This window comes from Aquarana catesbeiana, linkage group LG13, assembly GCF_042186555.1.
Source record: "Aquarana catesbeiana isolate 2022-GZ linkage group LG13, ASM4218655v1, whole genome shotgun sequence".
In the NCBI taxonomy this organism is placed as follows: domain Eukaryota; kingdom Metazoa; phylum Chordata; class Amphibia; order Anura; family Ranidae; genus Aquarana; species Aquarana catesbeiana.
In genome coordinates, this window is record NC_133336.1 from 31,244,364 (window position 1) to 31,316,452 (window position 72,089).

Genomic DNA, 72,089 nt, shown 5'->3' on the forward strand with positions numbered 1-72,089 from the left:
CTATAGAACTGTACAGAAAGCTGATCCCGCACTTCTCTTATTCGGCCACTAGAGGGGGTGGGCGTACTCGTGACGGCCGCTGATTCTCATCAGTCTAGGAAGGAGGCGGAGCTTGTAAGAAGGAACGACATTCTGTAACTGGCCAACCTGAGGGGGAGGATTGTGGGCGAGCCACGCCCTTTCCCAAGCGCCGCTGTTTCGTCAGATTCGGCGACCCGTCAAAATGTGTAACGGAAGGGACGTTTCGTCGCTTCCGCCATCTTGCTACACCCCACACTCGTCCACAGTAAGGATACAGTGAGAATGGGGCAAGCGGACATATTGGTCCCAAGTAGGGGGCGTTGACTGTTGCTGAGGCTTCCGGAGAGAGCGCCCCGGTTGCTATGGAGACAAGTAAGTGATTGCAGGGACCAACCGGGACATGGAGGACGTGCTGGAGCTGGGAGAGAGCCGGAGAGCCGGGGCGAGTATAATACACAGAGACCCCCTCCTATATATACATCCTATAGTACTATATACACAGAGACCCCCTCCTGTATATACACCCTATAGTACTATATACACAGAGACCCCCTCCTGTATATACACCCCATAGTACTATATACACAGAGACCCCCTCCTGTATATACACCCTATAGTACTATATACACAGAGACCCCCTCCTGTATATACCTCCCATAGTACTATATACACAGAGACCCCCTCCTGTATATACACCCTATAGTACTATATACACAGAGACCCCCTCCTGTATATACCTCCCATAGTACTATATACACAGAGACCCCCTCCTGTATATACCTCCCATAGTACTATATACACAGAGACCCCCTCCTATATATACACCCTATAGTACTATATACACAGAGACCCCTCCCTATATATACACCCTATAGTACTATTCACAGAGACCCCCTCCTGTATATACACCCTATAGTACTATATACAGAGAGACCCCCTCCTATATATACACCCTATAGTACTATATACACAGAGACCCCCTCCTAAATATACACCCTATAGTACTATATACAGAGAGACCCCCTCCTATATATACACCCTATAGTACTATATACACAGAGACCCCCTCCTAAATATACACCCTATAGTACTATATACAGAGAGACCCCCTCCTATATATACACCCTATAGTACTATATACACAGAGACCCCCTCCTGTATATACACCCTATAGTACTATACACAGAGACCCCCTCCTGTATATACACCCTATTGTACTATATACCCAGAGACCCCCTCCTATATATACCTCCCATAGTACTATATACACAGAGACCCCCTCCTATATATACATCCTATAGTACTATATACAAAGAGACCCCCCTTCTATATATACCTCACATAGTACTATATACACAGAGACCCCCCTCCTATATATACCTCACATAGTACTATATACACAGAGACCCCCTTCTATATATACATCCCATAGTACTATATACACAGAGACCCCCTCCTGTATATACTGTATACACCTCCCATAGTAATGTATACACAGAGACCCCCCTATATATACCTCACATAGTACTATATACACAGAGACCCCCTCCTATATATACCTCCCATAGTACTATATACACAGAGACCCCCTCCTATATATACCTCCCATAGTACTATATACACAGAGACCCCCTCCTATATATACCTCCCATAGTACTATATACACAGAGACCCCCTCCTGTATATACACCCTATAGTACTATATACACAGAGACCCCCTCCTGTATATACCTCCCATAGTACTATATACACAGAGACCCCCCCCCTATATATACACCTCCCATAGTACTATATACACAGAGACCCCCCCCTATATATACCTCACATAGTACTATATACACAGAGACCCCCCCATATATACCTCACATAGTACTATATACACAGAGACCCCTCCTATATATACATCCTATAGTACTATATACACAGAGACCCCCTCCTGTATATACCTCCCATAGTACTATATACACAGAGACCCCCTCCTGTATATACTGTATACACCTCCCATAGTAATGTATACACAGAGACCCCCTCCTATATATACCTCTCATAGTACTATATACACAGAGACCCCCTCCTATATATACCTCACATAGTACTATATACACAGAGACCCCCTCCTATATACCTCCCATAGTACTATATACACAGAGACCCCCCCTATATATACCTCCCATAGTACTATATACACAGAGACCCCCCATATATACCTCACATAGTACTATATACACAGAGACCCCCCCCCATATATACCTCACATAGTACTATATACACAGAGACCCCTCCTATATATACATCCTAAAGTACTATATACACAGAGACCCCCTCCTGTATATACCTCCCATAGTACTATATACACAGAGACCCCCTCCTGTATATACCTCCCATAGTACTATATACACAGAGACCCCCTCCTGTATATACCTCCCATAGTACTATATACACAGAGACCCCCTCCTGTATATACCTCCCATAGTACTATATACACAGAGACCCCCTCCTGTATATACCTCCCATAGTACTATATACACAGAGACCCCCTCCTGTATATACTGTATACACCTCCCATAGTAATGTATACACAGAGACCCCCTCCTGTATATACCTCCCATAGTACTGTATACACAGAGACCCCCTCCTGCATATACCTCCAATAGTAATGTACATAGAGAGACACCATATATATATACCTTCCATAGTACCCCCCCCCCCCATATATACCAGCATTGTACTATATACACACAGATACTCTCTCTTATATAAACTGTACATACCTCCCATAGTACTGTATACACAAAAAACCCCTCCTGTATATACATCCCATAGTACTGTATACACAGAGACCCCCTCCTATATATACCTCCCATAGTACTATATACACAGAGACCCCCTCCTATATATACTGTATATACATCCCATAGTACTGTATACACAGAGACCCCCTCCTGTATATACTGTATATACATCCCATAGTACTGTTTTCACACAGACCCCCTCCTGTATATATCTCCCATAGTACTATATACACAGAGACCCCCTCCTATATATACTGTATATACCTCCCATAGTACTGTATACACAGAGACCCCCTCCGGTATATACCTCCCATAGTACTATATAAATAGAGACCCCCTCCTGTATATACCTCCCATAGTACTATATACATAGAGACCCCCTACTATATATACATCCCATAGTACTATATACACAGAGACCCCCTCCTGTATATACCTCCCATAGTAATGTATACACAGAGACCCCCTCCTGTATATACCTCCCATAGTAATGTATACACAGAGACCCCCTCCTGTATATACCTCCCATAGTACTGTATACACAGAGACCCCCTCCTGTATATACCTCCAATAGTAATGTACATAGAGAGACACCATATATATACCTTCCATAGTACCCCCCCCCATATATACCAGCATTGTACTATATACACACAGATACTCTCTCTTATATAAACTGTACATACCTCCCATAGTACTGTATACACAGAAACCCCCTCCTGTATATACTGTATATACATCCCATAGTACTGTATACACACAGACCCCCTCCTATAAATACCTCCCATAGTACTATATACACAGAGACCCCCTCCTATATATACCTCCCATAGTACCATATACACAGAGACCCCCTCCTATATATACTGTATATACCTCCCATAGTACTGTATACACAGAGACCCCCTCCGGTATATACCTCCCATAGTACTATATACACAGAGATCCAGTGGTGTATTTAGGTTTTGTGCTGCACTAGGCCTGACTAAGCTCGCGCACCCCCTAATTTAACTAGGACCGACCCCTTGTCAAGGCCACACCCCTTCCTTTTTAAGATCCGCCCTGTCATCTTCATGGGAGGACAGAGGGACGCCGCGGGAAGAGGACAGTGAGCGAAACAGCATCTTTTCATTTGGGTAAGGGGATATGTGCTGGGTGCTTTGGGAGGCTCTTGCACTGAAGTCTTGGCTGTGTACTGAGTGTGTGTGGCTGACAGTGGGGAGAGAGGTGTCGGCTGCTACGGAAAGCCCATCGCCGCTTGTGGGACTCCGGGCGGCAGATGTCCTGGGTGCCCACGCTGGCGCGTCCCTGTCTGGCCAGTTACCGAAACTCAGTGCCGGGAACTTGTTGTGGGCTCCGGGACAGTGGCGTCACTAGGGTTGGCCTAGAGGATATCCAGTTAGGCACTTCCTAATGGCTCAGTTCCTGGGAACAGTAATGTATAATGGCCAACAGGCTCTCTTACCAGACCCGGTGAAACTGCAACAGTGATCCCTCCGGCTGGACGTTCGCTCACTCTGGGTTGCCCAGGCCAACTCTAGTCAGTAGTGTAGCATGTCTCTACCCTGGCAGTGGCTTCATCTTTCTCCCCCTCTGGTGGTGCCGGTACAGCTCCCTCTCTGGTGATGCGGGAACAAAGTGGCTCTCTGGTGGTGCATTTACATTGTGGCTCCCCTCCTATATATACCTCCCATAGTCTTATATACACAGAGACCCCCTCCTGTATATACATCCCATAGTACTGTATACACAGAGACCCCCTCCTGTATATACCTCCCATAGTAATGTACATAGAGAGACACCATATATATATACCTTTCATAGTACCCCCCCCAATATATACCAGCATTGTGCTATATACACAGATACTCTCCCTTATATAAACTGTACATACCTCCTATAGTACTGTATACACATTGACTCCTCCCGTACATACCTTATATACCTCCCACGGTACTGTATACAGAACCGCTTTCTATATATACTTCCCATAGTAATATATATACAGAGTCACTTCAATATATATCTGACTTAGTACTATATACACAGGAACCCCTCCTATACAGTGGACACAAATAATGATTTGATCCCCTGCAGATTGTATTGTAAGTTTTGCAACTTGTAAAGAAATGAAGGGTCTATAATTTTTATCATAGATGTATTTTAGATGATAGAGACAGAATATCAACCAAAAATCCAGAAAAAAAAACACATGATATAAATGTTTTAAATTGGTTTGCAGTTTAGTGAGTAAAATAAATATTTTATCCCCTACAACCAACAATAATTCTGGCTCCCACAGACTGGCTACAGTAGGTGCTCATGTAGTACACAGATTAGTCCTGTCAATGTAAGAAGGTGCTCCTAATGACAACTCGTTATGTGTATAAAAGACACCTGTCCACAGAATCTCTTTCTTCGATTCAAACCTCACAATCTTTTTCTTTTTTTTTTTTTTTTTTTTTTTTTTTTTTTTTTTAAGCCTGTGGCTAGTGAACACACTCCAAAAACTCCACCCGGTGCCAAAAAAAGTGAACACATATAAAAAGTGTAACGCAAAACGTGCAACGGGTGTATACATTGTCCTCCAAGAAGAAGGACCTTAACCCTGATCCCTTGGGGCTTTAGGCTTCAGACGGGGACTGAGGTACTTACACTTGGTCCATCTGGCCAAAACCAGACGGACCCCATTCTTTGGAGGGTCTGCCGAAACAGACCCACCCAAGTACTAGGTGGGGCTCCCCCGAAGGAAGACCCCATGAGAGAGGGCAAACTAAGCCAGAAGGCCATGTCCACCCCCTCCCAAGACTTTCAGGGCAGGCCCGAGGACCTACACCCCTACCAATCACACGTGCAAAATCGTGTACAAACAAAAAAAGACAAAAAAGTGACAAACAAGGGGCTTAAATAAAAGAAGTGGAGAGAGGAAATTAAAGTGTCATTGTGTGAAACAATGGCCGGCCCTTCAGCCAGGAGTAAAAAATTCCTCTGGTTCTAGCCAAAAGCCTCAATCCTAGAGGCAGGTGCAGAAAAAAGTGTGCGAAGTGCAGTGACATTGGTGCCATAATTCAAGTGATCCGCATCACTGTGAAACTACGGCACCCCTGGACTGCAATTCCAGGGGCACATACACCATGGGCCTCTTTTAACCCCGGCCCACAGCCAGACCAGTGCAGCTCCGTCCCCACCAGGAAGGCATGGAGCTTTGAGAACTTAGGGCGAGCCCCAGGAGGAAAAGGCTCCACCACTGCTCCCATTGCTCCTACCTAATTACATTCGGGAAATACTAACCGCTCCCCGGAACCGCTCCCCGGTGGGAAAGGGGGGCCAGTGTTCTTTCCCGAAAACCACACCAATCTAGGACAGGGACTTGAACCTTCGGCCAGACCCAGTGCTTCTCCATCCCTATCAGGAGGTAACCCTTCCGGCTTTCTCTAAAGGAGATTTAGTAACGTTCGTAGAGCAGTCCAGTTTCGGCTCTCCCTGATGCTAACCGTCCAGGTTACCATTACACCAAGTGGATTTGCATAGCCACTGCCACCCCCAACCCACCGCCATGGATCAGGGACAGTAACACAGCACCACCGCTTGGTAACTGATAAAAACAGATACTACACTTGATCTTAGCCAAAAGGCTGAGAAGCCTTTCACTTTTGAGGGGCCAATGACCGGGGCCATGTATTGTAAAATCTTGGATGAAAGCCTTCTTCCCTCAGACAGAACATTGAACATGGGTCATGGATGGATCTTCCAACATGACAATGACCCAAAACGTACTGCCAAGGCAACAAAGGAGTGGCTCAAGAAGTAGTACATTAAAGTCATGGAGTGGTCCAGCCAGTCTCCGTTTTCCTATAGAAAATTTATGGAGGGGGCTTAATCTTCGAGTTGCCAAAGGACAGCCAAGAAACCTTAAGCATTTAGAGAAGATCTGTAAAGAAGAGTGGACTAAAATCCCTCCTGAGATGTGTGCAAACCTGGTCACCAACTACAAGAAACATCTTACATCTGTGCTTGCCAACAAGGGTTTCTCCACCAAGTACTAAGTCATGTTTTGCTTGGGGATCAAATACTTATTTTACCCACTGAACTGCAACTCAATTTATAAACATTTTTTTCATGTGTTATTTCTGGATTTTTGGTTGATATTCTGTTTCTATCATTTAAATTACACCTATGATAAAAATGATAGACCCTTCATTTCTTTGTATGCAGGCAAACTTACAAAATCTGCAGGGGATCAAATAATTATTTTCCCTACTCTATACATGGTATATACCTCCCTACCTGTATACACTGTACATATCTCGCATAATACTGTACACAGATACCCCCCCCACCCATTGTTCTGTATACAGAGAGACCTTCTATATACACGTAATTATATATATATATATATATATATATATATATATATATATATATATATATATATATATATATATATACACACACACACAGAGATCCCCTCCTACATATCTCTCCCATAGCATCATGTACACAGAGACCTCCTGTATATATCTCCAATAATAATATATACACCGAGACCCCCCCCATATATGTGTATATACCTTCCTCCATAGTACAGTATGCACAGAGACCTCATATATTGTATACTGTACATATCTCTACACAGAGACCATATACACACACACACAGTTGTGCTCATAAGTTACATACCATGGTAGAATTTATGATTTCTTGGCCATTTTTCATGATAACACAAAAACTTTTTTCTTTCACTCATGGTTAGTGTTTGGCTGAAGCCATTTATTATCAATCAACTGTGTTTACTTATTTTAAATGATAATGAAAACAGAAACTACCCAAATGACCCTGATCAAAAGTTTACATACCCTGGTGATTTTAGCCTTTGGGTTGTTTCTGTTGTCATTATGATTTAACCACTTCAGCCCCGGAAGGATTTACCCCCTTCCTGACCAGAGCACTTTTTACAATTTGGCACTGCGTTGCTTTAACTGCTAATTGCGCGGTCATGCAATGCTGTAACCAAACGAAATTTGCGTCCTTTTCTTCCCACAAATAGAGCTTTCTTTTGATGGTATTTGATCACCTCTGCCGTTTTTATTTTTTGCGCTATACACGGAAAAAGACCGAAAATTTTGAAAAAAAATGATATTTTCTACTTTTTGTTCTAAAAAAAATCCAATAAACTCAATTTTAGTCATACATTTAGGCCAAAATGTATTTGGCCACATGTCTTTGGTAAAAAAAATGTCAATAAGTGTATATTTATTGGTTTGCGCAAAAGTTATAGCGCCTACAAACTAGGGTACATTTTCTGGAATTTACACAGTCTTTAATTTATGACTGCCTATGTCATTTCTTGAGGTGCTAAAATGACAGGGCAGTACAAAACCCCCACAAATGACCCCATTTTGGAAAGTAGACACCCCAAGGAAATTGCTGAGAGGCATGTTGAGCCCATTGAATATTCATTTTTTTTGTCCCAAGTGATTGAATAGTGAAAAAAAAAAAAAAAAAAAAATTACAAAAAGTTGTCACTAAATGATATATTGCTCACACAGGCCATGGGCCTATGTGGAATTGCACCCCAAAATACATTTAGCTGCTTCTCCTGAGTATGGGGATACCACATGTGTGGGACTTTTTGGGAGCCTAGCCGCGTACGGGACCCCGAAAACCAATCACCGCCTTCAGGATTTCTAAGGGCGTACATTTTTGATTTTACTCCTCACTACCTATCACAGTTTTGAAGGCCATAAAATGCCCAGGTGGCACAAACCCCCCCCAAATGACCCCATTTTGGAAAGTAGACACCCCAAGCTATTTGCTGAGAGGCATGTTGAGTCCATGGAATATTTTATATTTTGACACAAGTTGCGGGAAAGTGACAATTTATTTATTTTTTTTTTTTTTGCACAAAGTTGTCACTAAATGATATATTGCTCACACAGGTCATGGGCATATGTGGAATTGCACCCCAAAATACATTCTGCTGCTTCTCTTGAGTACGGGGATACCACATGTGTGGGACTTTTTAGGAGCCTAGCCGCGTACGGGACCCCGAAAACCAATCACCGCCTTCAGGATTTCTAAGGGTGTACATTTTTGATTTCACTCTTCACTGCCTATCACAGTTTCGGAGGCCATGGAATGCCCAGGTGGCACAAAACCCCCCCAAATGACCCCATTTTGGAAAGTAGACACCCCAAGCTATTTGCTGAGAGGCATGGTGAGTATTTTGCAGCTCTCATTTGTTTTTGAAAATGAAGAAAGACAAAAAAAAAAATTTTTTTTTTCTTTTTTTAATTTTCAAAACTTTGTGACAAAAAGTGAGGTCTGCAAAATACTCACTATACCTCTCAGCAAATAGCTTGGGGTGTCTACTTTCCAAAATGGGGTCATTTGGGGGGGGGGGTTTGTGCCACCTGGGCATTCCATGGCCTCCGAGACTGTGATAGGCAGTGAAGAGTGAAATCAAAAATTTACGCCCTTAGAAAGCCTGAAGGCGGTGCTTGGTTTTCGGGGTCCCATACGTGGCTAGGCTCCCAAAAAGTCTCACACATGTGGTATCCCCGTACTCAGGAGAAGCAACAGAATGTATTTTGGGGTGTAATTTCACATATTCCCATGGCATGTTTGAGCAATATATCATTTAGTGACAACTTTGTGCAAAAAAAAAAAAAAAATAATAATAATTTGTCTCTTTCCCGCAACTTGTGTCACAATATAAAATATTCCATGGACTCGACATGCCTCTCAGCAAATAGCTTGGGGTGTCTACTTTCCAAAATGGGGTCATTTGGGGGGGTTTGAACTGTCCTGGCATTTTATGCACAACATTTAGAAGCTTATGTCACACATCACCCACTCTTCTAACCACTTGAAGACAAAGCCCTTTCTGACACTTTTTGATTACATGAAAAAATTATTTTTTTTTGCAAGAAAATTACTTTGAACCCCCACACATTATATATTTTTTTAAAGCAAATGCCCTACAGATTAAAATGGTGGGTGTTTAATTTTTTTTTTTCACACAGTATTTGCGCAGCGATTTTTCAAACGCATTTTTTGGGGAAAAAACACACTTTTTTACATTTTAATGCACTAAAACACACTATATTGCCCAAATGTTTGATGAAATAAAAAAGATGATCTTAGGCCGAGTACATGGATACCAAACATGACATGCTTTACAACTGCGCACAAACGTGCAGTGACAACAAAATAAATACATTTTTAAAAGCCTTTAAAAGCCTTTACAGGTTACCACTTTAGATTTACAGAGGAGGTCTACTGCTAAAATTACTGCCCTCGATCTGACCGTCGCGGTGATACCTCACATGCATGGTGCAATTGCTGTTTACATTTGACGCCAGACCGACGCTTGCGTTCGCCTTAGCGCGAGAGCAGGGGGGACAGGGGTGCTTTTTTTTTTTTTTTTTTTTTTTTTTTTTTTCTTTATTATTTTTTTGCTTTTTTATCTTATTTTAAAACTGTTCCTTTCATTTTTTTTTTTTTTAATCATTTTTATTGTTATCTCAGGGAATGTAAATATCCCCTATGATAGCAATAGGTAGTGACAGGTACTCTTTTTTGAAAAAATTGGGGTCTATTAGACCCTAGATTTCTCCTCTGCCCTCAAAGCATCTGACCACACCAAGATCGGTGTGATAAAATGCTTCCCCAATTTCCCAATGGCGCTATTTACATCCGGCGAAATCTAAGTCATAAAATGCTCGTAGCTTCCGGTTTCTTAGGCCATAGAGATGTTTGGAGCCACTCTGGTCTCTGATCAGGTCTATGGTCAGCTGGCTGAATCACCGGCTGCATTCTCAGGTTCCCTGTTGAGACAGGAGAGCCAGAGAAAAACACGGAAGACGGTGGGGGGGGGGGGGGGGCATTCTCTCCCACTGCTTGTAAAAGCAGTCTAGAGGCTAATTAGCCGCTAGGATTGCTTCTACATGAAAGCCGACCGCTGGCTGAAAAGAATGATACCAAGATGATACCTAAACCTGCAAGCATCATTCTGGTATAACCACTCAAAGTCGTGAATGCTGTACTCAGACAAAAATATGGTTAACAATAAAGCACAGTAAACGGTAAAGTATAAAAAATTGCAGACCTGAAAAGCAAACATGATAAAACATAATAACAATAAAACATTGCAGAATAGAATACAGTAAAAAAGAGCAGAACAATAGAGAGAATAGAGAGAGAGAGAATAGAGAGAGAACAATAAAACGACAACTATTATTTTTTATTTTATATTTTTGTTTGTGTTTTTTTTTTTTTTTTTTTTCACTTTTTTGTAACTGTAACTTTTATAACTGTAACCGGTTCCAGGTTCGGGTCTCTCAAAATGCGATGGCATCTTGGGAGACCCTGTGAAAGTGTGTCCTAGTCTGTGCAATGCTGTACCCTACGCTAATACTCAGCTAGTGAATGGTAGCGTTCAAAACATTCACCAATGCAAAGACCAGGATTGTCAGGACAGGAGGGACAATAATAGCGGGTGTCACGCCTATATCCGCGCTTGCTGCAGACACAACATCTTTTTGGGGGGGGTTCGTTGGGTAGGGGTACTCGGGAGGACATAAAAATGCCTCTCATGCAGCCGACTGCATTTGGTTGGGGATGTGAATGGGGGAAGTACGGGCGCTGCAGAAGCGGTGGGTTCCCAATTAGGATTGGCGAATGCAGCAGGAAGGGCACTATGGGCATGACGGGCCTGTGTTTGTCTTCTTGGTGGCAGCGGGACACTATTTGTGCTTGCCACCTCACCAGCTTGAACTGCACTTATGGGACTCGCCACGTCACCAAGTGTTACTGCAGTGCTGGTTTGACTATGACCGGGGTGTAAAAGGCCGCTGGTGCTTGCCAGTTCACCAAAACGCTACCAAAAAAACTGTTAACGATCGCAGGGATCAGGCCTGACTCTGCGAACGCTGCAGTTATGCATTTAGTGTTTTGTAAGTGACAGTGATCGATCGATACTGCACTTGGGTGGGCTGGGCTGGGCCGGGCGGAGGGGCAAAACGCAGGTGCTAGCAGGTATCTGGGCTGATCCCGCTAACACTGCGTTTTTGGGAACCCTAAACTGCTGGGGACGCCAGTATAGATCTGATCGGATCAGATATTGATCAGTTCAGATACTATACCACTAAGGGAGGTGTACAGTGCGTGCGTGGGTGTTAGCGCTACTGGCACTAACCTGACGCTGCCTGGGGCTGGTGCTTGCCAGTTCACCAAAACGCTACAAAAAAAACTGTTAGCGATCGCAGGGATCAGGCCTGACTCTGCGAACGCTGCAGTTATGCGTTTAGTGTTTTGTAAGTGACAGTGATCGATCGATACTGCACTTGGGTGGGCTGGGCTGGGCCGGGCGGAGGGGTAAAACGCAGTTGCTAGCAGGTATCTGGGTTGATCCCGCTAACACTGCGTTTTTGGGAACCCTAAACTGCTGGGGACGCTAGTATAGATCTGATCGGATCAGATATTGATCCGATCAGATACTATACCACTAAGGGAGGCGTATGCTGCGTGCGTGGGTGTTAGCGGTACTGGCGCTAATCTGACGCTGCCTGGGGCGACGCATATCACCGCCGGGCGATCAGGGGGCTAAATCTTTATTCGGTAATAAACGGCGGGTTCCCTGACACTATAAAAAATAAACAAACTAACCAGCGTCACCCGTAACGGTTATACAGTGATCAGTGGTGAAAGGGTTAACTAGGGGGCAATCAAGGGGTTAAAACATTTATTAGGTAGTATATGGGGGTCCCTGTCGCTATAAAACTCTGACGGCGAACCTAAATATTTACGTCCCTAACTAGCATCACCAGCGACACTAATACAGCGATCAGAAAAATGATCGCTTAGCGACACTGGTGACAGGGGGTGATCAAGGGGTTAAAACTTTATTAGGGGGGGTTAGGGGGGTACCCTAGACCTACAGGGGGGTAATACTCACTGTCCTAACACTGTAACTGTCACAAACTGACACCAATACAGTAATCAGAAAAAAAAAAAAAAACTGCTGGTGTCAGTTTGTGACAGGGGGGGGGGGGTGATCGGGGGGCGATCGGGGGGGGGATCGGGGTGTTTAGTGTGCCTGGCATGTTCTACTGTGTGTGTAGTGTTGGTGCACTTACATTGCAGTCTTCTCTCCTCGGCCCGGAACGGAAAATACCGAGCCGAGGAGAGATGACATCATTTCCTCTGCCTCTGTGTACAATACAGAGGCAGGGAAATGATCCCATTGGCTGAGAGCGATCGCGAGGGGGGGGGCCACGAATGGATGGCCTCCCCCTCACCTCCGATCGCCGGGGGAGATTTGCCGACCGCCGCAGGCACCAGGGGGGGGTCCGATCGGACCCCCCACCCGCGGGCAGGCAAGGACGTACATATACGTCCTTTTGCCTGCCCGTGCCGCTCTGTCGACGTATATAGTCGTGCGGCGGTCGGCAAGTGGTTAAAAAGAGTAAACACAGTTGATTGATAATAAATGACTTCAGCCAAACACTAAGGCCGCTTTCACACTGGGAAAGGTGGGCATTGACGGGTAAACGCTGCTAGTTTTAGCGACGATTTACCGGCATTTTAGCGGTGCTATTCGGCCGCTAGCAGGGCGCTTTTAACTCCCGCTAGTGGCCAAATAAAGGGATAAATGCGCCCATGTATCGCCGCTGCTGAAGCGCTTTGCAGGTGCTTCGGCAGCGGTGCCCAGTCATTTAAATGGGCAGGAGCGGTGTATACACCGCTCCTTTACCTCCCCAAAGATGCTGCTTGCGGGACTTCTTTTAACCCCTTCCCGCCGACCGAACGCATATATGCGTACTCGGCTTTCCGGGGTTATACCGGGATGATGCCCGCAGCTGCAGGCATCATCCCGGTACCGTTGTTTCCAGCGGGCGATCGGCTACCCGAGTATAACAACCGATGCGGCTAAAAGCCGCTCGGTTGTTATACCGGAGGAGCGGGAGGGAACATCCCCCCCCTCCCGCCGCTGTTACCGGGCCTCCCGTGCGATCGGGAGGCCCGGTGTCCGTTCCGCTGCCTTTGGCGGCTGGGGGCGGACTGGAACGAAGCTGCGAGCGGCTTTGTTCCATGCCTTCTTGCTGTAAACGTGGAAGCGACGTCATGACGTCACTTCCCGTTTACTCGGCTGCCAATGGCGCCGAATTTAAAAAAGTACACAGTATTCAGAATCGCCGTTTTCGGCGATCTGAATACTTTGAAGTGTAAAGGAGGGATGGGGGGTCTTTTAGACCCCCCATCCCTCCATAAAGAGTACCTGTCACCACATATTACTGTCACAAGGGATGTTTACATTGCTTGTGACAGCAATAAAAGTAAAAAAAAAAAAAAAAAAAAAAATTTAAACACAATTTATAAAGTACAAAAATAAATAAAAAAAAAAACCAAAAAAATTTTTTAAAGTGCCGCTGTCCCCGCGAGCTCGCGCAGCGAAGAAAACGCATACGGAAGTCGCGCCCGCATATGTAAACGGTGTTCAAACCACACATGTGAGGTATCGCCGCGATCGCCAGAGCGAGAGCAATAATTCTAGCCCTAGACCTCCTCTGTAGCTCAAACCTGGTAACCGTAAAAAATTTTTAAAGCGTCGCCTATGGAAATTCAAAGGTACCGTAGTTCGTCGCCATTCCACGAGTGACATGTTTGGTATCTATTTACTCGGCGTAACATCATCTTTCACATTATACAAAAAAATTGGGGTAACTTTACTGTTTGGATTTTTAAAAATTCATGAAAGTGTCACTTTTCCAAAAATTTGCGTTTAAAACACTGCTGCACAAATACCGTGTGATAAAAAATATTGCAACAATCGTCATTTTATTCTCTAGATTCTCTGCTAAAAAAATATATATAATGTTTGGGGATTCTAAGTAATTTTCTAGCAAAAAATATGGATTTTAACTTGTAAACACCAAATTTCAAAAATAGGCTTAGTCATGAAAGGGTTAATGTCCTGCCAGCGCATCGCCCCAGTGTGAAAGCACTCTGTATATAACTTACATAGTACAGTAAACACAGAGACCTCATATATACACAGTATTGTGTATATACACAGAGACCCCCTCCTATGTATACTGTATATACCTCCCATAGTACTATATACACAGATACACCCCAGAAACCCCCCCATTATCCTTATGGTGAGATGTATGTGAAGTGTAGTGTGACTCCAGTGTTAAAACTTATATAAAATCTTCCCTCTGCAGGGCGCCAGGATGGGACGTCGTGCTCGAGCTGCTCAGGACACTCAACAAGATGAAGGAGACACTTCCCGCGTGGCCACAAGAGAGGTGCGCTGAATGTGAAAAGAGAGCAAACAGAATTTCCATGCTAACTCCGGATATGCTGCTCATGTTAGATACATTCAGAAAATTTCAAGGACACTAAAGCTGGCCATAGACTGTTCAAATCCCGACCGATTTAACAGGAATCGGCTGAAATTTGAACCATATATGGGCAGGCTGAATGTAGTGAGTTGATCGATCTTTCAACTTGAGTACAACCAGCTTCCCAGATTTTACACGCTGTTATAGTCGCTAGCAATAATCAGTGTGTTCTTTCGGCAGGGATGGCTTCCCCCACACCCCGCCAGGAGAACACAATGGCTCCGCATAAGGGATTCTCCCATCAACCCTGTCTGTGATGGGGGATTCGAGGGGTTTTCTTTTCCGGAACTCGTGGTTGCAGGAAAGGAGTTTGCTCTATCTATGGCCAGCCTTACAGCTATGGGAAAATTAAGTACACTCCATGGACATACCTTTTCAACATGTCTGAACAGGCAAACCATAGATCTTGTTTCATATAGTGCCTATAGATAAAGGTGATGTGCTTGAATAAATGACACTTAGAACTGACATGGTGTATTCGTTTTCTTTCATTTAAAACAGTGGTCTTCAAAACTGCGGCCCGGGGGCCAGATGCGGCTCTGTGCTTGCTTTTATCTGGCCCTTACGGCACTATTTCATTAACTAATACCAACAGTGGGGCATAATTTCCTTCACTGGCACCAATGAAGGGGCACAATTCCTCCCAATGACACCAACAATGGGGCACAATTCCTCTCAATAACACAAATTATGAGGCACAATTTCTCCCAATGACACCACTAAAAGGGGACAAAATTCCTCCTAATGACACCAACAATGGAGCCAATGACACCAGTGATGGAACACAATTCCTCCCAATGACATCAATGATGGAGCACATATTCTCCCAATAACACCAACAATGGGGCCCAACCACAGCAATGATTGGACGCAATTCATCCCACTCACACCAGTGATGGGGCATTGTATTTTCCCACTGTCATTGGGACCTATTCTACTCCCAATGGCCACAGCCCGGCCCCCCCTAAAGTCTGAGGGCAGTAAACTGGCCCTTTGTTTAGAAATATTGGAGACCCCTGGTTTAAATGAAAAAAATGCAGATTTTTCATATGGAAAAGTAGGTATGCACTTACATTTACAACCACTTCAAATCCATGAAAATTAGAATCTGGTGGTCCAGATTAGGTGTCAATGATTTAATTTCCTTAGGGTGTATGCAGGTGGAACTTGTCCTATTTAAACCTCAGGGGCAGATTTACTAAAACTGGTGCACACAGAATCTGGTGCAGCTGTGCGCTGTAACCAATCAACTTCTAGGTTTTATTGTCAAAGCTTAACTGAACAAGCTGAAGTTAGAAGCTGATTGGTTACCTTGCAGAGCTTCACCAGATTCTGTGTGCTCTAGTTTTAGTAAATCTCCTCTATAGGGTCTGGTGTTGGTTCTTTGCTATTGATGAATGTGTTCTTAATATTCCAAGGTCAATAGAGCTCTCTAAAGCCCTCAGAAAGGAAGTTGTCTATGAGTCTGGCAAGGGATTTGAAATGAATAATTCCATCATAAGGAAAAAAATCCACAAGGGGTGTATATTTTAAACAACTGCTATTTTGCCCACCCCTGTCTGGCCCAGCACATTCTACCCAAAAGCTGACTGATGCTGATAAAGTCTCCAAGAACCCCAAAAGTAAATGGAGTGTTTGGGTAACTGTTGCACAACAGTTGAGGTCAAGCAGCATGCATCTATAATCAGAAAGAGATTTTGCACCAATTCAACCTGCATTAGAGGTGCCTTATAGTGGTGTTCCACCCAATAAAAAAAAAAATACATGAATGTGCCTAAAAAAAATTAAAAAAAACATTTTGGAATTTTTTTAAACTCACCTCTAAATGCCTGTTGCTAGGTGGTCCCTCGTAGTCTGCCTCTTTCAGTGCCTGGGCTGGTGACATCACTTCCCCTCGGCACAGGAAGGGCTCAGCTCTGCTCCCTCCTTCCTGTCAATCATCTGGGACCCATTACAGGTCCCAGATGACTGAAAGGCCAATCCCGGCGTGCGGCGCCACTCGCGCATGCGCAGTGGGTGCCCAGCTGTGAAACCACAGCCCGGCGACCAGAGTTGCAATGCCGGCGCCACCGAACGGAGGGGGAGACGAGCGGGGCTTTAATCCCCCGCATCGCTGGACCCTGGAATAGGTAAGTGTCTAATTAAAAGTCAGCAGCTGCAGTATTTGTAGCTGCTGACTTTTAATTTTTTATTTTTTTTTTAATGGGAACTCCTCTTTAAGAAAAGGCCTTTGTTGTCCAAAAAGAACATTCGAGCAAGAATAGAGTTTTCCATTGAACATATAGGCAAAGACCAGACCTTCTGGAACAATGGGGTTGATTTGCTAAAACTGGAGAGTGCAAAATTTGGTGCAGCTGTGTATGGTAGCCAATTGGCTTTTTAAAGCGAATTTCCACTTTTAGGAACCCTTCCCCCCCTCCGGTGTCACATTTGGCACCTTTCAGGGGGATGGGGTGTGCAGATACCTGTATAAGACAGGTATTTGCACCCACTTCCGGGCATAGAACCCCACGGGGGTCTATGCCACTTCCCGTCCCCTCCGCGCTGTCTGCTGGGAGACAAACGGGTCCCAGAGACAGCAGGGACCATTCGGATTGCGCAGCGCGACTCGCACATGCGCAGTAGGGAACCAGGAAGTAAGGCCACAAGGCTTCACTTCCTGATTCCCTTACCGAAGATGGCGGTGGCAGTAGCACCCAAGAGCCAAGGGACGGTTCGGCCTCAGGTGCCGACATCGCGGGCGCCCTGGACAGTTAAGTATCCTTCTTTTAAAAGTCAGCAGCTACAGTATTTGTAGCTGCTGACTTTAAAAAAAATAATAAAATTTGGCGGACCTCCACTTTAAGCTGGCCATACATTATGCAATTTTCTTGTTCAATTTCCTTTAGATTTACCTTCAACTATGTAGTGCAAGGGACTGCCTGATTGCATACAAATTTAAAGTGTTTAGGTTTGACCTCATATTGTGTGGTTTTGGTAAATCCTAAAGGAAAATTGTATAATGTATGACCAGCCTAACTTCAGCTTGTTCAATTAAGCTTTGACAAAAAAAAAAAAAAATCTGGAAGCTGATTGGTTTCTATGCACAGCTGTACCAGATTTTCTCTCCAGCATTAGTAATTCAACCCCAATGTGCTGAAGATTGATCAACTTAAATATGGAGCTGTTTGGTCACAGTAACAGTAGACATGTTTGTCACAAACTCAGGGAAATGTTTTAGGAGAACCTCCTCATAACTACTGTGAAGCATGGTGGTGGTAATGTTATGGTTTAGGATTGTTTTGCTGCTTCAGGGCCCAAGCAGCTTGAATCACCAAGTCAGCTATGCATTCTGCATTATATTAACCACTTCCCGTCCGCCATATAGCAAAATGACGGCCGGAAAGTGGTTGCGTTATCTTGACTGGGCATCATATGACATCCAGAAGAATAAGCTGCTAGCGCATAGCGCGGCGATCGGTGGTGTGTCAGTCTGACACTTCTCATCTCCAATCTAGGTAAAGAGTCTATGATGTAGGCTCTTTACCACGTGATCAGCTGTGTCCAATCCGTTTACCGACTTTTCCTCCACTCGCACTGACAGACGTGAATAGAGGAGAGCTGATCGCTGCTCTCATTGATCGGGGGGGTCTGCAGTGATAATCAGTGCATTGATTTATCAGTGCAGACCCATCGAGGATGCCCATTAGAGGCCACCAGGTGAGCCCACCAGGGGTGCCAATCAGTGCCCATTAGGATGGCAATCTGTGCCCATCAGTGATTTCAGTGCCTCCTGATCAGTACTGCCTATCTGTGCCGCCTATCAGTGCCCACCAGCGCCACCCATCAGTGCTGCTTATCAGTGCTGTCTATCAGTGCCCATCAGTGCTGCATACAAGTGCCTCATGATCGGTGCCCATTAGGGATGAGCCAAACACCCTTGGTTCGGTTCACACCAGAACATGCAAAAACGTTTGAGCGAACATGCAAACCCTATTAAAGTTTATGGGACATGAACATGAAAAATCAAAAGTGCTAATTTTAAAGGATTATATGCAAGTTATTGCCATAAAAAGTATATAGGGACCTGGGTCCTGCCCCAGGGGACATGTATCAATGCAAAAAAAAAAAAGTTTTTAAAACAACCTTTTTTTCAGGAGCAGTGATTTTAATAATGCTTAAAGTGAAACAATAAAAATGAAATATTCCTTTAAATATCATGCCTGGGGGGGGGGGGGGGGGGGGGTCCCCTTAGTCTGCCTGTAAAGTGGCACATATGTGCAATGTGTAGAACGGTGCCGCAGCAAAATTACATTTCTAAAGGGAAAAATGTCATTTAAACTTGCTTGCGGTTGTAATGTAACCCGGATGACCCCACCCCCATCTGACGTCACATGACGGCAGAAGGGACGGGTCACTCGGTTACGTCACCGGGTGGCCCCGCCCTTGCCTATATAACAGCTGTCACAGCCAAGATTCAGCAGTCCCCAGGAGGCCTCCCATCGAGGCGGACCTTTTTCTTTTCTATTTTTCGGGTCCTTCGGGTGGAGTGATTGTAGATGGATGGACGTCGTGGGACACTTTTTTTTTTTTTTTTTTTCTTTTTTAATAAAGGAATTGTCAAAAACTGTCTATTGTGGTTTAACTTTTTGACACTTTTTTTTTTTTGGTGAATGGGTAGGGGTACAATTCACATGGGGGGGGCGGGATCTGGGGGTCCCCACATTAAAGGGGGCTTCCAGATTCCGATAAGCCCAACACCCACAGACCCCGACAACCAATGGCCAGGGATGTCGGGAAGAGACCCTTGTCCCCATCAACCTAAAGGGCCTAGTATGGATTTTGGGGGGACCCCATGACGATTTTTTCTTAATTCTGTCATAGGGTTCCCCTTAACCACTTCAATGCACTGCATGATATACTCTGCACTGTATATATGTGTGTGTGTGTGTGTATATATATTTATACATTGCCTGCACTGTATATATTCTACACTGATTATATATATATATATATATATTATACATACCGCCTGCACACAAATTACTAATCTGCCTAATCTAGCTCAAGTTCTCTCAATCGCTCCATGTTATCACACTACATACGACCGCCGTGTAAGCAGCCTTATATAGTGTATAGGCGTGGACACCCTGCCTTTGGCCAATCATCGCTCTCCCAGCAGATCACGCCGTGATTGGCCAAAGCATGCAGGTCAGGTGCATGCTTTGGCCAATCAGCAGCCGTCAATGCACTGCGACCTTGCAGTGCATTATGGGGCACTCCGTGGTGCTCGAATTTGCCGCGAACGCCCCATATGTTCAGTTTGGTTTGCGGACAAACGCACACCCGATGTTTGAGTCAAACTTATGTTCGATTAGAACATCGGGACCATCCCTAGTGCCACCTCATCAGTGCCAATCGGTACTGCCTCATCAGTACTCATCAGTGAAGGAGAAAACTTATTTGCAAAGTTTTGTAACAGAAACTAAGAAAAAACTTTTTTTTTCAAAATTTTCGGCCTTCTTTTTTTATTTGGAGCGCAAAAAAAATAAAAACCCAAGTGGTGATCAAATACCACCAAAAGAAAGCACTATGTGTGGGAAAAAATTCTAAAAAATGTATTTTGAGTACAGTGTTACATGACTGCGCAATTGTCATTCAACATGCGACGGCCCTGAAAGCTGAAAATTGGACTGGGCAGGAAGGGGGTGAAAGGGCCCAGTATTGAAGTGGTTAAAGTGGGCTTAATGAGAATGTGAGGCCATGGATCTAAACTCTGACTTTTGACCAGAAATTAGTCTTTCAGCCATGATCTGAAACACACTAGCAAATCCACCACAGATTAGCTCAAAAAGAAGACATGGCGGGTTATGGAGTGCCTTGGTCAGAGCTCTGATTTGAATCCCATTGAAGTGCTGTGGGGGATTTGAAATAGGCAGTTCATTTGAGGAAACCCACAAACCTCTTGCATCTGCAGATTTTGCATGGAGGACCAGTCAGAGACTGGTGGAGAGTTATATAAAAATCTCTACAAGTAACTTCTGCTATAGGAGGCAATACCAGGCGCAGAGAGCTGTAAACTATGAAAAATTTGTGTATCTTTGCACCTGGGAGTGACCACTTTTTGCACAGCCATCTGTACAAATCAACGACAGGCTGCAGCTATATACTGATAATTGCAGCGCCAACTGTTTGCTTTTGTGCAGGGATGCATGTGTGCCCCTGGAAGCAGATAGATTGCATCCAGGGCCGCTTGTCCATCTCTGTTTGATAAAGATCTAATGTTTGCCTGTTCAAATATGTTAAAAAGTTAACAATTTCTATGGAGTTTGCTTAATTTTTTACATGACTGTAAGTGAAAGCAATGTGTTCCTTGGAGTCATATATCCTATACTGTATATAATTGGTAGCAATGTCTTTGGGCCCTTTCACACAGGCGGTTTGCATTATGATCAGCAGGGGATCTGCTCACAAATCCACTGCTGATCAGAGCAGATTGGAGCAAATGACAGGTCTGTATCCGCTCGGTTTATGCAGAGCGGACACGGACAGACCCGCTCTACTCTATGGGGGGTCTGGAAGTAAACGGACTCCGCTGTCCGTTTATACCCGGCTGACTCAGATCTAGCCCGCCCAAACGGAAGAGGATGCAGTCCTCCACAATTTTTTTTTCTAGCGGGCCTGATTGCACCCGGAGGTAGGCGGGTGTAACCGGACACAAGTCCGCCGGTCCGTAGAGATGCACGGACCTTCCGATCAGGTTCGCCTAAAAAAGTGACAGGCAGATATGATCAGATCGCCCGTGTAAAAGAGCCCTTACTTGGATTTCTGTATCTTACACTGTATATTAGTAGTAACAATGTGTTCCTTGCTACAAATTATGTTCTGATTCTCTTCATTTACTTGTTTCAGGGCCCCCCGAAACCACTGCGGCAGGGAGGGTGGGCAGACGACTCCTCAGGGACCTCCAAGTGAGTGTTTCCTTCTAACATTGGGGATAATGGTGAGCTGTTGATGAAGTACTGGAAAAGTTACAACCTAGCAAACCCTCAGCAATCTTATGGGAAAACTTGGGGATCCTTGGGGCTCCAGCATGGCATCCGAACCCCGCATAGGTCACAATAATTTCCATATTATCAGTACTAGGAACACTTTCCATAATGACATCCAGAAAAACTGCTCACGTTACATTTACTGGATAAAAAGATGTTTCTTTCTTGCAGGCTGGGAAAGCGTGGTGCGGAGGACGTGGAAGAGTAAGTGACGCCATGTAAAGGTGTAGTGATGTCATTTGTGAAAACATGGTAACATTTTAGAGGGCAGATAATTGGCTGCTCTCTTCCCTGTAAGAGGCCGCCATGTTTTGCCTCTTGCAACCATTCACATGAGGAAAACCTATTACTGAATATAATATTTTCCTCCAGCAGTCCATCTCATCTCTGCCATTGTGTAATGTGATTTGTATTGTTAAGTGTGTCCAGGACAAGGACCACCTCCCATCCTTCTCTTCTCATTATAGTACGCTATGTACATTATGTTATACATTATTAGATATCTGTGTACAATATATTATACATTTGGTGTACATTATTTAAAGTGATTGTAAAGTCTCGTTTAAAAAAAAAAAAAACAAACATGTTATACTTGCCTCCCCTGTGCAGTTGGTTTTGCACAGAGCAGCCAGGATACTCCTCTTCTCAGGGCCCCTTTCTGTACTCCTGGCCCCTCCCTTTTGTCGAATGCCCCCATGGCAAGTAGCTTACTATGGGGGCACTCGAGCCAAGTCACAGCTCCGTGTGTCTATTCAGACATGGAGCCCCGAACCGGCCCCACCCCCTCTCTCCCCTGATTGGCTAACTAATTTTGACAGCAGCGGGAGCCAATGGCGCCGCTGCTGTGTCTCAGCCAAACAGGAGGAGTGTCCCGGATGGCTAGAACACTCGTGGATATCGCTGGAGAGAGATGGGGCTCAAGTAATTAGGGGGTGCTGGGGAGGTTGCTATACACAGAAGGTTTTTTATCTTAATGCATAGAATGCATTAAGATAAAAAACCTCCTTCCTTTACAACTCCTTTAATGCATTATTTTATATCTGTTTATAATATAGTACACAGTCTACATTATAGAACAGTGTATACATAATAAATACAAAAAATGTATAATTGTGTGTTATATAATATGCACCAAATGCTATATGTGCAAGTAAACAAAACATACTATACTTGCTATGCAAGCATAATATAATGTATAATATTATATACACCGCATACTTTATTTGCTACCCAAATGTGCGATTTCCATAATAAACCTGTTACTCCTGGAAATTGTACATTATACATTATTATACATCTCTTCTCGCTATAGTACCCTGAGTACATTATATTATACATCTTTGTACATTATAGTATGTAGTGTATATTAAGGTATACATATTATACAGTTAGGTCCATATATATTTGAACACAACCACAATTTTATTTTTTTTCAGGTATTTACCAAAACATATTTAAAGTGTTTGTTAGCCCAAAAAAACCCCCAATAATCAGATCTTTTTCCCTTAAAGCATTTTATACAGCACAGTGCTTGTACTGTGTCACTTGGCCCCCTGTAACACCTAAAAAACCTGGCTGATCCTGCCTGGCTATGCCCTCCCCACTGTATGCTGACCACGATATATCAGGGCTGCTGAGCCCTGACACCGTGGTCAGAGTAAGTGTCTCCATCATCTACAGCCCTGCTCTCCTGTGTCTCCTCTGTCCTCCTCCCCTCCCTGCCTGTCTGCTTGTACCAGTGTCCAGTGTTTGATACATTCTGAGAAGAACGCACTGGTGAGCTCAGCAACATAAAAAGGCCTGGACGTCCACGGAAGGCAACAGTGGTTGATGATCGCAGGATCCTCTCTATGGTAAAGAAAAACCCATTCACAACCTCCAGACAAGTGAAGGACACTCTCCAGGAGGTGGGCGTATCATTGCCAAAGTCTACAATCAAGAAAAGACTTCACAAGAGCAAACACAGAGTTTCTCCGCAAGGTGCAAACCATTCTTTGGACGGATGAAACTAAGATTAATCTGTACCAGAATGATGGGAAGGAAAAAGTGTGGAAAAGGCTTGTAACAGCTCATGATCCAAAGCACACAACGTCATCTGTGGTCTCATGGTGGAGCTTGCAGTGTGATGGCATAGGCATGCATGGCTTCCAGTGACACTGGGTCATTGGTGTTTATTGATGATGTGACAATAGCAGCCGGATGGATTCTGCAGTGTTTAGAGATATACTGTCAGCCCAGATTCAGCCAAATTCAGCAAAGTTGATTGGACGGCGCTTCACAGTACATATGGACAATGATCCAAAACACACTGCAAAAGCAACCCAGGAGCTTTTGAAGGAAAAGAAGTGGAAAATTCTGCAATGGCCGAGTCAGTCACTTGATTTTAACCCAGTTGAGCATTTCACTTGCTGAAGGCAAAACTAAAGGCAGAACGAGCCACAAAGAACAACTGAAGACAGCTGCATTTAGAGCCTGGCAAAGCATCAGAAAGGAGGAAACCCAGTCTTTGGTAATGTCCATGGGTTCCAGACTTCAGGCAGTCATTACTAGTAAAGGATTCTCAACAAAATATTAAAAATGAACATTTTATTTATGATTATATTCATTAGTCCAATTACATTTGAGCCCCTGAAAATGGGGGAGGGGGGACTGTGTATAAAATGGTTACAATTCCTAAAATTTATACTTGATATTTATGTTCAACCCCTTGAATTAAAGGTGAAAATCTGCACTTCAAATTCATTTGGATTGTTAAATTTTAATTTTATTCTGGTGACATACAGAGCCAAAAGTATGAAAATTGTGCCTGTGTCCAAATATATATGGACCTAACTGTACATTCTGTGTACTTTATAATATACTTTTACAACTTTGTACAATATAGTATGCAGTATATATTTTATTATACATTCTGTGTACAATGTAGTACGCTGTGTACATTTTCTCTTCTTCCTGCAGCAGTCGTTTGAGACAGCAAAGTCTGGATGAGTCGGATGAGGGTGAAGGTGAGTGAGATGCATGGAGTCCAGAGGTGGTTGTATGGAGTCACATGAGCCCAGAACCAGGATAACAGAGAGAAGACAGGGATACGGGTCCATGACAGGGATAACAGAGAAGACAGGACAAGAATAACAGAGGACAGAGACACACATACAGGACAGGGATAACTGAGAGAGGACAGGGATATCGGTACAGGACAGGGATAACAGAGAGAGCACATTTTGTGATATTCTGCCATTTTTGGAATTTTCTCCATAGATATTCCGGTGATTCCAGATCTGGAGGAGGTTCAGGAGGAGGATTTAGCTCAGCAAGTTGCTGCACCCCCTAGGTAAGAACTGTTCTGTATCTTACTATGTCTCTGTATGCTGTGTCTTCTCCATCCCTTGCTGTGTTATCTCTACCTTTTCACACTCTCTCACTGTGTACTTTCCTTGCTTCTTCTCTTTATCACTTCTATAACATTATATAACATTTTCTTTCCTTTAGTGTTCAAGTAAATCGAGTGATGACCTATAGAGACCTGGACAATGACCTTATGAGACATGCCGCTTTCCAGACCCTGGTGAGCTCCCTGCGTCCCCTATACTTCCACTAGACATCCCCAGTGTCCCACATGCTTCCACTTAACACTCTGCTCTACATGCTGCTACTAGACACCCCTTCTGCCCCACATACTGCCACTAGACACCCCGTCTGCCCCACATACTGCCACTAGACACCCTGTCTGGCCCACATACTGCCACTAGACACCCCGTCTGGCCCACTTACTGCCACTAGACACCCCGTCTGGCCCACTTACTGCCACTAGACACCCCGTCTGGCCCACATACTGCCACTAGACACCCCGTCTGGCCCACATACTGCCACTAGACACCCCGTCTGGCCCACATACTGCCACTAGACACCCCGTCTGGCCCACATACTGCCACTAGACACCCCGTCTGGCCCACATACTGCCACTAGACACCCCGTCTGGCCCACATACTGGAATTAAACACTCCATGTGCCCAACATACTTCCACTAGACACCCCGTCTGCCCCACAAACGCCACTAGACACCCCCTTTTCCTCACTTACTGTCACTAAACACTCTATCTGCTCTACATACTGCCTCAGCACTGTCTGATTTACATGCTGCTACTAGACACCCTGTCTGCCCCACATACTGCCACTAGACACCCCGTCTGCCCCACATACTGCCACTAGACACCCCGTTTCCTCCACAGTCTGCCACTAGACACCCCGTATCCTCCACAGTCTGCCACTAGACACCCCGTCTGCCCCGCATACTGCCACTAGACACCCCGTCTCCTCCACAGTCTGCCACTAGACACCCCGTCTCCTCCACAGTCTGCCACTAGACACCCCGTCTCCTCCACAGTCTGCCACTAGACACCCCGTCTCCTCCACAGTCTGCCACTAGACACCCCGTCTCCTCCACAGTCTGCCACTAGACACCCCGTCTCCTCCACAGTCTGCCACTAGACACCCCGTCTCCTCCACAGTCTGCCACTAGACACCCCGTCTCCTACACAGTCTGCCACTAGACACCCCGTCTGCCCCACATACTGCCACTGGACACCTTGTCTGCCCCACATACTGCCACTGGACACCTTGTCTGCCCCACATACTGCCACTGGACACCCCCTGTCCCCAACATACTGCCACTGGACACCCCCTGTCCCCAACATACTGCCACTGGACACCCCCTGTCCCCAACATACTGCCACTGGACACCCCCTGTCCCCAACATACTGCCACTGGACACCCCCTGTCCCCAATATACTGCCACTGGACACCCCCTGGATGTCTTACCTGCCCCTGCTCCATTCAGTGTAACTATCCTTTTTCCTTGGACCTCCACCTCACTCCCATTGATCTGCTGTCCTGTCACAGAAGAGGATTTTCTCCCAGAAAGGGTGAACATATGACCAGATCTGAGTATTCCCCATTCATCCTTACACTGAATTTTTGCCAAAGGTTATCCGTTATCCTTCCATACAGTGAATTGCCCCAGAAAATGCAATACACCCTCAGCCCAGAGTACCTGTGGTGTCTGCTGTAGTATGGAGGTTGGTGTAGTTCTGGTGTGGTGTCACCTGGGATGGGTGGTTCTTGTGTTTTCATGGGTCTGACACGGTAGGACAGTTGGCTCTTCTATTGGTGTAAACAGAAAATCTTCAATTATCTATATTAATGGACAGTTTGACTATAGATGTTTCTTTTTACTTAACACTATCATATTCTCTTATCAGGATGGGGACATCGATCTAAAACTCCTCACCAAAGTCTTGTCACCAGAAGGGGAAGTGAGAGAGGTGAGATCACAGAATGCAATGATGGGAACCAGATTAGACAGTGGCCTGTTCTAGCTACAGGTCCTGGGTGACTGTGATTGGTGACATGTATTGGCGGGGGTTTCACATGTCTGGGGTGGGAAATAACATGTCGGGGGGAGGTAACACGTCTGGAAGGGATATGACATGTCTGGGGGGGCAGCTAGGGGTGATGATATTTTGTGGGAGCGATGTGGTAATGTGGTTTTCCTCCACAGGATGACGTGCACTGGGACTGGGATTTGCTTTACACTGAAGTTTGCTCGGAGCTTCTGACGGAGTGGGATGTGGGGAAGACGGAGGATGATGGCTTAGTCTGCTGACTGTAAAGAAAAGTTATTTTTCTTTGTAAATATGCAATAAACTTTCTATTATATATTCGTAGAAGGAATTGGCTATGTCTTGTAGTATTTGTCAGCAGCTCTTCTCTGCCCTGACCTGAGCACTCTCCTGCTGGGTAAGGGCAGAAGGTGCCATGTCATAGCAGTGCCAGGGTTAGGCGGCATCTGCCAGGGACACACAGCACAGTTAGGTGGGTGTCAGTTGGTCACAGGCCAGAAATTCAGGACAGATGGTGTGCAGGTCATGCTGGCTGCCCTGACAGGCCACATACTGATGCCAGGCCGGACCCTCAGTACATGTACAGGGAGTCGTGTATGAGCATGAGCTGCATTAGTAAATCTGAGTGAACTGTTTGCACTTTGCTGAGCTACCAGTGTACTGCTGCTATTGTCTGAGCCTGCAGCGCTTCTAAAAGAGTCGGGGGGGGGGGTCACCTATCATTTTACAAGGAAGGGGGGGTCCTCATATTATATTCAGACTCTGGCTGTGTCCCTGTCAGGTATTACGCTCCCCCCCCTAACCCCTATATTCACCCCATGCTGCCCCCCCCCCCGATATGAGCCAGTGAAGGGAGATTTTCCAATGAGATTACATCCTCCTGATCTTATCTGTAATGTAGTGGCTCTGCTGCTCTTATTAGCTGATGATAATTAGCATGTGATGACAACGTCAAGTGCAGCTAATGATGCTGAGGAATGTAAGCGGCGTGTTCCTCCGAGACCTTACTGTGCACTCTGCAAACATGGGACCCGCACTGTGTACTCTGCAAACATGGGACCCGCACTGTGTACTCTGCAAACATGGGACCCGCACTGTGCAAACATCGGATCTGCACTGTGCATCCTACACATATCAGACTGCATACTGTGTAAACATCAAACCCTGCACTGTGCACTCTGCAAACATGGGACCCGCACTGTGTACTCTGCAAACATGGGACCCACACTGTGTACCCTGCAAACATGGGACCCGCACTGTGTACGCTGCAAACATGGGACCCGCACTGTGTACCCTGCAAACATGGGACCCGCACTGTGTACCCTGCAAACATGGGACCCGCACTGTGTACCCTGCAAACATGGGACCCGCACTGTGTACCCTGCAAACATGGGACCCGCACTGTGTACCCTGCAAACATGGGACCCGCACTGTGTACCCTGCAAACATGGGACCCGCACTGTGTACCCTGCAAACATGGGACCCGCACTGTGTACCCTGCAAACATGGGACCCGCACTGTGTACCCTGCAAACATGGGACCCGCACTGTGTACCCTGCAAACATGGGACCCGCACTGTGCAAACATCGGATCTGCACTGTGCATCCTACACACATTAGACTGCATACTGTGTAAACATCAAAACCTGCACTGTGCACTCTGCAAACATTGCACCCTGCACTATGCAATCATGGGACCCCATATTCTTTTCCGTGCAGATGTGGGACCCAACACTGTTCTCTGTGCAGGCATGGGACTCAGCACTGTATTCTCTGCAAATATAAAATCTTGCAATGTGCTTTTTGTAGACATAGGACCCCGCACTGTATTCTCTGCAGGTGTGGGACCCCACACTGGGCTGTCTGCACTGTGCTGTTTGCAGATGTCTCGAAATGTGCTCTTTGCATGTGTTGAACGCTGCACTGTGCTCTGTGCATACTTGAGACCCCACACTGTGCACTGTGCATACGTGAGACCCCGCACTGTACTCTGTGCATACGTGAGACCCCACACTGTGCTCTGTGCATGCGTGAGACCCCGCACTGTACTCTGTGCATACGTGAGACCCCACACTGTGCACTGTGCACACTTGAGACCCCGCACTGTGCACACGTGAGACCCCGCACTGTGCATACGTGAGACCCAGAATGATGTTTTTCTTAGATATGGGATCTCACAGTGTACACATAGGCAGGGCCCACACCATCAACATATTCAGGCATGTTCCTCTTCTTACAAAAAGGATCCTGCACAGCTAAATGTTCAAAGTGGGGCCCTCCATGAAGAATCTGTGTGTGCTGTGTGAGTGATTGTATCATGAATGGCCTTACATGACTGGCGAACTTGAGATATATAGTATATCACATTGGAGTCTAATAACAGGGATTAATTACTTTTTTCCTCTATGCTACATTTCCTTTACTGTTGGCAGAGAATCTTGCTCATCATTGACACTTATGTAGCAGCAGTTGTTGTAAGTTGTCCAGGACGAATGTGGGGTTCCTCAGATTTAATACTTCTGTCTTGGGGCAACAGTATCCTGACACCCCCAGTGAGTATGTGTATAGCAATGTGGTATGCCCCATAAATGACCCTCATATCAGTGTGTGTATAGCAATGATGTGCTCCCCATAAATGAACCCCCTATGAGTGTGTATGTATAGCATTGTGGTGTTCCCCATAAATGAACCCCTATTGAGTGTGTGTATAGCATTGTGATGTTCCCCATAAATGGAACCCCTATGAGTGTGTGTTTTATAGCATTGTGGTGTTCACAAATGACCCACCATTAAGTGTGTGTATGGCAGTGTGGTGTTCCTCATAAATGACCCACCATTGAGTGTGCCTATGGCAATGTGGTGTTCCCCATAAATGACCCCCCCCCCCCATTGAGTGTGTGTAAAGCAGTGTGGTGTTCCCCATAAATGACCCCCTGTGAGTGTGTGTATGTATAGCATTGTGGTGTGCCCCATAAATGGACCCCCTATGAGTGTGTGTATAGCAGTGTGGTGTTCCCCATAAATGACACACCATTGAGTGTGTGTATGGCAGTGTGGTGCTCCCCATAAGTGATCCTCCTATGAGTATATGTATAGCATTGTGGTGTTGTTCACAAATGAGCATTGTGGTATGCCCCATAAATGAACCCCTATTGAGTGTGGGTGTTCCCCATAAATCCCCCCTCCCCCATATTGAGTGTGTGTATAGCATTGTGATGTCCCCCATAAATGGAACCCCTATGAGTGTGTGTATAGCAGTGTGGTGTTCCTCATAAATGGCACAACATTGAGTGTGTGTATGGCAGTGTGGTGCTCCCCATAAGTGATCCTCCTATGAGTATGTGTATAGCATTGTGGTGTTGTTCACAAATGACCCACCGTTGAGTGTGTGTATGCCAGTGTGGTGTTCCCCATAAATGACCCCCCCCCATTGAGTGTGTGTAAAGCAATGTGGTGTTCCCCATAAATGACCCTCCTATGAGTGTGTGTGTTCGGAGGTGTGGTGTTCCCCGTAAATAAACCCCCACTGAGTGTACCTATGGCAATGTGGTATTCCCCATAAATGACCCACCATTGAGTGTGTGTACAGCAGTGTGGTGTTCCCCATATCTGTGGTGTTCACCACAGACTGGCATCATTAGAAGATGGTAACCTTGCAGAGGGTGGTGGCAATGGATTCCTGGACCCCACCATCGCTCTCCAAATATTCTTGCCAATGGTTTGGCTGCATTGTCACCGAAATATGTGCAGTATGAGGCAACAGGAAGCCTAGATCACAGGAATGGCCAAGAAGGGAGCATACAGACGTCCCATCCCTTCCCCACCTCCAGCCAAAGCATAAAGCTGAAGTTTAATCTGCTTCTATTTTTCCTTCTCAAGATCAACACCTCCCCCTCATCAACACGGCTAATGACATTTTAAAATAAATCCTTTCTGGTTTCATCACATACTTTTATTTTAGACCCAGAGACATCATCACTTGGGTCTCTGTGCCTATCTATGCAATGCAGCCAGATTGTGGGTGGTGGGAGGGGCTTCATGATTGAAAGAACTTAAAAGGGGAAGGCCAGGGAGAGAGCAGCTTGGGAGATGATGTTGGATGTCCTCCAGCCAGGAAATGAGGTGGGGATCTATCTGGCTTGCTGCAGCTTCTAATGCGCATTGTGAGAAGCTCACAGTGTGCAGTGAAATCAGATTAAGCAATTTCCCTACAGAAAAGGAGCCGGTACAACTGTGCAAACAAAAACTTTTTTTTTTTTTGTTTTGGGCATTGTGAAAAAAATAAGTGTGACCAATACAGAATGCCATCTGCCATGGCAGGGTGTGCAGGACGTGTTTGGGTACATTAGTGGGTGTGGATGGGGCTGCCTGGTAAGCGGGTGAATTATTTTATGTACCGATTCTCTCCTCTGCCTGCTGGGGGGGTCGGTTCAAGGTATCTACTGCTCTGTCACGTTTCCTTGGTGCCCCCTTATCCTGAACAATGCCCCCGGGAATGGCATCTCACTGTGGCATGCACACAATCCCCGGGCTGTGCTGACAGGACACGGCTCTCTGCTCTGTCACCGGCGGATGTGGCTCAGGAACCTGCAGCTTCGGTTACAGCCTGTCACTAGCACCTGTCTGCACCATCCTGCAGGTGTGTACGGGGGAGGGGCGCTCCGCACAGGAGACAAATCCTCTGTACATTGCACAAGTGCAAATCTAAAATAGTCATCTAGCTAGTTATCACTCCAGCATCCTTGTCTGGTTTGGCACATCCCATCTCCCACCGGGGCCGAAATAGACCCATGGAAATGTAGTTCTGCCACCAGGACAACGGACACTTAAAGCAGAACTTTACCCATAACATCTTGATTAAAAAAAAAAACTTTATTTAGCAAGGAACATACATTCCACATTAATAATTATGCTGCCAAAATGAGGGAGTGCCATAAATTGCCTCCAGCATTGCTCCTGTTTCTTCTTGCTGGAGACCGCCATTTTGCTGAAGCCCAGAGCCCCTGAGCAGCAGTAAATCATAAAGTGGAACTAAACCTGACGATTTAACGGTTTTAAAAAAAAACAGCTAGATTCCTGGGATGCTGGGATTGCTAACTGAGACATTTGGTTGTGCCCTCAACCAAACTGTCAAACCATCAAATGGCTGGTGTCATAACTGATCACATGTGCAGCACCATGGCAGTTTAAGATCAAACAGAAGCAGCTTCCTTGGCTGTAAAGGATAGGAGGGTTTAATTTTGCTTTTAAGCTGGGTTCACGTTAATGTGATGCCAGACATCGCATGTGATTCGCACCGCATTGATGCGAAGTCTGTGCAGTTTGTATGGCTGAAATCACATCGCATTTTGCGCTAAAATAGTGCAGGACCCTTTTTTGGTCCGCACTGGAATCGGATTGCATTGGTGTACAGGCCCATGCGATCCAATTCCACAGTTCACACTGCGTTCTGCAAGCTGATTTGGGGGTGTCATTAACTTTATATTGGTGGGGCTGCACAGAGGTTTTTTTTTTTCCCTAAAAGTAAAAGGTTTTTTTTTTTCCCTTTAATGCATTCTTTGCATTAAGGAAAAAAGCTTTTACCTTTTTAGAAACTCTTTGCGGTGCGGCACCGATTTTGAAAAAGAGGTTCCCGCTCTATTTTTTAGTGATTTCAGGTGCAACTTGCATGGACATCTGTACATTAAGTCGCACAGATGTCAGCCAAGTCACACTGACCTGTAGCTTTGAAATCGTGTGAATTCAAATGAAGTCGCAAGATTTCAAAGTCAGATTCAGGCCACTTTCACACTTATACGACTTGTCCCACGATTTTGTACTGCAAAATCGTATGACAAGTCATTCTCCATGATTTGCAATGACTACCATTCATATTGACACGACTTTAAGTCGTGTCGACTTGAAAGTAGTCCCTGCACTACTTTGGTCCAACTTCTATGCAAGTTGTACTCCATAGACCTCAATGTTAAACCCTGAAGTAGCATGCAAATCGTGCCTGAATAATATAGACACAATTTCAGTACGACTTTGTAAGCACAAGCCTGGCTCGCTGATCGGGAAAGGAAAACTTTTTTTTCCTTTCCCGATGAGCGACAGGCAGTGCTGACAGCTGTCTGGTATGAATCGTACCGTACCAGGCCGCATGCCCTCAACATGGGGGTGGATGCTTTGGGGCATGGGGGGGCGCCCTGCGGCCCCCCCACCCCAAAGCACCTTGTCCCCATGTTGATGAGGACAAGGGCCTCTTCCCGACAACCCTGGCTGTTGGTTGTCGGGGTCTGCGGGCGGGGGGCTTATCGGAATCCGGGAGCCCCCTTTAATAAGGGAGCCCCCAGATCCCGGCCCCCACCCTATGTGAATGAGTATGGGGTACATGGTACCCCTACCCATCTACCTAGGGAAAAAAGTGTCAATAAAAAACACAGTACACAGGTTTTTAAAATAATTTATTAGACAGCTCCGGGGTCTTCTTCCGACTTCGGGGGTCCTCTTCCGACTTCGGGGGTCTCTCCGGCGTCTCCTCCTGGTGTCCTGATCTTCTGCCGGCTCCTCCGCTATCTTCTGCAGCTCAATTGGTAGCTGTGGTCCGGACTTCTGCCTTCTTCTTTTCTTCCAGAGATGTTGACACGACACTCTCCCCAGCTGGAATGGTCTCTGAACGCTCCGCAATGGACTTATATAGGCGGTGACCCCGCCCCCTTATGAGGTCACTGTCCCAGGGCATGCTGGGACTGTGCCGTCATAAGGGGGCGTGGTCATCACCCGGTGACCACGCCTCCTAAAACGTCACAGTCCCAGCAAGCCCAGGGACTGTGACGGCATAAGGGGGCGGGGTCACCGCCTATATAAGTCCGTTGCGGAGCGTTCAGAGACCATTGCAGCTGGAGAGAGCGTCGTGTCAACATCTCTGGAAGAGAACAGGGAAGAAGACGATCCAAAAGTCCGGACCACCGCTGGCAAAAGAGCGGCAGAAGATAGCGGTGGAGCCGGCAGAAGATGCGGACGCCGGAGAAACCCCCAAAGTCGGAAGAGGACCCCCGAAGTCGGAAGAAGACCCCGGAGCTGCCTAATAAATTACTTTAAAACCTGTGTACTGTGTGTTTTATTGACACTTTTTTCTCTAGGTGAATGGGTAGGGGTATCATGTACCCCATACTCATTCACATAGGGTGGGGGGCTCCCAGATTCCGATAAGCCCCCCGCCCGCAGACCCCGACAACCAACGGCCAGGGTTGTCGGGAAGAGGCCCTTGTCCTCATCAACATGGGGACAAGGTGCTTTGGGGTGGGGGGGCCGCAGGGCGCCCCCCCATGCCCCAAAGCATCCACCCCCATGTTGAGGGCATGCAGCCTGGTACGGTCCAGGAGGGGGGGGGGGCGCTCGCTCGTCCCCACCCCCATTCCTGACCGGCCGGGCTGCGTGCTCGGATAAGGGTCTGGTATGGATTTTGGGGGGACCCCCACGCCGATTTTTCGGCGTAGGGGGTTCCCCTTACAATCCATACCAGACCTAGGGGGCCTGGTATGCCCCTGGGGGGGAAAACCCACGCCAGTTTTTTTTATTTAAAACTTGGCGTGGAGTTCCCCCTTATGATTCATACCAACTACTGTATGTTTTCATTTGTTAATGCCAAAAATGTGGCAAAGTCGTACAAAGTAGTACTGCTCCCAAATCGCGGTAAAATCGCGCGACTTTGAAGACGTATAAGTGTGAAAGGGGCCTTAGGGTGAACGGGGAGTTAAGCTCACATACATACTATTAGATTTTCTGCAGATTTTTGTCCTCAGATTTACCAAAACCATATAATATGAGGTTAACCTTAAAGTGGAAGTAAACCCTCCCAAAAAAAAAAAAAACACCCTGCAGGACAAAGGCATAATGAGCTAGTATGCATAGCATACTAGCTCATTATGAATGACTTACCTGAGATCGAAGCCCCCCAAAGTGACCCTCGTTCACCTCCTCCGCCATCGCCATGATACCCAGAGTGACTTGAGTGATCAGCGATTTTTATTGTGACTGCAACATTATGGTGGACACATCGGACACTTTTGACACATATTTGGGACCATTGGCATTAATACAGCGATCAGTGCTATAAAAATGCACTGATTCCTGTGTAAATGACACTGGCAGTGAAGGGGTTAACCACTAGGGGGCGGGGAGGGGTTAAGTCAGTACTAGGGAGTGTTTTCTAACTGTAGGGAGGATGGGCTAGCTGTGACACGTCACTGATCTCTGCTCCCGGTGACAGGGAGCAGAGATCCAGTGACACTTGTAGGCAGAACGGGGAGATGCTGTTTACATCAGCATCTCCACGTTCGTCCTCTCCGTGAGGCAATCGCGGGTATCCCCGCGGCGATCGAGTCTGCGGGACCCGCGACCCGACTTACGGATAGGCCGGCGCGCACGCAATGGCACGGCGGGAAATTCAATGGGACTTACAGGTACGCCCATTTGCCCAGCTGTGCCATTCTGCCGATGTACATCGGCTTGCGCCGGTCGGGAGGTGGTTAATCTAGGCTTACCTGTAGGTTAAAGTGGTCTGTAAGGGTTTACAACCATTTTAAGAGTTTCAATTTGTATGCAATCGGGCTGGCCCTTGCATTACATGTTTTTGGTAAATCTGAAGACAAAAATCTGCAGAAAATCTAATAGTGTGTATGGGGGCTTAAGGCTCAACAAAAATCAATTTAAAAATCAACCAAACCAGGTGGAAAGTTTTTGGCGAAACAAGATGCAGTAGTCAGCAACACCATTGCATTCAGACAGCCACAGATGCCATGGCTGTCTGAATACAATCACTGGTAGTGACAATTTTTTTTTTTTATAATAGAAGTGCTCCAGAAATTCTACAAAGTGGTATCTTAGAGTTGGTTTATCTAAACAAATGAAAAACTAGAAAATGCATTTCCTGGGGAAAATGCGTGGGAATGCTGAATTGCTAAAACTGCCCCCATCAGAATTGCTTATCAAAATTGTCCCCATCAAAACTGCCCCATCAGAATTGCCCCATCATATTCCTCTATTATAAATCAGTACATGGTGTGTCTGTCCCCTTCCCCGGGCTCTGTAATCAGAGCTGAGATGCTGCAGCCACCTCCCCCCCTGTGTATAACAGAAGCTTTGGTAACCATGGCAACAAAAGCAACACAGTACACTCTGATTAATGGCTAAAATTTCCTGAAATGACCTCTAAACAAACAGCTTTTTCACAAAAACTGTAAAAGATATCAAACTGAAAAGATATAGCCAGATAGCTGAATATTTTGTGAACAAGTTTAATTGGCGTCTGTAGGTGAAAGTATGAAGGAGCTGAAACTTTTGGGAGCGGAAGAAGATTTTAAGGATCTGAAGCATGCTCCCATTGACTTCAATGTTAAAAAAAGTGTTAAAAAGCTTAATATTTTAAAAAGTATAAATAGTAGAAAAAAAGTTGAAAAAGTCCCATCATCAGCTGAAAGAGACGAACATTTTAATAGTTGGTAGAATGGTTTTAATAGCTAAAAGTATGCAGAAGTTACGCAGAGCCAAAAAACGTACAGAATAAAATAAAATTAAAATAAATAAAATCGAATAACAATAGTGGGACTGCTAAAGCAGTCCCACTAAAAAAAAATAGTATATTGCAGATTACCAATACTTGTGGTGGCTGCATTCGTTTTCTTTTTTTTTTTTCAGGCTTTTTCCCTTTCTTTTCACTTGGTGGTCCAGCCAGTAACTCTCTGTATTGTATTCATGGAGATGCAGCATTGTCAGCCTAGGATAGAACTACAGAACACCTCCCCATCTCCTGATTTTCATAAAATAGAGCAGCATGGTTCTGTAATCCACAAACAGAGATGGGAACAATGTAACTGATAATAGTCAGTACTGACTGAGTTCACTTAAAGTTATCAGTCTACAAGATTCCTGTCGGGATCAACAGGTGTTTTTTGCACTTATAAAACTGATATAACAAAACACTTTCAATGAGATATTTAAAAGAGCAGGGAGCAAATAAGAGAAGTCCATTGTTGGGGTTTACATACACTTTACATGAATTGTAGTTTGAACTTAAAACGCAGAGACTTGTGGGAAGAGCCCTGAATGAGCAGTTGTTCGGGTTTTAGAGGCTGAATTGTTGGTATTTTGAGCTGAGACCAGAAGACACATTGGAAAGATTCCTTCACTGCTGTTATTCATACTCTTTATTACCAAAAGTATTGGGACACCCGCCTTTACACACACATGAACTTTAATGACATCCCAGTCTTAAGCCTCATACACACGATCGGATTGTTGGCCAACAAAACCGCAGACTTTTGTCCCAAGGGCGTTGGCTCAAACTTGTCTTGCCTACACACGGCAAGGAATTCTTGGCCAACAAATACAAACGTAGTGATGTACTACATTGTTTTTCGGCTCTTTAGCGCCACCCTTTGGGCTCCTTCTGCTAATTTCGTGTTAGTAGTAGTTTGGTGAGTGTTGATTCGCACTTTTCATTTCGCGCTTTTCAGTTAATTTATGAATGGCCGTTCGTCAACCAGACATGTTGCGGAATCGGAGGAGATAACGTGTTATTTATTATTGGAATCAACATCGGAAGAAATTCTGGAAAGCCGCACTCCAAAAAAGTTTTTGCCTTTTATTAAAAAAATATCATCAAAAATACATGCCGTAGCAGAGCGGACAAAAGAGCTTGCGCGTTTCACACGACAAACAGTGCTTAATCATAGCTATGATTAAGCACTGTTTTGTCGTGTGAAACCATAGAAATCAGCTTCCATTTTTTTTTTTTTTGCCAAAGCTTAATTGAACAAGCTGAAGCTAGATGCCGATTGGCTACCATGCAGAACTGCACCAGATTTTGCACACTCCCGTTTTACTAAATCAACTCCTCAATGTCTTCATAAAGATGACTGGTCCCCTGCCTAATGCTAGCACACGGGGGACTTGTTAGTCACTTGTGATGGCAATAAAGTTAAAGGAAAAAAAAGTTTTAAGAAATTATATAAAAGTATTAGAAAATTTAAAGCACCCCCGTAAACAGGGGTCACAGGATAGGGCAAACGTGTATGTAAACTTAAATAGTGCCACATGTGAGGTATCACCACAAATAATTTTGGGGCCATTTTAAAGCGTCGCCACATGGAGAATTTTGGGTAACATTGTTTTTATTTGCTGTTTCCTGTGCTCAACATGTTTAGTATCCATTTACTCAGTGCAGCCCCATCTTTTATGTGCTACCAAAATGTTGGGTATAATATTGTGTTTGTTTGCACTAAAGTTTATTTTAAATAAAAAGCTGCACAAATATCATGTAACATAAGCAACTGCAATTACTGCTATTTTATTCTCCAGGGACTCTGCTTTCAGAAAAGGAATTGTTTGGGAGTTTAGAGTAATTTCTATTAAAAAACGCAGATTTAATGAGTGTGAAAATTAAAAAATAGGTAGACAGGTCTAGACATGGAGGCATTAGGGTTTGGTTGGTTGCACATGCAGACACGAGCCAATCACCTTCGGGCATCTAAGAATTCTATTACTTACCTACACAGGAAGTCACTGTGTGTGATGGTTGATGATTATTCTATGGGGAAAGTCCTCAGGCGTAGCCATTGTGGGGAACCCAATAGTGATTGAATGGGATTTCCTACATGTTCTTCCATTATACTCCCTTTGGAGAGCCTTTGGCCATTGCTGCATCTTTATTTGTAGAATGATTGCTTGCTGGAAGTTGGTGTCTTGCATCCCAATCAGGATTGATTTGATTTCAAATCATGATTTAAATCCCTAGTGAAAAGGCTTGATTTTAAATCAACTCGATTTAAATCATAATGTTTAACTACTTCCATACAGGGCATTTTCACCCCCTTCCTGCCCAGGCCAATTTTCAGCTTTCAGCGCTGTCGCATTTTGAATAACAATTGCGCGGTCATACTACACTGTACCCAAATGAAATTTTTATCATTTTTTCCCCACTAATAGAGCTTTCTTTTGGTGGTATTTGATCACCCCTGCGTTTTTTATTTCTTGTGCTATAAACAAAACAAAAGTGACAAGTTTGAAAAAACACAATATTTTTTACTTTTTGCTATAATAAGTATCCAAGTTTTTTTTTTTTTTTTTAAACAAATTTTTTCCTCATTTTAGGCCGATACGTATTCTTCTACATATTTTTGGTAAAAAATATTGCAATAAGCGTATATTTATTGGTTTGCGCAAAAGTTATAGCGTCTACAAAATAAGGGGATAGATTTATAGCATTTTTATTATTTTTTTTTTTTTTTACTAGTAATGGCGGCGATCTGCGATTTTTATCATGACTGCGATATTGCGACGGACACATCGGACAATTTTGACACATATTTGGGACCATTCACATTTATACAGCGATCCGTGCTATAAAAATGCATTGATTACTGTATAAATGTGACTGGCAATGAAGGGGTTAACCAGGAGGGGGCGCTGTAGGGGTTAATGTGTTGCTAGGGAGTGATTCTAACTGTGGGGGGAGGGGATTCACAAGGGGAGGAGACCGATCGGTGTTCCTCTGTACAAGGAACACACCATCGGTCTCCTCCCATCTGACAGGACGTGGATCTGTGTGTTTACACACACAGATCCACGGTCCTGCTCGGTTACCGGGCAATCGCGGGTGCCCGGCGGACATCACGGCCGCCGGGCACGCGCACCGGGACCCGAGCAATGCGGCGGGCGTGCGCGCCCCCTGGGTTGCCTGGTAGGCTGCGCCGTCATATGACGGCGGCCCAGAACAACAGCTGCACCGTCCCGCCGTCATATGACGGCGGGCGGGCAGCAAGTAGTTAAAGAGCAACTGTCATTTCTGTCCCGCAGCGGCTCCTCCTCTGACCCGCTGTTGACCCACAGACAGTCCCATTCACTTTAATGGGACGGCTGGTGATGTGGCGGTGACACAACAAGGTGAGGGACGTGGCGGCAGCAGGTGAGTGGATGCCCGCTAACAGGCGCTGCCATCATGGATCTGAAATGACAGGTGCTCTTTAAATGTAAGGACTTATTCTTGCTGGTAGTTAGAATCTTTAATATTTGCAAACAAAATGAAGGTTTCCTATTTAGAATAATAAGCTGCCAGGTTAGTAAAAAAGCGATATCAGAACCGATTTAATCATACAGTTTGTAGTGTACATAGATTTGCAAAACAATGGGATAAAGGAATATTCCTCAACCTTGGAATTTTTTTTATGGTTACTGTGAAATTGTGTGAATGCATCAATGCAGTGGATTCATCGAATGAGTTTACCAAAAATGTAAATATTGCAGAACATACAGCCTCATGCTACATAACTAAGCTCCATTTAGATAAAAAAATCTTAGATAGATTTTTACTCCAAAAGCATTTTATTCAAATATATTTGATAAAAATCAAAAAAATCGATTTTAACCACTTGCTGCCCGCCCACCGTCATATGACGGTGGAACGGTGCAGCTGTTATCCTGGGCCACTGTCATATGACGTGACAGCCTTCCAGGCCCCCCAGGGGGCGCTCCCGCGCCCGCCACGTCACTCGGGTCCCGGTTCGCGCGCCCAGCGGCCGCGATGTCCGCCGAGCACCCGTGATTGCCCGGTAACCGAGCAGGACCGTGGATCTGTGTGTGTAAACACACAGATCCACGTCCTGTCAGGTGGGAGGAGACCGATGGTGTGTTCCTTGTACAGAGGAACACCGATCGGTCTCCTCCGCTTGTGAGTCCCCTCCCCCTACAGTTACAATCACTCCCTAGGAACATAATTAACCCTACAGCGCCCCCTCCTGGTTAACCCCTTCATTGCCAGTCACATTTTTTACAGTAATCAATGCATTTTTATAGCACGGATCGCTGTATAAATGTGAATGGTCCCAAAAATGTGTCAAAAGTGTCCGATGTGTCTGCCACAATATCGCAGTCACAATAAAAATCGCAGATCACCGCCATTACCAGTAAAAAAAAATAAAAATGCTATAAATCTATCCCCTTATTTTGTAGACGCTATAACTTTTGCGCAAACCAATAAATATACGCTTATTGTGATATTTTTTACCAAAAATATGTAGAAGAATACATATCAGCCTAAACTGAGGAAAAAATTTGTTTAAAAAAAAAAATTTGGGATATTTATTATAGCAAAAAGTAAAAAATATTGTGTTTTTTTTTTCAAACTTGTCACTCTTGTTTTGTTTATAGCGCAAGAAATAAAAACCGCAGAGGTGATCAAATACCACCAAAAGAAAGCTCTATTTGTGGGGAAAAATTTCATTTGGGTACAGTGTTGCATGACCGCGCAATTGTTATTCAAAGTGCGACAGTGCTGAAAGCTAAAAATTGGCCTGGGCAGGAAGGGGGTGAAAATGCCCTGTATGGAAGTGGTTAAATAAAAAAAATCTGATTTTTTTTTTTTTTTTTTTTTTTTTTTAAATCATTGATTTATATCCACCCTGATCCCAATGCAGCGTTTACCACTGGCACAAAAAGGCTTTGCGGAGGGCATACCTGGTGTAGGATGATTCATTGGTGATCCCCGATGAATGGTGATTCTGTTTGGGTCAGTCTGACCAATGATATGTCTGGAGAGAATCAGGACAATAGACAGAGCTGGTGGAGATGGCAGAATTCCATTGAACACCCAACAACTTATCTTATCGGGGCAGGGCTGCTGATAAGGCAGTACAGCTGTCCCTGCTGTACCGGGCCCAGGTACCATTCGTTCAAAAAGGGGTCCAGCTGTACTGCCTCATAGCTGACTCTTGTGTATCCCACTGAAGCACTGCAAGCTTCCTTTCCGCTCTACCCCTCCAGCTGCCCCGCAGGGGGGTCAGTTCTTGGATCTCTGCCCCCTTCCACCTGCTGTCTGGGCCCCCCTGTGTGCCCCCCCCCTACCCAAGTAGCACTGCCGGCTTCCTCCTCTCCCACCGGCTGCTGCGGCGGGCACACAGGGGGATTGAGGGGCATTGTTTCATGATGGAGAGCAGGGGGAGCGATAAATACGTCATATTTACCAGCCCTTTCCTTTCCTGAATGAACACCATGAGCGATCGATACCGATAACTCCTGTGTCCATGCATCACTAATGCACAGGAGCGGTTTTGCCGTCAGAATAAACTCTGAAAGTTTTCCCGACGGAATTCCGCTCAAGCTGTCTTGCATACACACGGTCAAACCAATTTTCGACCGTCCAGAATGCGGTGACGTACAACACTTACGACGGGACTAGAAAACGGAAGTTCAATAGCCAGTAGCCAATAGCTTCCGTCTCGTACTTTCTTCAGAGCATGCGTCATTTTTGGTGCGTTGGAACAGCATACAGACGAGCGTTTTTTCCGATTAGTAATTTGTTCCGTTGTAAAAATATAGAACATGTTCTCTATCTAAGTCCATCTGAATTTTCGACAGAAAAAGACGATGGGGCATACACACGGTCGGAATGAACAATGAAAAGCTCCCATTGGACTCTTTCTGTCTGAAATTCCGCTCGCGTGTACACGGCATTAAGCTGTGTTTACTATGCTTCAGGTTAGTGAATGAACAATAAGCCTCAGAGAGTTTCCTGTTCATTCACGTCCAGTGCAGCTGAGGCTGCAGCAAGGGGGGCTGATAAATCTATGTCCCCTAGTCCCTTTCTCAGTCTCAAATGTAAGACATTATGGGTTTTTTTAGACCCCTGATATTTCACCACAGCTCCCAACAAAAATGTAAATTAAATAAAAAATGTAAATTCTAAAAACAAAAATGTAACAAAATAATAAAAAAAAAAAAAACTAAGGCCCCCATTCAAGTGTGCTTTGCTCTCTGATTCTTTGTGGTCCAAATGCTGACTTCTCTATAGAGAGCAAAGTACAATTGACCGACAGATTTGACTGCTTTAACCCTGCACTAGATGCATGCTTTGCACTTTAATGGGTCTTGTTCCATGGAGGTATCTTTTCTGCCATGGCTCCAAAGCATAGCATCGTGGCTGTGGTATTTTAGCGAAAATATCATTTGATATTTTTGGAGGGGGCCTTGTCAGGTAGGCTGCACGGGGCCCCGAAATTTCTAACAACAGCCCCGTATGGGGATCCCTGGGTATAAGATAGGAGCTCCCCATTGGATGTATAGGATGGAAATATGGTGACCAGGTGCTGCATCCATGGAGTGATATCAGGGCTGTGTATGGTCCAGGCCTCACCATGTACATTTATTATCTCACTTGCTCAAAGCTGGAGGTTGAAGAGCTATATACAACACTGAGGCCAGGTCACAACGCAGAGTAGCCCCCATTCTTCGCAGCCTTCATTGGAGGCTGTAGTTGCTTGTTGTAGGCTTTGGCTATCTTTTACCCTTATCAGAGACGGCCAATATACTGGACCCCAGACCCAACATCCGCTGATATGACTGGCTGACCAGTAGGATGGAGCCCTGGGATGTTAGAAAAACATTAGTAAATAGATTGGTGCTAGTGTAGGAAATTAATTTTGCTGGTTTTTATGACATAAACCCTGATACAAATACAATTTGTCTATAAATTTCTTAATCGTGATCCAATTCATATTTGTGGCAGAGAAATTATATTATAACGGTGATTAGACTTGGTGCGGATCAATGTATGAGATACGTGACACAGGATTGTCACATATCCCCCAGTGACACATGTGACAGCCAGAGGCTTCAATAAACAACATAATGACACAGCATGTCAGGGTCAGCTCTGTCACTGGAACCACTGAGCTGTGGGTGCAAAATGACCGAGACAAAGATCTATGGTGACCACATTGTTATACATCCTGTAAACTGCGTATCTTACAGGGATACCTGGATGCCTGTACACAACACAGAGACGGAAGGGTTAACATCTGGACAACAAATACTGAGGAACAGAAATGTTAACATGGCACAGAAAGAGTTAAGGGTAACATAGTGGAGAATAAAGGGTTAATCAGAGTACGGCACGAATCAAAGGGTGAAGGGTTAACCAGAGTACGGCTCACAATGGAGGGTGAAGGGTTATCCAGAATATGGCTCCCTGGGGAGGGTGAAGGGTTAACCAAAATACGGCTCACAGCGGAGGGTGAAGGGTTAACCAGAATATGGCTCACAGCGGAGGGTGAAGGTTTAACCAGAATATGGCTCACCGTGGAGGGTGAAGGGTTAACCAGTGTATGGCACACAGCAGAGGGTGAAGGGTTAACCAAAATACGGCTCACAGCGGAGGGTGAAGGGTTAACCAGAATATGGCTCACCGCAGAGGGTGAAGGGTTGACCAGAATACGGCTCACAGCGGAGGGTGAAGGTTTAACCAGAATATGGCTCACCGTGGAGGGTGAAGGGTTAACCAGTGTATGGCACACAGCAGAGGGTGAAGGGTTAACCAAAATACGGCTCACAGCAGAAGGGGAAGGGTTAACCAGAATATGACTCATGGCGGACGGTGAAGGGTTAACCAGAATACGGCTCACAGCGGAGGGTGAAGGGTTAACCAGAATATGGCACACAGCGGAGGGTGAAGGGCTAACCAGAATATGGCTCACGGCGGACGGTGAAGGGTTAACCAGAATATGGCTCACAGCGGACGGTGAAGGGTTAACCAGTGTACGGCTCACATCGGAGGGTGAAGGGTTAACCAGAATATGGCTCACAGCGGACGGTGAAGGGTTAACCAGAATATGGCTCACAGCGGACGGTGAAGGGTTAACCAGTGTACGGCTCACATCGGAGGGTGAAGGGTTAACCAGAATATGGCTCACAGCGGACGGTGAAGGGTTAACCAGAATATGGCTCACAGCGGACGGTGAAGGGTTAACCAGTGTACGGCTCACATCGGAGGGTGAAGGATTAACCAGAATACAGCACACAGCAGAGGGTGAAGGGTTAACCAGAATATGGCTCACGGTGGACAGTGAAGGGTTAACCAGAGTACGGCTCACAGTAAAGGGTGAAGGGTTAACCAGAATACAGCACACAGCGGAGAGTGAAGGGTTAACCAGATTATGGCACACTGCAGAGATTAATGGGTTAACTAGTAAACACTATAAAGCAGAGAGTGAAGGGTTAGCCAAAATACAGCCCACAGTGGCAGGTGAAGGGTTAACTTGTGTACAGCACATTGTGTAGAATGAAGGGTTAACCAGAGTATGTCCTGCCGCAGAGGGTGAAGGATTAACCAGACTACGGAACACATCAGAGGGTAAAGAGTTAACCAGGTTGCAATACACAGCGGTGGGCACAGGGCTAAGCAGTACATGGCACAGTGCGGAGAGTAGGGGGTTAAACAGAGCACAACACACCATGGGGGGTTAACTGGGGTACAGCACACAGTGGACAGAGGGTGAAGGGTTAACCAGCGCACGGTTGGCCGCCTCTTGCCCAGTAATGGACGATGGACTCTCTCGCTCCCCTGTGCTCCCAGTGCTCTCCGCTAAAAGCTTCTTTTCCAGATGTGACTCCCAGTATAAATAGAACTGTGTCCCAGGAGCAGGAGACAATGGGCCCTGCCAGGCTCTCTGGGGCCACTTCCTGCCCTAACATAACTTCACCATTAGGAGGATGAAATGTACATGACAGCAAGATATTGCAAAGCCAGCTGACCTCCTATACCTGCCCCCCAGTTCTTACCTTCCTTCCTCTAATAACTCTCCCATAATTACCTGTCCTCCTCTAATACCCATCATACCTACCTGCCCTCTCCTAATATGCCCAATATTTACCTGCCCTACTCTAATGCCTACTTTCCTTTCCCTCTCCTAATACCCCTATATTACCTGTCCACTTTTGATACCCCCATACTTACCTGTCCTCTCCTAATACCCCCAATATCTACCTGCCCTCCTCTAAGTCCACCCCATATTGGCTTGTCCTCTTCAGATACACCCCCCCCCCCCCCATACTTACCTATCCTCCTCTAATAATCCTCATACATATCTGCCTTCTTATAATACCCTCATACTTATTTTCCCTCTCCAAATCCCTCTCCCCGCTACTTATCTGCCCCCTCTAATCCCCCCATACTTACCTGTCCTCCCCTTATCCCTTCTTACTTACCCATCCATGTGTATATCTCGTGTACAGCAGTCCTCATGTAACCCTTAATACAAACTTTCTTTAAAACACCTGAATGAGCAGCTATGTGCATAATATGAGGCTGTAAGCTCTGTGGCCAACCCCCACCCCCCACCATATGTGTATGAAAATCTCATTGTTCTCCCCCCGGATTTCGTCAGTGTGTGCAACATTGTGGAAGATGTGTTATCAGTGTCCATCTCTTCCTATTCTCTGTGGACCCCCTTCCCTGCTCCTCCATCAATCGCTCTGTTCACAGTTCATGTCACCTGTCAGAGCTCCACTGAGTCCAGCCCCCATCTCACTCTAACAGCCAATAGAATCAGATCCTATGTTTATCAGATTTGTCTGGCCAGAATCCTGAGAGTTCAGTTTACTTCTCAGTAGAACACCCAGATGCCTGTCTGACCTCCACTCTGATCACAGAGATCCTCCGTCCACCCAGATGCCTGTCTGACCTCCACTCTGATCACAGAGATCCTCCGTCCACCCAGATGCCTGTCTGACCTCCAATCTGATCTCAGAGATCCTCCGTCCACCCAGATGCCTGTCTGACCTCCACTCTGATCACAGAGATCCTCCGTCCACCCAGATACTTGTCTGACCCTCACTCCCATCACAGAGATCTCCGTCCACCCAGATACTTGTCTGACCTCCACTCCGATCACAGAGATCCTCAGTCCACCCAGACACTGGTCTGACCTCCAATCTGATCACAGAGATCCTCCATCCACCCAGATACTTGTCTGACCTCCACTCCGATCACAGAGTTCCTCTGTCCACCCAGGTACTTGTCTGACCTCCACTCCGATCACAGAGATCCTCCATCCACCCAGATACTTGTCTAACCTCCACTCCGATCACAGAGATCCTCAGTCCACCCAGGTACTTGTCTGACCTCCACTCCGATCACAGAGTTCCTCTGTCCACCCAGGTACTTGTCTGACCTCCACTCCGATCACAGAGATCCTCCATCCACCCAGATACTTGTCTGACCTCCACTCCGATCACAGAGATCCTCAGTCCACCCAGGTACTTGTCTGACCTCCACTCCGATCACAGAGTTCCTCTGTCCACCCAGGTACTTGTCTGACCTCCACTCCGATCACAGAGATCCTCCGTCCACCCAGCTACTGGTCTGACCTCCACTTCGATCACAGAGATCCTTCATCCACCCAAACACTTGACTGACCTCCACTTTGATCACAGAGATCCTCCGTCCATCCAAAAACTTGTCTGACCTTCACTCCGATCACAGAGTTCCTCTGTCCACCCAGGTACTTGTCTGACCTCCACTCCGATCACAGAGATCCTCCGTCCCCCCAGACACTTGACTGACTTCCACTCCAATCACAGAGATCCACCGTCCACCCAGAAACTTGTCTGACCTCCACTCCGATCACAGAGATCCTCCATCCACCCAGATACTGGTCTGACCTCCAATCTGATCACAGAGGGTCTCCATTCACCCAAATAATTCTGTCTGTCCCTCACTCTGACCATAGAGGTTCCCCATCAACTGGACACTCAGATACTTGTCTGGCCTCCACTCCAACCACAGAGGTTCACTGTCCACCAGAAGCTCAGATATGTCTGTCTGACCTCCACTCTGATTACAGAGGACTCACATCCACCGGATACCCAGGCATTTTACCTGACTACTGCACTTCACTCTCCATCACATGGTCCTGCTAAGCGAAATTTCAACATCTAAGGTAAGGAATATTACAATTTCTGATTTCTGATTATTCCAATTTCCGATTACAGCCTACACTGCCAAATATCCTTCATTACTCCTGCGCCTTCAATTATGCCCTCCAATCATTTCCTGCACTCCTTAGTTACACCCCCTAATCATTCCCTGCACCTCCTAGTTACACATCCTATTCAGTCCCTGTATTTCACAGTTATACCCCCTAATCATTCCACAAACTCCCCAGTCCGGTTACACCCCCTAATGATTCCACTCATGATACTCTTTAGTTACACCTCCTATATACCCCTTTTTTATTTCGTTGCACTCCATGGTTACACCCTGTAATCATTTCCAGCACCCCCCACTTATACCACCCAATCATTTTCTGGACTCCCCAGTTACACCCCTAATCATTCTAATCATTCCTTGCACCTCCATAATTACACATCCTAATTATTCCCTGCAACCATCAGGTACACAGTTAGGGGTGCATCCCTTAGAGACACCTGTCGATTATTCGCTGCACCCATCAGGAAAACTTGCCAGTCGTTCTTCTCTGCACCGTTCAGGTACACCCCTACTCAATCCCTACACCCCTCTGGTACACCATTTCCTGCACCCAAGTGCACCCCTAATTATTCCCCATCCCCCTCAGGTACACCTCTAATTATTCCCTGTACCCCTCAGGTACACTCCTAGTTATTCTCTACACCCATCAGGTACACTCCTAGTCATTCCCTGCACCCCTCAGGCACACTCCTAGTTATTCTCTGCACCCCTCAGGTGCACTCCTCCCAGCTACCGACCCTTTATTGCCATGCTGTCCTCTCTCTGTAGTTCTTCTTTGGCTGGGGGCGATTGCAGAATGGACGGAGTAGAAGTCTCCAATGTGGATTCCGAACACTACCACAATCAGTAAGTAATGGAGACAGAACGTGGTGGGGGTACTCCTAAAGAAAGCAAAATGGACAGAGACTTATAGCTAACTGTAGATAGGTGTATATCTAGGGTAATTTTTAATATTGATTGGACCCTGGGCAAACATATTCTTGGGCCCTCCCAAATCCACGGCGGGCTCAAGGAGCAGCTGCTTTGGACCCCACAACAATGACTGGGAACTGCTGCCCCTTTTGCCCCGTGTTAAAGACGGCCCTGTGTACATCTCTAGGTGGGTGCTTATTTATAGGTGGGTTGGTGTGTATCTCTTGGTCAGTGTTTCCCAACTCCAGTCCTCAAGGATCCCCAACAGGTCATGTTTTCAGGCTCTGCATTATTTTGCACAGGTGATTTGATCAGTTTAAGTGCCTTAGTAATTACCACAGCCGTTTCTTCTGAGGGAAATCCTGAAAACATGACCTGTTGGGGCGCCCTGAGGACTGGAGTTGAGAAACGCTGCTCTAGGTAGTAGCGTAGATCTTTAGGTAGATGTGTTTATCTTGAGGTAGCTTTAAATATATATTTCTCTCTCTAGATTATTAGGTGTATAAAGTATCTCCATGTAGGTATATTATCTCTAGATAAGTGGCCATATACCTTTAGGTAGATGTGTATAATTTTAGGTGTTTATATTTAGGTAGGTGTATATCTATAGGTAGGTATGTATATCTCTAGATTAGTGTATATCTTTCTAGGTAGGTAGGTGTATATATCTATAGGTAGGCATAACTCTCTAGGTGGGTAGGTGTGTATCTTTAGGTAGGTATGTATATCTCTAGGTAGGTGTATACATTTCTAGGGGGGTAGGTGTGTATATCTCTACATAACTGCATTTCTCTAGGTAAATGGGTGTATATCTCTATATTTAGGTAAGTAATTGTATATCTCTAGGTAGAAGTGTATATCTCTAGGTAGTTGTATATCTCTAGAGAGGCTGTAGTGTATTTCTAGGTAGGTATGTACAGTATGTCGCTCAGTAGGTGTATATCTCTAGGTAGGTGCGCATATAAGAGAGATGTGTATTTCTTACTGGGTGTGAACATCTCTAGATAGGTAGGTGTGCATATCTCCAGGTAGGTGTATATCTCTGGGTAGGTATATAAATTTCTAAGTACATGTATATCTCTGGGTAGATGCATATATAGGTATGTATGTAAATTTCTATGTAGCTGTACTGTATATCTCTCTGCAAGTGTATACATTTCCTGGTGGGTGTATATATTTTTTTTAGGTGTGTAGATTACTAGGTAAGTAAGTGTATATCTCTAGGTAGATGTGTATATCTTTAGGTAGGTGTACATATTTGGGTGGGTGGGTGTATCTCTTATCTGTATATACTGTATGTTGGTGTATATCTCCCCAAGCAGATGTGTATATCTCTGGATATGTTTAGATAGGTGCATATCTCTATGTAGTTATATATTTCTAGGTAGGAGTATATCTCTTGGTAGGGTTATATCTCCAGGTGGGTGTCTATATCTCTAGGTAGGTGTGTATCTTTTTAGTTTTGTGTATTTCTATGTAGGTGTGTATACAGTGCCTTGAAAAAGTACTCATACCCCTTGAAATTTTCCACATTTTGTCATGTTACAACCAAAAACATAAATGTATTTATTGGGATTTTATGTGATAGACCAACACAAAGTGGCACATAATTGTGAAGTGGAAGGAAAATTATAAATGTTTTTTTACAAATATGTGAAAAGTGTGGGGTACATTTGTATTCAGCCCCCCTGAGTCAATACTTTGTAGAATCGCCTTTCACTGCAATTACAGCTGCAAGTCTTTTTGGGGATGTCTCTACCAGCTTTGCACATCTAGAGAGGGACACTTTTGCCCATTCTTCTTCACAAAATAGCTCAAGCAATGTCAGATTGTATGGAGGGCATTTGTGAACAGCAATTTTCAAGTCTTGCCACAGATTCTCAATTGGATTTCGGTCTGGACTTTGACTGGGCCATTCTAACACATGAATATGCTTTGATTTAAAGCATTCCATTGTAGCTCTGGCTGTATGTTTGGAGACTCTAACAGATTTTCTTCTAAGATTGCCCTGTATGTGGCTCCATCCATCTTCCCATCACCTCTGACCAGCTTCCCTGTCCCTGCTGAAGAAAAGCATCCCCACAACATGATGCTGCCACCACCATGTTTCACGGTGGGGATGGTGTGTTCAGGGTGATGTGCAATGTTCGTTTTCTGCCACACACAGCATTTTGCTTTTAGGCCAAAAAGTTTAATTTTGGTCTCATCATCTGACCAGAGCATTCTTCCACATGTTTGCTGTGTTCTCCACGTGGCTTCTCACAAACTGCAAACGGGACTTCTTATGGCTTTTTTTCAACAATGGCTTTCTTCTTGCCACTCTTCCATAAAGACCAGATTTGTGGGGTGCACGAATAACAGTTGTCCTGTGGACAGATTCTCCCAACTCCTCCAGAGTTACCATGGGCCTCTTGGCTGCTTCTCTGATGAATGCTCTCCTTGCCCGGCCTGTCAGTTTAGGTGGACGGCCATGTCTTGGTAGGTTTGCAGTTGTGCCATACTCTTTCCATTTTCGGATGATGGATTGAACAGAGCTCTGTGAGATGTTCAAAGCTTGGGATATTTTCTATAACCTAACCCTACTTTAAACTTCTCCACAACTTTATCCCTGACCTGTCTGGTGTGTTCATTGGCCTTCATGATGCTGTTGTCCACTAAGGTTCTCTAACAAACCTCTGAGGGCTTCAAAGAACAGCTGTATTTATACTGAGAATAATTTACACACAGGTGGACTCTATTTACTAATTAGGTGACTTCTGAAGTCAATTGGTTCCACTAGATTTTAGTTAGGGGTATCAGAGTAAAGGGGGCTGAATACAAACGCACACCACACTTTTCACATATTTATTTGTAAAAAAAATTGAAAACCATTTATCATTTTCCTTCCACTTCACAATTATGTGCCACTTTGTGTTGATCTATGACATAAAATACATTTACGTTTTTGGTTGTAACATGACAAAATGTGGAAAAAGTCAATGGGGTATGAATACTTTTTCAAGGCACTGTCTACATAGGCATGTATCCCTGGGTATTTAAGTATATCTGTAGGTAAGTTGGTGTGTATATATATCTAGGTAGGTACATGTTTATATTTAGGTAGGTGTGTATATCTCTAGCAAGGCTTATATTACTAAGCAAGTGTGTATATCGGTAGGTGGGTTTCTCTAGGTAGATGTGTATATATCTCTATGAACATGTATATCTCTATGTAGGTAGCTTTTATATCTCTAGGTTGGTAAATGTATATCCCTAGGTAGGTGTATATTTAGGTAGGTGTATATGTTTCTTGGTAGGTGTATAGCTAGGTAGGTGTATGTGTTTCTCGGTAGGTGTTTTGCTAGGTAGCTGGGTGTATAGCACTAGGTAGATTTATATTTCTAGGTAGGTGTGTGTATATCTAGGTAGATATGTGAATTTCTCTAGATAGGTAGGTGTATATCTCTAGGTAAGTAGGTATATTTGTGGGATGGCACTGTAGGGATGTCTGTAGTGTCACCACCTCATTCACCCACATGGCTCTGTGGTTTGAGTAAGGGAGCTCAGGCTCTGAATGAATCTAATGATCATTGATCTGTGTCCTTCTCATGTGGTCATTGAATAAGACGGTGACCCTACACACCAGCTCTGTACAATGTCAACACTCGTGTATGGCACCAGGTCCTGACCTGGTTGGGGGCCCCATCTGTGGAGCCCAGTGGAGATGGTGCACAACAGACTATAATGTTGATATGGGAAATACCCACTAGGGCCGATCTCCATAACCCATTGATGTAGAGAGGTGAGGGTGGCTCCTCCATATTGTTGTCACATGATCTTGGCCTTCTTCTTTCAGGCTCCTGCTCTGGATGAACTCCAATGATCGACCTCTGACCTCCGCATGCTTTCTTAAGCAGGAGAACTCCAGTCCATGCTCCGTGGTGGGTTCTCTGACCCATCACAGTCCCAGCGGGTCTTCCGACTCTAGTGGCAGCTTTGGCCTTTCTCTGAGTGGTCTGGACTCCCCACCAGGGTGTGGAGGCCACAGACATTATGAAGGCTCAGGGAGGATGGGGACCCCCACCAAGAGTGAGTACCCACTGACTGCGGGCCCCAAGCGTCTGTGTCTGGTGTGTGGTGATGTCGCCTCCGGCTACCATTACGGAGTAGCATCGTGTGAAGCCTGCAAGGCGTTCTTCAAACGCACCATCCAAGGTAATGAGACAGGGGTGGCAAAAGTATAACAGTGGAGATTGGGAATGAATGACTGTTGTCCTTGGAAATTGGGAAGCTACAACCTGATCAGTTGGATTTGGACCTGATTGGTTTAAATTGGGACCTGATTGGTTTGGATAGGCACCTGATTGGTTGCTCTGGCCTAGTGGAACAATGATTGTAAAGGTTTCTGGTTTTCCTGCCAATAGCTGTTATCCCCATGTGAGAAGCCACAGCTAGAAGCTGGCATTTACGAACCTGCAGTTCTGTTTTTATCTGTCATCAGCTTTGAGCTTTTATAGATCTATATCTGCCAGTGATAGAAAATGTGACGCTTGTCTGTACAATCACCACACAGGGAACATTGAGTACAGCTGTCCGGCCTCCAAGCAGTGTGAGATCACCAAGCGGAGGAGGAAATCCTGTCAGTCATGCCGCTTTGCCAAGTGTCTGAAGGTTGGAATGCTGAGAGAAGGTGAGGAGCAGTTTCCAGGTATTGCCAAGAGGGATGCCGATTGGTGCTTTTGGCACCAGTTCTCCTGTCAGAATGTCATTCCTGCAGGGGGGAGGGGGGGAACTGGCCCAGTCACACACTCATATGGCCCCATGCGGGTGTGTTCCCGGTGCAAAGACAACTAGTCCACCACACACAGCAGAGGAGTCTTCTCACAGAAGGTTACTGCCATTCCATATATAATCTTACACAAATATGTATTTATCTTAAGGGGTCAGACTGGACCGTGTGCGAGGAGGCCGACAGAAATACAAGAGGCGCCAGGACCCTGAGGACAATGATTTCACCAGACCAATAATACCTTCTGCCCATAAGAAACCATGTAAGTACCGTCAAACCACCCCCACTAAGGGTGAGATGGATATAGAGGCCGGCACTGTGAGGAAGAAGGGTATAGAGGTTGGCACTGTGGGGAAGAGGCATATGGAGACCGACACTGTTGTTGAGGGGGATATGGAGGTCGGCACAGTACATGAGAGGGATATAGAGGACCCCACTAATGGTAAGGGAGTCCTGCACTAGTAGTGAAAGGGATTCTCTGGGTAGGTGTGTAGGTTCTCTGTAGGTGAGAGAGATAGAGAGGCTGGCACTGTGGGTAAAAGAGCTATAGAGGCCAGGACTGTGAGTGAAAAGGATGTAGAGGCTGGCACTGTGAGGGAGGATATAGAGGTCAGTACAATAGATGAGAGGATATGGAGGATGGCACTGTGGAAGACAGGTTGAGCTCTGTGGGTTTGGGATATATGAGGTCCACAGTGATTTTTGAGAAATGGGGGATCGCTATGTCAGCTCACTATAACTACTTTTGCTGTTACATCTAGACATTAGGACGAGGATTGTTTCGCACCTTCTGCTAGCGGAGCCAGAGAAGATCTTTGCCATGGCAGATCCCGCTGTTCCTGATAGTGATATCAAAGTGCTGAGCACACTGGTTGACCTCACTGACCGAGAGCTCGTCATGACCATCGGATGGGCCAAACACATTCCAGGTCCGAAAACCGTTCACCACTACCCCTCAATTCACTGCTACCATCTCAATTCACTAATACCCCCAAATCACTACTACCTCCCTAATTCACTAATACCCACCTAAATTACTACTATCCACCCAATTCACTAATGACCCCCAATTTACATCACAATTTACAATTTACATACCTACTGTACTAATACCCCCAATTCACTACTAGCCACCCTCAATTCACTCATACACCCCATTTATTACTATCACCCAATTTACGGTACTCATATCACCATTATTCATTACTACCCCCACAATATACCTATACCCCCCCCCCAATTCACTAATACCCCACCCCCCCATTTCACTACTTTCCTAATTCACTACTACCCACCCTCAAATCACTTATACACCCCATTTATTTTTACTAATACCACCTCTATTTATTACTACCCCCACAATATACCTATACCCCCAATTCACTAATACCCCCCCCCCATTTCACTAATTTCCTCCTTATTCACTACTACCCACCCCCTTAAATCACTTATACACCCCATTGATTGCTATCACCCAATTTACTAATACAACCTCTATTTATTACTACCCCCACAATATACCTATACCCCCCCCCCCCCAATTTACTACAATCTACACAATTTAGTAATAGCCCCCTATTTCTACATCTCCCCTAAATCACTTATACCACCAATTTACCATTATCCCCCAATTCACTAATACACCCCCCATTTCACTACTTTCCTAATTTTTATCCACCCAATCCACTAATAACCCCCTAATTCGCCACCAACCCCCCCCCCCCCCCCCAATTCACTATCTCTTCCCAATCTCACTAATACCCCCCGAATACATTACTATCTGTGCTATTCACTAATAACACAAACATTTCTACTGCCTGTCTAACTAATTAACATTTACTATTATCTACCCAATCTACTAATACCTCCAGTTTATTACTACTCCACCAATTCACTTATATCCCCAGTTTACTACTACACCCCAATTCAGTAATAGTGCCAAAATTCAATACTACTCCCACAATTTACTAATACCCAAAAATTCACTATTATCCACTACGTTTACTAATATCCCCAGTTTACTACTTGTCTCAAAATAAATTTATACCCTCAATGCATCACTACTATGCCCCCAAATCAGTAATACTCCAAATTCATTACTATCTGCTCAATTCACTAATAAACCCCCAATTCAATAATACACGCCACCCCCCAATTTTCTAATATCTGCCCAATTCACTACCCCCCCCCCACCCCCACCCCTTATCTATAGGCAAAATTAAAAATATCATATTCATCCTTTAATAAGGAGGGGTAGAGAGGGGGATACAGAGGCAAGGCAATATGTATGTATGCTGTATCTGTAATCTGTAAGTAATTCACCCCACCATTTAATACCAATAATGGGGGGGGGCTGAGTGTCTATGTGTACACCCCCCACTGACAGAGCTGTGTAACTGTGTGTGCAGGATTCTCCTCGCTCTCCCTGGCAGACCAGATGTGCCTACTACAAGGAGCCTGGATGGAGATTTTATTGTTGGGAGTTGTGTTCCGCTCTCTGCCGTACCAGGATGAGCTGCTATATGCTGAGGACTACATCATGGACGACATGCGGTCCCGGGTCTGCGGTCTACACAATCTCTACATCTGTACTATGCAGCTGGTTCAACGATACCGCAAACTCCGCTTGGACAAGGAGGAGTATGTCACACTGAAGGCCTTGGTACTTACTAACTCAGGTACAACCTCTGACACAGCTGATCCACTGTACACACTACTATACTGCACACTGACACTCCGCTACTCCCTCCATGTACTGCACACTGACACTCTGCTATTCCCTCCATGTACTGCACACTGACACTCTGCTATTCCCTCCATGTACTGCACACTGACACTCCGCTACTCCCTCCATGTACTGCACACTGACACTCTGCTATTCCCTCCATGTACTGCACACTGACACACTGCTATTCCCCCCATGTACTGCACACTGACACTCTGCTATTCGCTCCATGTACTGCACACTGACACTCTGCTATTCCCCCCATGTACTGCACACTGACACTCTGCTATTCCCCCCATGTACTGCACACTGACACACTGCTATTCCTCCCATGTACTGCACACTGACACTCTGCTATTCGCTCCATGTACTGCACACTGACACTCTGCTATTCCCCCCATGTACTGCACACTGACACTCTGCTATTCCCCCCATGTACTGCACACTGACACACTGCTATTCCTCCCATGTACTGCACACTGACACTCTGCTATTCCTCCCATGTACTGAACACTGACACTCTGCTATTCCCTCCATGTACTGCACACTGACACTCTGCTATTCTCTCCATGTACTGCACACTGACACACTGCTATTCTCTCCATGTACTGCACACTGACACTCTGCTATTCCCTCCATGTACTGCACACTGACACTCTGCTATTCTCTCCATGTACTGCACACTGACACTCTGCTATTCCCTCCATGTACTGCACACTGACACTCTGCTATTCCTCCCATGTACTGCACACTGACACTCTGCTATTCTCTCCATGTACTGCACACTGACACTCTGCTATTCCTCCCATGTACTGCACACTGACACACTGCTATTCCTCCCATGTACTGCACACTGACACTCTGCTATTCCCCCCATGTACTGCACACTGACACTCTGCTATTCCCCCCATGTACTGCACACTGACACTCTGCTATTCCCCCCATGTACTGCACACTGACACTCTGCTATTCCCCCCATGTACTGCACACTGACACACTGCTATTTCCCCCATGTACTGCACACTGACACTCTGCTATTCTCTCCATGTACTGCACACTGACACTCTGCTATTCTCTCCATGTACTGCACACTGACACTCTGCTATTCCCTCCATGTACTGCACACTGACACTCTGCTATTCCTCCCATGTACTGCACACTGACACTCTGCTATTCCCTCCCATGTACTGCACACTGACACTCTGCTATTCCTCCCATGTACTGCACACTGACACTCTGCTATTCTCTCCATGTACTGCACACTGACACACTGCTATTCCTCCCATGATGTACTGCACACTGACACTCTGCTATTCCTCCCATGTACTGCACACTGACACTCTGCTATTCTCTCCATGTACTGCACACTGACACTCTGCTATTGCCCCCATGTACTGCACACTGACACTGCTATTCCCTCCATGTACTGCACATTGACACTCTGCTATTCCCTCCATGTACTGCACACTGACACTCTGCTATTCTCTCCATGTACTGCACACTGACACACTGCTATTCCCCCCATGTACTGCACACTGACACTGCTATTCCCCCCATGTACTGCACACTGACACTCTGCTGTTCCCCCCATGTACTGCACACAGACACTCTGCTATTCCCTCCATGTACTGCACACTGACACTCTGCTATTCTCTCCATGTACTGCACACTGACACTCTGCTGTTCCCCCCATGTACTGCACACTGACACTCTGCTATTCCCTCCATGTACTGCACACTGACACTCTGCTATTCCCCCATGTACTGCACACTGACACTCTGCTATTCCTCCCATGTACTGCACACTGACACTCTGCTGTTCCCCCCATGTACTGCACACAGACACTCTGCTATTCTCTCCATGTACTGCACACTGACACTCTGCTATTCTCTCCATGTACTGCACACTGACACTCTGCTGTTCCCCCCATGTACTGCACACTGACACTCTGCTATTCCCTCCATGTACTGCACACTGACACTCTGCTATTCCCCCCATGTACTGCACACTGACACTCTGCTATTCTCTCCATGTACTGCACACTGACACTCTGCTATTCCTCCCATGTACTGCACACTGACACTCTGCTATTCCCCCCATGTACTGCACACTGACACTCTGCTATTCCCCCCATGTACTGCACACTGACACTCTGCTATTCCCCCCATGTACTGCACACTGACACACTGCTATTTCCCCCATGTACTGCACACTGACACTCTACTATTCCCCCCATGTACTGCACACTGACACACTGCTATTCCTCCCATGATGTACTGCACACTGACACTCTGCTATTCCTCCCATGTACTGCACACTGACACTCTGCTATTCTCTCCATGTACTGCACACTGACACTCTGCTATTGCCCCCATGTACTGCACACTGACACTGCTATTCCCTCCATGTACTGCACACTGACACTCTGCTATTCTCTCCATGTACTGCACACTGACACACTGCTATTCCCCCCATGTACTGCACACTGACACTGCTATTCCCCCCATGTACTGCACACTGACACTCTGCTGTTCCCCCCATGTACTGCACACAGACACTCTGCTATTCCCTCCATGTACTGCACACTGACACTCTGCTATTCTCTCCATGTACTGCACACTGACACTCTGCTGTTCCCCCCATGTACTGCACACTGACACTCTGCTATTCCCTCCATGTACTGCACACTGACACTCTGCTATTCCCCCATGTACTGCACACTGACACTCTGCTATTCCTCCCATGTACTGCACACAGACACTCTGCTATTCTCTCCATGTACTGCACACTGACACTCTGATATTCCCTCCATGTACTGCACACTGATACTGCTATTCCCCCCATGTACTGCACACTGACACTCTGCTATTCTCTCCATGTACTGCACACTGACACTCTGCTGTTCCCCCCATGTACTGCACACTGACACTCTGCTATTCCCTCCATGTACTGCACACTGACACTCTGCTATTCTCTCCATGTACTGCACACTGACACTCTGCTGTTCCCCCCATGTACTGCACACTGACACTCTGCTATTCCCTCCATGTACTGCACACTGACACTCTGCTATTCCCCCATGTACTGCACACTGACACTCTGCTATTCCTCCCATGTACTGCACACTGACACTCTGCTATTCTCTCCATGTACTGCACACTGACACACTGCTATTCTCTCCATGTACTGCACACTGACACTCTGCTATTCCCTCCATGTACTGCACACTGACACTGCTATTCCCCCCATGTACTGCACACTGATACTGCCATTCCCCCCATGTACTGCACACTGACACTCTGCTATTCCCTCCATGTACTGCACACTGACACTCTGCTATTCCCCCCATGTACTGCACACTGACACTCTGCTATTCCCTCCATGTACTGCACACTGACACTCTGCTATTCCCTCCATGTACTGCACACTGACACTCTGCTATTCTCTCCATGTACTGCACACTGACACTCTTCTATTCCCTCCATGTACTGCACACTGACACTCTTCTATTCCCTCCATGTACTGCACACTGACACTCTGCTATTCCTCCCATGTACTGCACACTGACACTCTGCTATTCCCTCCATGTACTGCACACTGACACTCTGCTATTCCTCCCATGTACTGCACACTGACACTCTGCTATTCCCCCCATGTACTGCACACTGACACTCTGCTATTCCCTCCATGTACTGCACACTGACACTCTGCTATTCCCCCCATGTACTGCACACTGACACACTGCTATTCAAACCCATGTACTGCACACTGACACTCTACTATTCCCCCCATGTACTGCACACTGACACTCTGCTATTCCCTCCATGTACTGCACACTGACACACTGCTATTCCTCCCATGATGTACTGCACACTGACACTCTGCTATTCCTCCCATGTACTGCACACTGACACTCTGCTATTCCCCCCATGTACTGCACACTGACACTCTGCTATTCCCTCCATGTACTGCACACTGACACTCTGCTATTCCCTCCATGTACTGCACACTGACACTCTGCTATTCCCCCATGTACTGCACACTGACACTCTGCTATTCCTCCCATGTACTGCACACTGACACTCTTCTATTCCCTCCATGTACTGCACACAGACACTCTGCTATTCCTCCCATGTACTGCACACTGACACTCTGCTGTTCCCCCCATGTACTGGACACAGACACTCTGCTATTCTCTCCATGTACTGCACACTGACACTCTGCTATTCCCTCCATGTACTGCACACTGACACTGCTATTCCCCCCATGTACTGCACACTGATACTGCCATTCCCCCCATGTACTGCACACTGACACTCTGCTATTCCCTCCATGTACTGCACACTGACACTCTGCTATTCCCCCCATGTACTGCACACTGACACTCTGCTATTCCCTCCATGTACTGCACACTGACACTCTGCTATTCCCTCCATGTACTGCACACTGACACTCTGCTATTCTCTCCATGTACTGCACACTGACACTCTTCTATACCCTCCATGTACTGCACACTGACACTCTGCTATTCCTCCCATGTACTGCACACTGACACTCTTCTATTCCCTCCATGTACTGCACACTGACACTCTTCTATTCCCTCCATGTACTGCACACTGACACTCTGCTATTCCTCCCATGTACTGCACACTGACACTCTGCTATTCCTCCCATGTACTGCACACTGACACTCTTCTATTCCCTCCATGTACTGCACACTGACACTCTTCTATTCCCTCCATGTACTGCACACTGACACTCTGCTATTCCCCCCATGTACTGCACACTGATACTGCCATTCCCCCCATGTACTGCACACTGACACTCTGCTATTCCCCCCATGTACTGCACACTGACACTCTGCTATTCCCTCCATGTACTGCACACTGACACTCTGCTATTCCCTCCATGTACTGCACACTGACACTCTGCTATTCCCTCCATGTACTGCACACTGACACTCTGCTATTCCCTCCATGTACTGCACACTGACACTCTGCTATTCCCCCCATGTACTGCACACTGACACACTGCTATTCCCCCCATGTACTGCACACTGACACTCTGCTATTCCCTCCGTGTACTGCACACTGACACTCTGCTATTCCCTCCATGTACTGCACACTGACACACTGCTATTTCTCCCATGATGTACTGCACACTGACACTCTGCTATTCCTCCCATGTACTGCACACTGACACTCTGCTATTCCTCCCATGTACTGCACACTGACACTCTGCTATTCCTCCCATGTACTGCACACTGACACTCTGCTATTCTCTCCATGTACTGCACACTGACACTCTGCTATTCCTCCCATGTACTGCACACTGACACTCTGCTATTCTCTCCATGTACTGCACACTGACACTCTGCTATTCCTCCCATGTACTGCACACTGACACTCTTCTATTCCCTCCATGTACTGCACACAGACACTCTGCTATTCCTCCCATGTACTGCACACTGACACTCTGCTGTTCCCCCCATGTACTGCACACAGACACTCTGCTATTCTCTCCATGTACTGCACACTGACACTCTGCTATTCCCTCCATGTACTGCACACTGACACTGCTATTCCCCCCATGTACTGCACACTGATACTGCCATTCCCCCCATGTACTGCACACTGACACTCTGCTATTCCCTCCATGTACTGCACACTGACACTCTGCTATTCCCCCCATGTACTGCACACTGACACACTGCTATTCCCTCCATGTACTGCACACTGACACACTGCTATTTCTCCATGTACTGCACACTGACACTCTGCTATTCTCTCCATGTACTGCACACTGACACTCTGCTATTCCCTCCATGTACTGCACACTGACACTCTGCTATTCCCTCCATGTACTGCACACTGACACACTGCTATTTCTCCCATGATGTACTGCACACTGACACTCTGCTATTCCTCCCATGTACTGCACACTGACACTCTGCTATTCTCTCCATGTACTGCACACTGACACTCTGCTATTCCCTCCATGTACTGAACACTGACACTCTGCTATTCCCCCCATGTACTGCACACTGACACTCTACTATTCCCCCCATGTACTGCACACTGACACTCTGCTATTCCCTCCATGTACTGCACACTGACACACTGCTATTCCTCCCATGATGTACTGCACACTGACACTCTGCTATTCCTCCCATGTACTGCACACTGACACTCTGCTATTCCCCCCATGTACTGCACACTGACACTCTGCTATTCCTCCCATGTACTGCACACTGACACTCTGCTATTCCCTCCATGTACTGCACACTGACACTCTGCTATTCCTCCCATGTACTGCACACTGACACTCTGCTATTCCCTCCATGTACTGCACACTGACACTGCTATTCTCTCCATGTACTGCACACTGACACTCTGCCATTCCCCCCATGTACTGCACACTGACACTCTGCTATTCCCCCCATGTACTGCACACTGACACTCTGCTATTCCCCCCATGTACTGCACACTGACACTCTGCTATTCCCCCCATGTACTGCACACTGACACTCTGCTATTGCCCCCATGTACTGCACACTGACACTCTGCTATTCCTCCCATGTACTGCACACTGACACTCTGCTATTCCCTCCATGTACTGCACACTGACACACTGCTATTCCCCCCATGTACTGCACACTGACACTGCTATTCCCCCCATGTACTGCACACTGACACTCTGCTGTTCCCCCCATGTACTGCACACTGACACTCTGCTATTCTCTCCATGTACTGCACACTGACACTCTGCTATTCCCCCCATGTACTGCACACTGACACTCTGCTATTCTCTCCATGTACTGCACACTGACACTCTGCTATTCTCTCCATGTACTGCACACTGACACTCTGCTATTCCCTCCATGTACTGCACACTGACACTCTGCTATTCTCTCCATGTACTGCACACTGACACTCTGCTATTCCCTCCATGTACTGCACACTGACACTCTGCTATTCCTCCCATGTACTGCACACTGACACTCTGCTATTCCCTCCATGTACTGCACACTGACACTGCTATTCTCTCCATGTACTGCACACTGACACTCTGCCATTCCCCCCATGTACTGCACACTGACACTCTGCTATTCCCCCCATGTACTGCACACTGACACTCTGCTATTCCCCCCATGTACTGCACACTGACACTCTGCTATTCCTCCCATGTACTGCACACTGACACTCTGCTATTCCCCCCATGTACTGCACACTGACACTCTGCTATTCTCTCCATGTACTGCACACTGACACTGCTATTCTCTCCATGTACTGCACACTGACACTCTGCCATTCCCCCCATGTACTGCACACTGACACTCTGCTATTCCCCCCATGTACTGCACACTGACACTCTGCTATTCCCCCCATGTACTGCACACTGACACTCTGCTATTCCCCCCATGTACTGCACACTGACACTCTGCTATTCCCCCCATGTACTGCACACTGACACTCTGATATTCTCTCCATGTACTGCACACTGACACTCTGCTATGCTGACACTCCCTGCCCTCACTTTGCTCTCTTTGTCCTGCAGACTCGGCACACATTGAGGACGGCCGAAGTGTTCAGGGTCTGCAAGATCTCCTCCAGGAGGCGCTACATGAATATGAGATCAGCCATCACTGCGATGAGCCGCGGAGAGTCACCCAGCTTCTTCTCACTCTTCCTCTGCTGAGACAGACTGCCAGCATGGCCATCCAGAACTTCCACAGTGTGCGGGCTCAGGGCAGAGTGCCAATGCACAAACTCTTCCTGGAAATGTTGGAGGCAAAAGTGTGACTGAGTGGAGAGTGGTCCTGGGCTGACATACTGAACCTGCGACTCTAAGGAAAGTCTGGGCATTATAAAGGGCGGTACTCCCATCTGTCTGGTGCTTCACTGGCACATGTTATATGACAGGCAGAGGGAACCTCCAGCATGGGACATTCCCCCCCAGGAGATCAGAATTCCAAAAAACTTGGGTGAGGGCCCATCGCACCCAGAGAGAGTGAGCTCTGCATCTCTTACTGCACCCCTCTATTCCTGATTGATCCCCACTGTCTGTGACCGAACCCCCTGGCCCTAACTGCACCCCTCTGTCCCTGACTGCACTCCTGTGTCCTCCACCAAACTCCTCTGTCGCTAACTAAATCCCTGTGTCCCTAAGTGTAAATCTATGTCCCCCACTAAACCCCTATGACCCTGACTGCACCCCCTATGTACTTGACTGCACCCCTCTCTCCCTTGCTGAATCCCGCTTTCCTGGACTGTACCTCTATATGCCCCGCTAAATCCTTCGGTCCCTACTGAATCTCTATGTCCCTGACTGTAACCCTATATCCCCGACTGCACTCCTCTGTCCTTGACTAAACCCCCTGTTCCTAACTGCACCCCTCTTTCTCTGGATGAACCCCTCTGTCCCTGACTGCATCCTTATGTACGCCACTAAACCCCTCTATCCATGACTGAACCCTTATGTCACAAACTGCAGCCCTATGTTTCTGGCTGTACAACTCTGTTTCTGACAGCACCCACCTGTTCCCCACTACAACCCTCTATCTCCAACTGCACCCCTAATTTTAGACATCATCTCCCCAAATGCACTTCCCTATCCTTGACTGATCCCATCTGTCCCTGATGGTACCCTCTGTCCCCGCCTGCACCTTTGTGTCCCCGATTGCCACCCTCTGTCCATGACTGCAACCTTCTGTTCTTGGCTGCACCCCTATGTCCCTAATTTTATCCACTCCCTTGTACTTGATTGTACCCCCCACCCTTCTGTCTCTGGCTACACCCAGCCCCTCCATGTCCTTTATCCTCTGGTGTATCTGACCTTTCTTTCTGTGCCTGTTCTGGGCCCCTATATTACCCACTTTGTGCCCCCCCCCCCCTTATCCTCAGCTAAATTCAGTCTCTCATCTCCTACCTCCCCACTTTTGCAGACCCTCTGACTCCTCACTTGGACACAAAATCCCCTTTTATTTTTTTTTCAACTTGTATCATTGGTTGATGTCATGTGACTGCAGGGATCCTCATGGGTGGGGCGGCCAACTTACCCACACAATGGTCAGAGAAGTAGCCCTTCAGGAATTAGACAACCAAGCCCTGCCACCTCTTCTCCTGAGGACCCTGCCTTCTTCTCCTGGAGATGTTTTACAATTGCACATATTCACCTTTTCTTCTATTTATTGATTTCTGATTTACCCGACAGAATCGTTTTTTTTTTAGGGACTCATTTGGTTATGTGCACACTTAAATGAGACCTAGGACCAAAAACCTGATTAAAGGTCCTAAAAATGTCCTGTTCGCAAATCGGAATCCTGAGATCCAGTCCTGGTAATGTGTGTTGTGAAAAATCCACTCCTTTGTCTCATCTCTGCTGCTCCAGAACCCGCAGGACGCACAGCGCCGCGCAGATGGGGGCGTGTCCGTTTTTGCAAGTCACGACCATCGATGGTAACTCTCTGACCTTCCTGCTAAATTATTTATTAAACCTAATTATTAAATTATTGTTATCTTTCACTATCCAATGATGGAGGAGATTTACGAGGATGGACAAAAAACTCATTAATAAGTTCCTCCACCGTGTTCCATTATCTCCTAATGAAGTTATTTATCATGGTGGCTAATTGAAGAGAACGGAAATCCTTCACTGGGCTGCAAGGTTCCAGCACCAATCACCCATATAGCAGCAGTGATGTATCTTACTATTATTGGTCAGTGAGGTAGATCGGCAACGTCTCTCACCAGAAAGGCCATAAATGACGAAGAGCCTCACCAGCCATTTATCGAAATAGATAACATAAGCCCTCATGCACACAGGCTGTTAAAAAAACGTTATGAAAACTCCAGTATCTTTGCAGTGATTTTTTAAAACTTTTTTCAGCGTTTTTGCAATAGCGTTTTTTAGCGTTTTTGAGCGTTTTTGAGCATTTTTCCGCGTTAGCGTTTTTGAGCGTTTTTTTTTCAAATTTTTTTTTTTTTTTTTTCAATGGATCAAAAACGCTGAAAAACGTTGGTGAATGACGTTTTTGAGCGTTTTTCAGCGTTAGAGCGTTTTTACAGCTGAAAAACGTCTTTCAGAACCCACTGGTCCTGGGTTTTTTTTACAGCTTAAAAACGCCTATGCCACTTGCAGCTCAAAAACACCTAGGTGGGCATGAAGCCATAGACTAACATAGACAGGCCTTTTTAAGCTGCAAAAAAAGCTCAAAAAAGCAGCTGTAAAACGTCTGTGTGCATGAGGACTAACAGTGTCAGGCTGATATCTGATGTCAGCTGTCGGCACTGATCTGAGCTCTGCAGCCCCAGGCATCTGATAAACTACAGTTTTTACAGCCTGATAAATGAGCCATAAATACACATACAAATCATCCAATTATGCTGTATTACAATGTGAATAAACCTTCACCATAAACATGAATGATGGGGTAAAAAAACCTCAGAACCACTGTGGGCCAGACGGGATGTTAAAGTGGATCTCTGTCAACATTCATTTATGGGGACTGCCAATACTGACCTTCTCCATTGAGAATGCTTATCCCCTGGCTGTCATCCTGATGCTCTGGCTTCAGCGCTGAGTCTTTGTCCCAGAACAAGTATATAGATAAAGAACTCTGACACTTGTGTACATTGTGCTTGTTCTGGGTCTCTGAGTCTAGGTCAGACACATCCAAGGAAGCGGCATTTTCAGCAAGAGACCAGTATTGGTGGCCCATGTGCTCAGTTTATTTTGAAGGACCTTCCATTTCCTCCATCTGTAGTAAATCCTCGGACATGTAGAGGGGTCCAAACCACCTGTGATAGTGATGTGTGCTGGTGATCCCGGACAAGACCCCACCTGTCGTGTCCCTGGTATTGGAAAATCACCAGAGTGAAGTGACTTCCTCTGACTTCATGACAATTTGCAATAATCGAAATGGGCTCAAAACTGGGAGGCATTCCAGAAGGCTCAGATTGTTTTTTTTTCTTTATACTGCTCACTATAATGTCACCATGGGGTTGACACCATGTACCTGGCAAGGCGGCAGCATCCTTCTCCATCCTGGACATAAGGGGTGGAGGGACTTGTCTGGAGTCATCCGGATTTGGAGGATTCCAGTGCCTTGAAAAAGTATTCATACCCCTTGAAATTTTCCATATTTTGTCATGTTACAACCAAAAACATAAATGTATTTTATTGGGATATTTTGTGATAGACCAACACAAAGTGGCACATAATTGTGAAGTGGAAGGAAAATGATAAAGGGTTTTTAGATTTTTTTTACAAATAAATATGTGAAAAGTGTGGGGTACATTTGTATGGCGCCCCCCTGAGTCAATACTTTGTAGAACCTCCTTTCGCTGCAATTACAGCTGCAAGTCTTTTTGGGGATGTCTCTACCAGCTTTGTACATCTAGAGAGTGAAATTTTTGCCCATTCTTTGCAAGATAGCGCAAGCTCTGTCAAATTGGATGGAGAACGTCTGTTGAACAGCAATTTTCAAGTCTTGCCACAGATTCTCAATTGGATTTAGGTCTGGACTTTGACTGGGCCATTCTAACACATGAATATGCTTTGATCCAAATCATTCCATTGTAGCTCTGGCTGTATGTTTAGGGTCGTTGTCCTGCTGGAAGGTGAACCTCCGCCCCAATCTCAAGTTGTTTGCAGACTCTAACAGGTTTTCTTCTAAGATTGCGCTGTGTTTGGCTCCATCCATCTTCCCATCAACTCTGACCAGCTTCCCTGTCCCTGCTGAAGAAAAGCATCCCCGCAACATGATGCTGCCACCACCATGTTTCACGGTTAGAAAGGTGTGTTCAGGGTGATGGGCAGTGTTCGTTTTCCACCACACATAGCGTTTTGCTTTTAGGCCAAAAAGTTACATTTTGGTCTCATCTGACCAGAGCACCTTCTTCCACATGTTTGTTGTGTCCCCCACATGGCATCTCGGAAACTGCAAATGGGACTTCTATGACTTTCTTTGAACAATGGCTTTCTTCTTGCTACTCTTCCATAAAGGCCAGATTTGTGGAGAGCACGACTAATAGTTGTCCTGTGGACAGATTCTCCCACCTGAGCTGTGGATCTCTGCAGCTCCTCCAGAGTTACCATGGACCTCTTGGCTGCTTCTCTGATGAACGCTCTCCTTGCCCGGCCTGTCAGTTTAGGTGGACGGCCATGTCTTGGTAGGTTTGCAGTTGTGCCATACTCTTTCCATTTTCAGATGATGGATTGAACAGTGCTCTGTGAGATGTTCAAAGCTTGGGATATTTATTTTTATAATCTAACCCTGCTTTAAAGTTCTCCACACCTGTATCCCTGACCGGTCTGGTGTGTTCCATGGCCTTCATGATGTTGTTTGTTCACTAAGGTTCTCTAACAAACCTCTGAGGGCTTCACAGAACAGCTGTATTTATACTGAGAATAAATTACACACAGGTGTACTCTATTTACTAATTAGATGACTTCTCTAGGCAATTGGTTCCACTAGATTTTAGTTAGCGGTATCAGAGTAAAGGAGGCTGAATACAAATGCACGCCACACTTTTCACATATTTATTTGTAAAAAAATTGAAAACCATCTGTCATTTTGCTTCCACTTCACAATTATGTGCCACTTTGTGTTGGTCTATCACATAAAATCCCAATAAAATACATTTGCGTTTTTGGCTGTAACAACAAAATGTGGAAAATTTTAAGGGATATGAATACTTTTTAAAGGCACTGTATCTCTCCTTCAGTTCACTAATGGCAATTAATAATCCTTTCCACCCTTCCTATGTTCTTTACCTGGTAGAGCTACAACTATATGACAGTCATCAAATAAAGCAATAAATCTGATGCAGCTCAGTGTGTTCTGTATGTGTCAGTGTTACTTTGGAGGGAATAAATTATGTTATACCTCAGACTTCTGGGGGGGGTAAGTTGATTCCCGGATCTGGGCAATGGAGGGTTCACCAAATCAGTGTGTCCCCTTACGGATAACTACAGCGAGAACCTGTCCTGGGAAAGCAGCGCATAAAGGACTAGTCCTCTGTATTGCCTGTGATCTCCCCGTAGCTGATCTTCTCCCCATTTTGAACTTACCATGCTTTGTTCTGCACTTTGTCTCTGATGATCTGATGTCTGGTGACCTGATGATGGATGATCTGATGACACAGCCATTGGCTGAGAGCGCTGAATGAGAGCCAGTCGTCAAACTTTTTTTGGTCATGAAGCTAGCCGAATGGCTGGCTTTTGTTGGACCGGCTGCAGTACACACAGGCCGAATTTTGGCAGATTTCTGATGACATGGCTGATGCTGCCCAACACTCGGCCTGTGTGTACCAGGCTTTAGGAGTAGTGATCCGATGATGATAAGTGATTTGACAACTGGTGGTCTGATGATGGGTAATCTGATTGACTGGTCTTCAGATGACTGGTGATCCAATAACTGATGATCAGATGATGGGTGATCCAATGACTGGTGATCTGATAGGGGATTTGATGACTGGTAATCTTATGTTGGGTGATCTGATGTCTGGTGGTGCAATGACCAGTGGCTGAGTGACGGGTGATCCAGTGACTAGTAATCTGATGCTAAGTGATCTGACGACTGATGGGCTAATGACTTGTGATTAAGTTACTGGTGATGTGATAACCAGTGATCTGTAAACTGATGATCAGATGATGGGTGATCTGATGACTAGTAATCCTATGGCTGATGATCTAAAGACTGGTGATCTAATGATGAGTAATCTGATGATTGTGGATCTGAAGACGGGTGATATAATGGCTGGTGATCTGATGAGAGTGGTCTGGTGACTGGTGGGGTAATGACCGCTGACCTGGTGACGAGTGATCCAATGACTGGTGATCTGATGATGGGCGATCTAAATACTGGTGATGTGATAACCAGTGATCTCATAACTGATGATCAGATGGGTGATCTGATGACAGATGACCTGTTGATGGGTGATCTCATGACTGGTAACCCATTGGCTGATGATCTGATGACTGGTGATTCAACGATGGGTGATCTGAAGAAGGTGATCTGATGATGGGTGATCCGATTACTGGTGATGTGATAACCAGTGATCTGATATTTGATGATCAGATGATAGGTGATCTTTTGACTGGGGATTGGAATCCTGGTAATCTAATGACTGGTGATCCAAAGAAGGTGATCTAATGACTGGTGGAGGAAGCACACACATTCACAGAGTGAATGAAGTAGAAGCAGGAAGTTTCTTGCACCACGGGTCCTCAGGTACAGCTTCCGATCCAATAAAAGAACAGCGATCAGTACAGTAGCAACATCAAATCTCACTCTAATCTGCGGAGAATAGCAATCGGAGCCAGCAATGCCTTAGATCAGAGTTCATCAACCCAGTCCTCAGTGCCCACTAACAGGCCAGGTTTTCAAGATAACTGAAATACATCACAGGTGATATCATTTGCTGCTCAGTGATTGCAGTATTCTAGTCTGCATCTCCCCAAGGTAATACATAAAACCTGGCCTGTTAGTGGGCCCTGAGGACAGGGTTGATGGCCACTGCCATCTCACACTGCAGAATTATCGGTGTGAGGACACAGAACAGAAGTGTGTTAAACAATCAATCAATTTTAAAAACTCAAAAACGGGTAACATAAATGTTATCTCTATATAATTCTATCTAGTGTTAGGCCCCTTTCACACTGTCGGACAGTTCAGGTCCGCCTGTCAGTTTTGTCGGCGGACCTGAACGGGCGCTCCATATTAGTCTATGGAGCAACAGATGTCAGCGGTGACATGTCCGCTGACATCCGACCCGGTCCGATCCGCTAAAATCAAACGGATGGCCCTACGTTCGCATCCGTCCCTATCGGCTCGGGTGAGATCTGCTGAAAACGGACATGCTGCCCGTTTTCGTCCGATCTCTCCATAGCAGGCAGTGGCGCTCGACAAGCCCCTCCCCGCTCAGTGAACAGAGAGGGACCTGTCATCCGCCGGCTCAGCGGAGATAAACGGAGAGATCTCCCGCTGAGCTGGCAGACTCCGTGGCAGCGGATCCACCTGGTGTGAATGAAGCCTTAGGCCCCTTTCACACGGGACGGATCCGTGATGATCCGCCCCGTGAACATCCGCTGCTCAGCAGGGATCTCTCCGTTTTTCCCAGCTGAGCCGGCGGATGACAGGGCAGGACCCGCACACTGTGCAGGGATCGCCCTGTCAGATCTCCGCTCTCCCCTATGGGTCCGTGCTCATCCGATCCGCTCTACA

The 72,089-nt window shown here is 45.9% G+C and overlaps 2 protein-coding genes and 1 pseudogene across 8 annotated transcripts; 2 read left to right on the forward strand and 1 right to left on the reverse strand.

The window, feature by feature from the left end:
- The first annotated feature begins 229 nt into the window (after positions 1-229).
- Positions 230-27,984, forward strand: IFT43 (intraflagellar transport 43). Of its 4 annotated transcripts, XM_073610565.1 has the most exons (10): positions 231-463; positions 3,829-3,949; positions 15,044-15,127; positions 22,115-22,173; positions 22,426-22,458; positions 25,213-25,259; positions 25,513-25,585; positions 25,744-25,819; positions 27,513-27,575; positions 27,812-27,984. In XM_073610565.1, the coding sequence occupies exons 3-10, from the start codon at positions 15,053-15,055 to the stop codon at positions 27,914-27,916; spliced, it is 531 nt and encodes a 176-aa protein (XP_073466666.1). In that variant the 5' UTR covers positions 231-463; positions 3,829-3,949; positions 15,044-15,052; the 3' UTR covers positions 27,917-27,984. The 4 variants fall into 4 exon arrangements, with proteins under 4 accessions (XP_073466664.1, XP_073466666.1, XP_073466662.1 ...); XM_073610563.1 differs by lacking the exon at positions 3,829-3,949 and having other exon boundaries at positions 230-463; positions 25,216-25,259; XM_073610561.1 differs by lacking the exon at positions 3,829-3,949 and having other exon boundaries at positions 233-463.
- Positions 6,330-6,460, reverse strand: LOC141120768 (U2 spliceosomal RNA; annotated as a pseudogene).
- A 21,267-nt stretch (positions 27,985-49,251) lies between the features above and the next one.
- ESRRB (estrogen related receptor beta) lies at positions 49,252-65,645 on the forward strand. Of its 4 annotated transcripts, none has more exons than XM_073610046.1 (7): positions 49,252-49,301; positions 53,203-53,561; positions 53,920-54,036; positions 54,287-54,397; positions 54,897-55,064; positions 56,544-56,813; positions 64,418-65,645. In XM_073610046.1, the coding sequence occupies exons 1-7, from the start codon at positions 49,252-49,254 to the stop codon at positions 64,660-64,662; spliced, it is 1,320 nt and encodes a 439-aa protein (XP_073466147.1). In that variant the 3' UTR covers positions 64,663-65,645. The 4 variants fall into 4 exon arrangements, with proteins under 4 accessions (XP_073466147.1, XP_073466150.1, XP_073466148.1 ...); XM_073610049.1 differs by lacking the exon at positions 49,252-49,301 and adding an exon at positions 49,626-49,648 and having other exon boundaries at positions 54,287-54,401; positions 54,904-55,064; XM_073610047.1 differs by lacking the exon at positions 49,252-49,301 and having other exon boundaries at positions 53,216-53,561; positions 54,287-54,401; positions 54,910-55,064.
- The last annotated feature ends 6,444 nt before the right edge of the window (positions 65,646-72,089 follow it).

Coding starts and splice junctions, on each gene's coding strand:
- IFT43 (XM_073610561.1), top strand. CDS start 422: ATGGAGGACGTGCTGGAGCTGGGAGAGAGCCGGAGAGCCGGG. Junction 22,459..25,212: donor GGTGCGGAGGACGTGGAAGA/GTAAGTGACGCC, acceptor TTCTTCCTGCAG/CAGTCGTTTGAGACAGCAAA. Junction 27,576..27,811: donor CAGAAGGGGAAGTGAGAGAG/GTGAGATCACAG, acceptor TTTCCTCCACAG/GATGACGTGCACTGGGACTG.
- ESRRB (XM_073610046.1), top strand. CDS start 49,252: ATGGACGGAGTAGAAGTCTCCAATGTGGATTCCGAACACTACCACAAT. Junction 53,562..53,919: donor CTTCAAACGCACCATCCAAG/GTAATGAGACAG, acceptor ATCACCACACAG/GGAACATTGAGTACAGCTGT. Junction 56,814..64,417: donor CTTGGTACTTACTAACTCAG/GTACAACCTCTG, acceptor TTTGTCCTGCAG/ACTCGGCACACATTGAGGAC.